The 66,090-nt window shown below is 40.0% G+C and overlaps 1 protein-coding gene and 2 non-coding genes across 3 annotated transcripts; all 3 read left to right on the top strand.

Annotated features, from left to right (window-relative positions):
* The first annotated feature begins 5,468 nt into the window (after positions 1-5,468).
* LOC111267453 (guanylate cyclase 32E) lies at positions 5,469-47,158 on the top strand. The gene is made up of 22 exons (XM_086971336.1): positions 5,469-5,874; positions 13,314-13,416; positions 14,307-14,472; positions 17,153-17,227; positions 17,528-17,623; positions 20,196-20,364; positions 22,150-22,302; positions 22,539-22,705; positions 24,362-24,503; positions 26,688-26,860; positions 27,629-27,728; positions 30,086-30,429; positions 30,551-30,742; positions 31,570-31,761; positions 32,157-32,261; positions 34,099-34,330; positions 35,835-35,984; positions 39,130-39,310; positions 40,873-41,047; positions 41,560-41,790; positions 42,731-42,929; positions 43,443-47,158. Exons 1-22 carry the CDS (start codon positions 5,469-5,471, stop codon positions 43,931-43,933), a joined length of 4,242 nt encoding a protein of 1,413 aa, XP_086827462.1. The 3' UTR covers positions 43,934-47,158.
* A 13,101-nt stretch (positions 47,159-60,259) lies between these two features.
* Positions 60,260-60,344, top strand: TRNAY-GUA (transfer RNA tyrosine (anticodon GUA)). The gene is given in 2 exon segments: positions 60,260-60,296; positions 60,309-60,344. It is a non-coding gene; the product is annotated as a tRNA-Tyr (tRNA).
* Positions 60,345-64,255: 3,911 nt separating this feature from the next.
* Positions 64,256-64,340, top strand: TRNAY-GUA (transfer RNA tyrosine (anticodon GUA)). The gene is given in 2 exon segments: positions 64,256-64,292; positions 64,305-64,340. It is a non-coding gene; the product is annotated as a tRNA-Tyr (tRNA).
* The last annotated feature ends 1,750 nt before the right edge of the window (positions 64,341-66,090 follow it).

The following is a 66,090-nucleotide window of genomic DNA, read 5'->3' as shown; positions in this document are numbered from 1 at the left end:
CACCTCGAAACGGAAAAAGATTCAAAAAAAGACACTCTTCAATAATCCACAGCGTACGAGAGGGTACGATACCAAAGCTTGACATTCATGTATAAAACACCCCATTTGGGATAACCTGAAGGAGGTGCTTTATCGTGAGCTGCCCAAATCAAAGCGCGATTTATCATTCTAAATTAGGCAATTTGTTTGAGTGATAACGATAGCGTCATACGTCAAGTAAAAGTGTTTCAAAATACAATATATAGTTTCAATTAGGAAATGTTGCGATCGGCGACTGTCCACACTGAGAAAGCATAATTTGGCGAGCAGTGCAACTTCCAATGTAAGTCGATGATTTGTTTGCCTCGAAAACGGACAACTATCGCCGCAAGAAACATACGTTGCATGCTACTATTACTATTTAAGTTCGTTTGCTACTTTAGAAGTTGCAGTACCTCAAGTAATAATGAAAACGAAAGTTAGTTAAAATGTAATCACTAATAGAGACAATTATGAGGGTCGATAGATGTGCATTTCATATCAAAATTTGTACCTTTATGCGATTTTAACTGGCAGTAAGGGGAAAAAACTGAGCAAATATAAGTAAGCAAAGCCTTGTTGTTTTTGTTGTCTGCAGAAGCCAATAATTACTTATCGTTAGTAAGTTGTTAATTAAACTTCTTCAGTACAGCCCATAGCGAAATCGAATGTTTTTGAATCGAAGCAGACACAGATCTAAGCCCAACGTGGGACCCAACGTGGTTGACGGCCGCTTTCCTGAATACCTTCATCATTTAATAGCCCTGACCGTGTAGAAAAATATATTTTAGGCCAAGGTAGTTTATCTGCACGGAATCCCCTTTCTAAGATGTTTAAGGGGTTTCTGTCACAAAAATCAAAGTCCATTTGAAACAACTAGGCCTCTTTATTGGATCAATACGCAGTTCCTCTTAGCTGTCAGAGCTGGCACATTATACTAGTCTGCATAGATGACTTTATTGTACAAACTGTATGGGATCATAATAATGGAGAGCAGTGCATGTAACTTGTCGTATAATTTCTGACCGGCGTTCTTACGTAATCTAAATTACGTCCAATCAATTCACGCGTAGTTACAAATACACGGCAACGCGTATGAGGCTAGGATTGTTCGATAGGTACATATCAGACGACCACTACAAGCTATAACTACGTGTTCTGAAGTAATTTGATTGTGATAATAGCTACAGGTAGACAGGTGTTACTATAAAAGGCTATTACGTGAGTGTTATCGAACGGAAAAATAATTATTGCTATTTTACGGTCGCGTAAGCCGATCGTACTCACTCACGATTTGAAAGTCTGGGCAATTTTACAAGGTGTTTTTTTCGATGACGACATGATTCACAAGAGCTACTATAATACGCAGGTAACAGTACAAACGTTGAATTGTTTTTAGTGAATGCATTATAGAAGTAATTAAAGTCTTTTATGACTGGACGACATTTTCTTGTGTTTTTTTTTTTTATAAAAATATACCGTAATAAGTTTTACTGCATATTTTGCTTTGCCGTTACTTTATTCTCATAATTGTATTCGAGGCTGAGCTAGCCTGATGAATAAATAAAGCTCCTCTCTCACTTGAATTATTCTATTATATGTTTTTCTACGACGCAACAATTTTTAATGGCGCTTCATTCCGTTAACAAGAGCTCTACTCCTTGACCTACAATCATGGATGTTTGCCAACGCATTAAGCCCTTCGGCCAACGTCGTGTCTTCTTAAGACCTAATATATTGTCTAACTAGTCCCCCGGTTTCTAGACGCAGTTCGTGCATAATATCTAAACACGCATTAGCTGTCATCCAACCCTCGTGGGCGACAACACAACACACAGGCATACAGTCTTATCCGAACATTACCAACGCGGCTTAACGCCATGGTTTATACAGCAAGTCCTGCGAGGCAGCCGAAGTAGCCATTCGGAAGTTTAGTCTCTCTTAGCATTTGTCCCTTTATAAGAGACCACAACGTATAGCACAGATCCTATGCCGACCACTCGCGTGAAGCTTCTTGGTAGTAGAGTCAATATGTTGTACGGGTTAACAGTGGCTGGTGAGCGAAATGGACATCAAGACGAGCCGCGAGCCAACGCTACCCCCGAGGCCGAGAGGAGGAGTAGAGTTCCACCCCTTAGTAATGGCGTAGGCTCGAGTAAGTGTACAACCCGTCAGATCCCGACGTGATTGGTTGAGGTTGGTGAGGGGTTGGTCCCGAGTCTGACCGATTAGTTCGACCGGTCTACGGAAGGTTTCTGCAGTCGCACCCCAGAAACAATCATGTGTTTCGGTGATACTGTTTTCTCGTACAACTTCAATCGACCTGATCTCGTGATTTTTCATACTCTTTGAATAGCTTATTACCTTTAGACCGTTTTCCCTGAACACGTTCAGCGAATGGTAGCGTAGGCTTATATAGAGGGCTTGGTTGAAAAATCCGAAGCACAAAGTTGAGGTTAGCTCACTTTTGCCCTTCGCTTTTATTTTACCAGCCTAGCCTTCTATACTGTCCTTAGTCGAATCCTCTGCCCCTGGCAAGTTCCGGATTGCTTTGTCTTTTTGTTAATGCAGCAGTCCAGATACTGGTTGTTCCGTATGAAGAGGAGGGTACTACTCCAATTGCAGGTGACACGTTTCAGCGATGTCATCGCCATTCCCTCCGGTGCGGCAAAGAGAACCTTAGTCGTTCCCGTGAACGTGCTTCTTAAACATACTTATGTTGGCTAGACGTTTGGCGTTACCCGGGCCGTATGCAAACCGATGCCCAAAGTAACCGTCACACCTCATCGGAAGGATCTGTTCAGCGGACAGACGCAGAAAAAAACAAGAGAAACAATTAAATGATTAAAATACCATACATATGATAATCCTCCATATTTCGAGTTCTATATAAAGGCAATACACTCTACGCCTGGCTTCCAGCACGAAGCGAATCCGATCTATGCCCAAGTTTGAGTCTAGACGATAACGTATTCCTAAGATTAGGGGGCAAATATGTTACCCACCAAGCCATCATGGGGACAAAAGGGTACTATAAGCCTAGAAAATCACAAGCAATCACCATTCACGAGGTGGCTCGTTTAAGCCAATGAGCCGAAGATTAAATATTTTACACAGTTGCCTAGATCGATGAACGGCAGAGAGTGGACTACAGCATTTTATTATTTATTTTTATTTTAGCGATTATTATTTAAGCAATTTATTATTAGTAACGGGCTAGTGGTGAGTTTAGTATTCACCAGATGGGTATACGTACGAAACGAAAAAAAAAACCCACGACTCGAGAGAAACTAGTTCATCATGCAAATCCAGTTGCAAACGGGTGCTATAAACAGAACGAAATTTTCATCGGAGATTACTTATCGGCGAAATCAGAGTTTTCTTAAACTTCCTTTCTTTAGTCCTATTCAACGCTTTATGTTATTGGATCATCACTTCTTTTAATGACCCACGGGTACAGACACTATCGAACCGAGTGTTTAGTATACCCCATCGTCCAATAAGAAAATCAAGATCAACAAGGCATATAAGATACGAAAAAGATCCCAGCCGTGTGGGCTTATTAATAATAATCCCTTCAGTTCATCATACAGCGATGTATGCCAAGAATACGGCTTACTGATATGGTTATTATTGCTATGACGGGAACTTACTATCTCCTTTTTTTTTTTTATTTCCACTGTCAATCTTTTTAATCAGGTATACTAACGTGATAACTGTGTCATCACCGTATTTTCGTAACATGACGCAGTCAACGATAAGCTATTATATCGACGTTGGTTGGTCTTATCTCAAAATGTCACGATTGTTTATGCTAAAGGCCTAGTGGGTCACCGGGCTTTATCAAAGATCTCCTCTTTTCTTTTTGTCGCTAAGCCGTTTATATATAGTACCATTTTTGAAACGGCTTCATCTTTCTCCAAGCCGCCATTCGATTGACCTCAGTTTTATTTTTTTCAGTTAGACTTCTCTCTCGATTTTTTGCCTTTCGGTAACTTCTGCCGGCTCGCCCATCCCAGAAGCGTGTTTTCCCGGTAGCGGGTTTTGTTACCTTGAATTAAGTGCCCTTTTCGCTGTCGCTTCTCTTCACTCTTTGTCTTGTACTGCACCTGTCGACTTTTACATTTGTGGCTGCACTGGTTTATAAGCTAAGAAACAACATGATTATACAATATGATGAACTGTTTTTGGTTCTGTGCAAAAGAAATTTCTCGGGTAAGACACAATTCTGTGACGTATTGGGTGAGATCAATGATGATCTATATCCTACAGGGCACGAAGTTTGTTTGATAAGTTATATTTACGATAAATGGTTAAGTTTTATATTTACTCATGTTGGAGACACTTTTGTATCTCCGCTAAATTTAAACATTTCATTCTGTACCATTTTCTTAATGGCTATCTATTTTAGCCCGAACAGAGTGGCAGTTTATATGTATACGTTTATGTAAATATGTGGATTTTATTGTTTACCCCTACTTCATATTGGCGGCACAATAGTTAAGAGTACATTCAGTTAAACAGTTCATTTGATTTTCTGTTTATACAAAATCACTACCTGAGCCTCAACGGTGAACCCAACACTAGCTCCTACACATAGCGTGATCCGATATCAGTAAACGTATATTATGTCGGCACTAAAGTTTACGGTTGCTATTTAGGGGAAGTTGTGTATATAGCGGGCGGCTAACCCCATACAGCGCCTGTGGATAATGTCAGAAATAACTTGATGAAGCGTTTTCTCTTGGATGGACGGCTGTCTTTGTCAATCTATCTTAGACCAGGTTCAATGATTAACCAAGTGTCAAGAGCGCACATAAATGCACATAGGGTCAAAGTCAAGCGGATGTCATACTTATTTTTACAGCTTATACGTAAGTATGGTGCCAGTATGGGGTTAATTTTTTAAGACCCCTCTGGTCTAATATGAGAAAGCGGTTTATTTCAAAACTACATTGTTCAGAAAATGCAGTCGGGTAAATACTGTGGGACGCTGGCTGCCTCCGCGGCACGATAAACAACTAACCGTGTTCACAAACCTGGGATTGCCGGTTCGATTTCCAGCTGAGAGTCACTGATTGAGATAAATTAGAGCTCTTAATTTCGACCTACCATTTAGCTATCTCATCACGCCGTCGGCTCGTAGTAGATTCACAAATTGGCCTCACAATAGCACAGGTATTGTCGTATATTGCAGACGAGTGATAGAAGTTCCTACAACAACCTTTGGCTCACTTCACATTTTTATCTTTTCTTTTTTTTTGCTTTAGGCTCACTACATCTACATGATACATTTGAACAACAAGCACATTTCTATCAGATGCATAATCAGACTAAGATTTAGTCCGTCTTTTTGTTAAAATCTTTGCAGATAGGCTAAATGCCGCCAGGCTGAACGACACCCGACGTGGCCTAAGCCATTGTCGCTTAACTAATCGTTCGACAGGAAGATGCGTTTAAAAAGCTGCGTCATAGCTTGGTCTTCCATCTGCGTGATCTGTGTTATTGCATTATGGCCGGCTATTCCAGGAGTCCATGCAGGTCGGGACTTTCGTGGCGGTCGAGGAGCCAGAGCTTCTCGAGTTACATTAAATACCTCGAAACGTCTCCGTTTGCCCCGTGGAACTGGTGACAACTACTACGATCGAACATCTTGTCCCGATTCGTATGAACAGTACTATGTGGGTGGAAACGTTGCTGGCTCCGGCAGTGGAGGACAGTCTTCGGCTTATGAAGATCGTAGTTTCGCCGCACCTTCGACGTCGGCCTATAGCCATTTAGCGACGTCGACGCAGAAATCCGCTTACAAGATGTCGCGTTCGCGGAACAAGCCGGAGATCAAAATTGGTTTCCTTGGTGAGTACTCAACTCGAATGAGGCAGAAAAATAAGGATCAGGCCAGAAACAAAATGACATGGCTATTGTGTCTATAGCCGTGCATACTTCACCTGAATTATAGTAAAACAAGCCTTATCTCGGTAAGAATAGGAGTGTTATACTACTATGTACTAGCGGAGTTCAATAGCTTCACTTTACGCAAATGTCAATGTTAAGGACCTACGATATTGGGGCTCTGGCGAAAGGAGAACTTATTTTCATATCCAAGATAAGACTTGAGGAAGTCGAGACGCCAGTTGGGGTTCCTATGAAACAGACGTTACTTTAATTTATCTAATTTCACTTACAAGAGAGGTAAGCGAAACTGTACAGTTTTACCGTCTTTGCCCGTGGTTCCCGTCGTTTGAGAGAAGCGAAAACGAAGGAGAAACCTGAAATGGTACATGCGCATAAGTAGTTCCAAAGGCCTTCCTATTTAAATCATTTTGTTGGCACTTACGCACCGTAAAATTATAGAACCATTCAAAACCTTTTTTGATGGAAAAATGGATTATTTTTCTATATATATTTCTATATATAAAAATATTAGGATTTGTTAGGTTTTCCTCTGTATAAACATATTATGCGAGTTGGTACCTTTTTGTCTTCTTTAAATCTGTATGGTTGAAATGCTGCTAAAATAAAGACAATCAAACACATTTTAAGTAGGAAGAATCTGGTATCAGTTTTAAGAAAAAACTTAGTTAATATCTAAACTCTTATGTTGTTTCTATCTATACAGATGCATTAATTTGGTTTTGGGCCCTTAACAATTAATTACAGTAAACTTATTCGATCTTCTTTGCCATTAAATACACTTCCAAATCTAACCTTCTATTTCTAATCTTCAGTATAAAAGTTTAGAGAAATAAACGTCTCGCTTACTGACAGATCTGCAAGAGCGAAGGTCATTGTTATCTTTGCCTAACGTTATCACATTTTTCCTTAAGAAAGAATTACTATTTTAACCTACCAAAAGTTCTCAGAATCATCCTCTAAACTGAGATAGTACTGAAATGTCTCAAGAAACATTTTCCATTAAAAAAAGCAGAGTGTTACCAGAACTGGGACTGCACTCATTGTGAGAGATCTAATATTCAGAGCAGAATTCATGTTCCAGGCTATACTAATTACATAGGTTTTGCTATTGGAGCTTATATAAACGCTTAATTTAGGTTCGAGGTGTTCAATTTAGCCGCTAGTCCAGCTAGGACGCTTTTCGTCACTATTTTTTATTGTTATTTATCGAAAAAATAAATACCTAACCCGATCTCATAAAGCCTTTTCAAAAAGATCACGGACATCATCTTACATGATGTAATCTTTCAACCTTATAGATCACTGAAAAGTCTATATAAAGAAATGATCATGTTTATTTAGCTTGCTCCCTACATTGACTAGAACGGGCAAGTGTCTAAAACCCAGGGTTAAGGTCAGATATTTAGATTTAGCAATATGATAGTGTTTGTTCTTGACTATGGCGGAAAAATCAACGAATGTTTCTGTTGCGTCTAGCCATCTCGAGTTGTCAAGACAGTCAACGATTCTTCACAAAGGCTTTCTATTGGTATTTGTTTATTGCTAAGAAATAAGTAATTTCAAATTATGAATACTAAGCGATCTTCTAATTACGTTGCTGGAGTCTGTAGGAAGAATACACGGTCCTGTTTGTGATGAATCAGACCTACATTGTCGTTTTATGTACACTGAGGCGTGCAGTTCGGTTCCATCGTTGTTAAAACGTGGGTTTGTTTCTACTTGTTTATAGTACAAAGAACGTATTATTAGAGAGTATATTATATGAGAAACGCATCATCCACGATGAGCTAAATCTTTCTACTGAAAATGCTTACAATATTGTAGTTCCTTCATAATTGGCCAAATCATGCGACGAGTGAATATATATCTACGGTACATTGTCTGAGATGGTGCAACGAACATGTTGAGCACTTGCCTCATTATATTATACAATGTTGCGATCTAGACAGACTTTCTCTCAAGTCCACCCATTTCTTTTAGTGCGTTTTATTTAGGTTAACATACAGGGTGTGCAGTACATGCCGTACGTCTAATATCGGCTAGAGCATCCCGACAAACGTACTCGCTGTGCTAGCTTAGTACGTGAATTAAGTGCAGTATTAACCGGTTTGAGAGAGCCAGCTGCTCCGAAGCACGAACCCAATGGCCGGCTTTTCGTATCCTATAAACAGGTGGCCAACCGATAACGAAATACGCAAAACGTAATGCATGTAAACGGGCTATTAGCGAGAACCATTGTTGAACTCAGCATCAAATGTTAGGGGAAGACTGGTATATTCTGTCTACCACCGTTTCAGTGGGATACCTTATAAATAAAAAAAGGTATATAAAAAAAAACTTTCTACCAATGAATCGCCTCGCTGCCCATCAATAAGCAAAATTCGTTTGCTCTATGCCGTATATCTTCCCGCAGGCGTTTTCGTAGCACTTGCTCCAGTAGACAGTGGTGGAAAAGGGAAGCAGCGTAAAACTTGTCTTGAAGCATTGCGAGAAAAATCAGCTTTTTTATGATGAAGCGAAAGGGGGTTAAGCTGAGATAAAAACTGAGACAAAGCGGGGCGCAGAAAATGCTTAGAACATTGAGGGACCGCTCAGCAATGGTACAATAGCAGCACCGAGAGTTAATTGGCAAAAGCCCGGCGTTTGAAGGCCGTGGGCTCTTTCGTCTGCCATGCCGCGTCATCGGGTTTGGTTAGTTAGTTTTTTAACTCTTCATTGTACCATTGACCAGCTAGAGTGAACTGACTAAAATCCCGATGCTTCGTTATTTTCGCAGAGGTGTTTTCGTTGCTGGAAATGGGCATTAGAAATGCTCGCTATCTTGCCGGGAATTTCTAAACGAGACGTTAGGTTAGAGAAAACGCTCTGGTGGTATTGCTACGAAATGAAGGTGATAAAGATTTGCGATCATGAGGATCCCGTTATATGCGAACGCACTAAACCCACCGGCACTTCTTGTACACCTATTCCCATTGTGCCAGATATTAAAAAGGTCTTCTATAATTTGACGCAGCTTTTTAGTTTCAAGACTTTAAAGCGACTTGACGACCTAAAGAAAACGACAAAATTAACCGGTAAAGGTAGGTTCTGTGTTAAAGAAGGAGTATATCAGATAAAGGTGACAGAATGACCATTAGTTCACTTATACGGAGCAGAGACAGATGAAGATGACAGTAGAGATTCTTTGGATAACAAATAGTCTACAACGATACCATGACATTATTGTTGGTTATGGCTTCGTCTAACAGCTATTTCGTGTGAAGCTGTAATGTGGAGTTCTAAGGAAAAGGTGTACATAATGGCATTCTTTTGCACCTCGATATTTTATATATGTTTCACCTTATTGGCAATACGTTACTTTGTGCGCAATCGAAAGTTTTTTATATATTTATGTATTTCTCAAATCTCTTAAGTTTGTCAAGCACACGACTGAAGGACATGGTGACCACACTCAGATGCCTGACCAGACCAAGAAAACAGCTGAATGTAGTCGAAGTCCTGTAAATACTCCTGCATGGAACGCGATACGTCAAATGACAACCTAAGATATAATGACTCATAATACCTAGAATACTTGCGTAATCTCTCGGAGTCATATACTTAACCTTGTTTCAAAAAAAAAAAACCGTTTAGCATGCTAAGCGCTGCCTGAGTCTAAAATTTATAACGAATTTAATTGCTGCTTACCCATGTCTGTCATTGGACAATGGCATCTAACTCCTCCAATGGCACCTTTTGGGTCTCCTAAATATAATAATGAAAACCTAATTGTATAAAGTGTTCGTTAAATTACTAGTCCTGAAGGCCTTCAGTCCATGTGCTTCTCGGCTATGGATCCCTACCGTATTAGATTACCCTAAATAAATAGCCTGTCCTGTTATGCTGTAACTGTGGTACACAGTGCAGTAATGTCCTAATACAGTGTCGCCCGAATGGAATGTTACCAGTAAGAGTAGTCCTTTTCGCATGAATCTGTGGCCTGCAAACAGCAGGTAGCGTCATTGCACTTCTACGCCATGCGCTTACATGCCTGCAGTAAGAACTGGTGCAAGTAGAATAGTACCTAGAGGTGACGAACTAAGCAATGTCACTGTTAAATAGGGTATCGTGATTGAAGCCACTCTGCCATACTAATTTTACTTAGAGAGTCGAATTAGATTCGGCATACTAATACGTGAGCTACTAACACACAACAGCTGAATGCAACCCATGATAATGATTTTTAGGCCATTTTAGCCTATCTTATCCATTTATCTTCAATATACAATTTAGAAAACTGATCTTTTTTAAAGAGACTAGTGATAATTGTAAATTAGAAAGTCCGTGTTAACTTCTAACGCATCTTTATGAAAAAAAGACTTCTAAAAGAAGGGCTTTACTTATAGCATACGAATATGGCGTTAATGAATCTATGTTAGTGTGTTCGAAGCGCCTGATATGAAATTCATTATTTATGTGTAGTAATTACGCGTTATGGGATACAGTGTCATATGGAACCTCTAGTCCACACCACCCATCGTGAATTTACATATACATACAAAAACAATAGAAGACAAGTATCTATATAACCGAGAAAAACGTCAAGTTTTCTTTACATTCAATCCGTCACAGTGGCAGCAGAACGCTTTCGGTGTTTGCAAGGCCCCTCTAGCGAACTAGCAATTTTTGCCTGTTCTGGCCCTCAGTTTGTCGTGGACGACATTGGCTTTTCTCAGTTCCATGAAGAAGAGGGCTTCCTCAAGGCGAAGGATACGGAACTCGTGGTGGAATTTTTGGACTACATCCAAAATATAGGCTCGACAGTTAGCATGCAAAACGCTGAGGAATCTAGGAAAATAAGAGTTATTATCATATCCTCGGGAAAGATTTACTTTTGGACAACCACGAGAGCCTTGGCAATCCCGACCAAGTGTGTAGGCTTTTTTGACTGAGCTCGCCCTGTGAAAAGGAAACGGCCTACGGATTTGTCGTTGGAATAACAGTAATTCTAAGGCGGCTTACATGTGAATTCGGACAAAGCCACATGTGTTTTGGGCTAAACCTCGGCTAAATGGCCTGAAAAAGGCCCCTACACAGATTCATACGGCTAAAAGAAATGTCGTCTTTGCTAATATAGAATACCTCTGGTAATTTGTAAAAGTAGGTCTTACGCAATATATGAAATAGATGTGTACAAAAAGACGTGAACTTTTATGTGTGTGTACTTCGGTTGAGCGAAAATCACTCGTATAGAAACTGTAATTATAACGATTACGTGTGTATGTGTCAAACATTTACAATGTACAGTAACGCAGATACGTAGTTAAATGTACTCTAAGACGAAAAACAAACCGTACTTGTGTAACAGAGAAGATCGTGATTGAGCATCTTCGAAATTCTTCTACGATTATAATTATAATACGAAATCTCAAATGAATAAGACTTGGCATCTATTTGCTGCTCAAAATGTATTATTATTATTGCTATTGTTGAAATGTATATATAAAAACTGGCCGCATAAAACCTACACGTTATGTCACCAGGACAGATACGAACCCCCTATTTTCCATGCTTGCAAGTTTCATAATTCAATTCTCTGCTTCTTACTGATCGGACTGGCATAGTGTTCGGTTCCTACTTCAATCTACGCGAAAAGGCCCGATGTATCTTCGCTTCATATTTATGATCGTTACTTCTCTTCGTAATGTATTTGAGTTTTTCTAAAAACGTGTACTATCTCTTCAGCAATTGTTTCAAAGTGATAAGAGAATATTTTATTATAAATCTTCTTTATAATTAAAAAATTACTTATAAAAAGTATATAATATGTACTACCTAAATAATACTTAGTTTTGTCATAAGGCAATCCTGTGCAATAATAACGATAATGATGTGTTTGTGTGTGTGTGTGTGTGTGTGTGTGTGTGTGTGATATAATCTGACTCCCATTCTCTATTGGAATGAAATATCCCTATAGATAATTTACGGTGTAATAACTTAGTAAAAATACTACTATTAGACTTAATGTTCTAGAAAATTAATATTTTCTAAAACATTCTGTTATTAAGTCTGCTTCATCCAATATCATTTAAACGATGCAGATAATTTTTAGCGGCTCACACAATCCGTTAGAGTGACAAAGGTGAAAAATCAGGGAAACACAACAATGTTTTCCATCACAGTTAACCAGCATCCTTCTAACTAAGCGTAAATCTCCAAATAACTGGTAAGACCAATTTTCCGAAGGATCTATTATATAATGTGTATTAAATAATTCCATATAGGACTAGTACAGCCGCCTGTAAAACGTAAATTGGAAAAACAAACAGCTTTTAATCATTAAGGTAGAATTAAGTTAGCTATCGATCTGTTAAAGCACATATTTAATTAGTTTGTCTTATACGACGAAATTCCCACTTTTTTAGTGCGAAACATATTAACTTCATTTTTTTTTTTACAATTTTTAACTAACTAATGCAAGGGTACGTTTCCAATATATGACGACCCGGGCCAAACTGAAAGCAGATTAACTTATGCGTGTTCAAATCGCATATTGATTGGGGATGGTATCGAAAGAACCTACTTGTGCACTTGTATTTCTGAACAGACCAACTAAGGTACTAAAAAATACGGCCGAAAAGTCGTTGGCTGATAGCAGTTAAACCGATATTTTTAACCTTTTCCTATATAGCGAGCTAGCCTCACATCTCTTCGTTCGGTGAAGTGGTTGACCCCTGGGAAATAATAGAATGCTCCACCTTCAATCTGTCTGATCATCCAGTTTAATTTATTCGCTGCTATAGAGCTCTGTATCGTTTTTGTGCCACTGGTGTCTTGTGCAAAGTCGTAGAGTTCACGCAGTCGATAAACGGTCATCTTCACTGAGGAAGGCACCTCCGCCGTTTTCGTTTCGATTACCAAAGTGTTTCAAGGAAGAACTGTCTGGCAGAATGGGAAAGTAGCTAATTTTGTTTATGATGCTATAAGAAGAGGCATTGCTGCTTAGTTTAAGTAGGACAAACGCTTGGAAGATAAAAAGCAGTCTATGTAAGATCATTTAATCCCTAGCATGCTGAAGAATGGATTACTGATTTCTGGCAGAAACTTAAGAAGTGCACGGATAATGGGTACGCGGTAATGAAAATTTTAGTTCTCTTGCTTGTTTCGCCATAGTGCGTTTACAAGATGGCTCATATAGTAAATACAAAAAAGAAGAGGAAAGTCAGCAAATTTGTTGCAAATAAAAAATAGGGCTTTCTGGAAAACCTTCTTCCTTTGATAATATGTTTAGACTAAATAAGCGTAAAGACGTTCGCGTATGTTCAGTTCGACTAAGACGCGTTTTTGGGATATTCATAAGTTAGAATTAAGTTATTTTCTGAACTTTTGTGTAACTGCAGGTACGTTCTATCAGGGCCGCATGTTAGGGAAGCTGGTGGTGGGCGCCATGCCACTAGCAGTTCACGATGTGAACCAAGATGAAGATGTTCTTCCTGATCATCGGTAAGTAAAAGTTCTGTAGACTTTAGTTTGTGCAGAAAAACCAATTTAGAGCTCTTGCAAATCGACTCAGGTAACAGTATTATTTTCGCATCACGGTTCATGAACGGTATGCCCCTTCAAATGAATTAATATGTATACGAATAATGCCACAATATATGCGACAATCGAAAGTAACTATCAAGAGTTCCGGCCTATAAAACGCATGAGCAGCATCTGTTCAATTTACTAGCGTCATGACTATGAACTTACCAATCCATAACTCTATTAATCCGACTTCCATAATCCGACCCGCAAACGGTTGCCATCTCGCGTCCTTCCGTCTCATTTATCACTCCTAGGATTAACAGGACAGCTGGTACAGTCAAAAACCTTACAGGGGCATTTTCCCAAGCGCAAGACACACTGTATGCGTCGTACAAAACTTTTGCCTAGTAGTTTTTCCTCCATCAAAGCCGGCCCGAACCCGTCTATAAGACAAGAACTATCTTACTCTACAATAAACATTACTACAAGCTAGGTTCTCAAAGGCCAGGCGTAGCTCTGTTTCATAAAATGGTGACCATAGCTCATTTTCTGTTTCAGTGTTTCGAGATTGACGCCCTAAAATGTGTTCCTAAAATATTGTAAATTACTTGCATCTTTGAAAACTAAATTAAAAATCTTAACATATAGGAGCTGTAGTAATATACCGTAAACGCAGTATCTTACCAAAGTACTACTCTTGCGTATGACCGTATCGAATGTACCTTACGTAGATATCCATCTTCAAAAAGGACAAGTGCAGTGTCAGATATGTGTCAAGTTATAGCGTAGGTTTTAGTGAATTGGCGAGAAGAACGATCGGCTTATGGCTTTTTAAGCATTGCTCAACTATTACTTCTTTCCAACAGACTAACGTTCGTGGCAGAAAATGTTGGTCAACCAGAAGGATCTGGAGGTGTCAAAAAAATGACCGATCTTCGAAATCAGGCAGTGAAAGCATTTATTGGTCCAGACGAAAGCTGTTTTGCTGAAGCACTTGTTGCCGACGCCTGGAACATGCCAATGATTACATATGTAAGTATGCCAACTTTTTTTTTTGACTTAGACACATGGGCAGCCTGTGGAGCATACTGCAAAATAACATCTCTTCTTCAATTTTAAAACATCTTCAATGTTTGCCGTGGTCAACCTCACGAATTTACTTAGCTGGGAATAAGTTCAGCTCCTATCGTATTTCGATTGGCGTACAAGAATTTACTTCAGCCCTCGAGCTCTGCCTAGGTATTCGTCGATAGCACAAAAACCTCATAAAATATCAGTGTAACTCCTGATTCATTCGGTTGTTTAATATTCACACGAATTTATTTATTTAAGGACGTTTATTTAAAGGCGGACATTATTGCCTGTGTTTAGTAGTATTACTATTGTTATAATTATTATACCTTACGGTAGTATACCCCGTTTGTTATGACACACTGTCATACGCAACATATGCGCCCTACACCAATAGCAGACTCGTGATAGATGCGCTGCTTGGTGCGGCCGCGGCCACAGGTGCTGGAAATCATCCGTTTTTGCCCTGGTAATTCCCGAGGCCCACGTGTCTTGCGATCCTATCAAAGCAACCTTACAATCGCGGCAAGGCAACTCTCAAGTCATCGCGGAATCGCGCATCACATATGGTCTCTACCAGCAAATAGCTAGCTGTTCTCACAGCTCCCTTATAGCCGGCTATTCGTTTAACTATCTGCCGCTAAATACGTACCTATATCCACTCAACCCGGTCACAGTTATCTGATACATGTCAAGAGCTTTTTTACGAAGCGTAACACGCACATTTTTGCCCACCCCCTGAAAACTTCTAAACGGATTCGCCCTTTCACGAGTGGAACTATAACTTTTAGATCTAATAAATAATAGTGGTCTGCGATGAATGTTTGAACGCTTTATCGAATTGTACCCTATTTCCGCAGTGTCCCTTCAGCGCGCCACCGAGGGCTTCCTGAACCCGGTCGCCGATCAAACTCTAGACTCCATCCAACACGGACTTGCGAGAAAAGGCAAGAGCAGATAAGCGGGCAGTGAGCGTAATTTCCAATACCACTACTTGTGATCAAACCATAGGCAATAGTAAAAGGCCTAAATACGATACGGTTTAGTTCACTTTCTTTCTGTTTCTCGCGTTACCGATGACAACAATTGAACTGATGGAGTAAAAAGTGTTATTTTTGCCAATGGAACATCGATTGATAACGAATAGGAGACGGGAAATAGTCTTCCGTCTACCGTTAGTAAAAGAACATTTTTAACCAACGCTTGAACGGTCACTTTCAGTTACTCCTGTGTGTCGAGGAGTATGAAGTTCTATAATGGGCAGTTTGTATATTTATGATATTGTACGTGTCGATACATTCAAAATGCTTGCCTCTTCTGTTCAAATGCTATGGAGTAAGAGCCCAGTGTGTAAATTGGCTATATTTCGTGGTCTTTAGCCCAGCAAGTTTTAGAAAGTTCGGAGTGAAGCACTTAACTGCTAGCTAATGAAAGTTATATTATAATCACTCACTACTGGTGAAAACAATAATTTTGTCGAGCAACCAGCTAGCACGCGTTTCGTTTTTAGCGGCTTCAATAATTGATATTATCATAGTAGAAGAACGTCCAAATTTTAAGCAGCTAAAGAGCCGTATTAGGAAAAAATAAGGCTCTATTCCCTCTAATAGGGTTCATACTTATCAAGCGAAATGAGTAGCAACACAAAAATTGGTTAGTCGATGTGACCAACGGTAAATAGTAAGAAACAATGAAACTTGTTGTGATCAGCTTGAAGTGTAAACAGTAGCTTTGAGGGAGGACAAAAAAATAGCAATATCCTTATAAATCGACCACTTATATCTTTGAAACAGAACTATCTTCAAATTTACCCCCTGGGAATATATAGATATATCTTACACTGCATTTGCGTATGTATTACAAGCAGTGTTATTTAGCATTACTTATGTATAGATCGACATGTAAACGTAGTGGCTATCAGAGAGTTAGGTCTAATTTAACGGCTCATTGTTGCGGCTGACAATTTTGGCCTCGAACTTACGAGATGTGGGTTTTCTGTTGATAAGTGTTGTTCCTTCCCCAGCTACAAGTGGACAAGATGAGACTACTTTACAACACAGACGAATTTCGAGTACAAATAGATTCGTCTCATCTATGAGACGAATCTATTTGTACTCGTCCTTTAAACGACAAATTTCTAGGTCAGCCTAGGTATCATCTAGGTCAGTCTAGTAGTAGTATCATCGAACACAAGTCTAGAAGAAGGCAGATCAAAAAACGTACTAGATATCCGAAAAGCCACTTGAAAGATGATCGTAGACAACGGCACTGACTCGTCGTGGTAGGCCTTTTTTCGAGCCTATAGACGGGAAAACAGCTCGTCCTTCTGATTAGTTAGAGCCTACAATAGTTTATTCGACAAGTAACATCATATTCGCATTGCGCGCATAACGTCTTCTTCTGGACCACTATCTTACAAGGTGGGCGAACCGTGAAAAGAAATGGTTCTGGGCTCTCAGCGGTACGAACTTGCTTTAATTTGAAGCCATAATGATACAGGTGGTATTAGCTAAAAGGGTGCAGTGTTATGTGTTATGATATTGAGTGATCTGCCTGTAGGCGAGGTAATCATCTAGGTTTTTTTGCGCTCTGATCATATGGCCTAACGTCTTTATGGTGATGGGCATCGTTTTTGGTACAGATGTGTTACGACCAGCGAGTGAGCCGTGGCAAAATTTTCAAGACATTTGCCCGTACGTTGCCTTCAAGCTCAAAGGTGAGTGTGTGTATTTTTATATATTAAATATGTCAGCGAAACCAAGTCTCATAAGTTTAGCCGATTCGGTTCACAGTTTAAATATCAAACGAACAACAAAAAGGTGCGGATCAATGTTTGTTTTTGAAGTACAGAGGGTGCAATCGCTGGCTATCATGCCGAGTTTCTTATTAATATGTATCTTGTATTGCCTTGACCAACTGTCTGCAAAACGTCAAAGGAAGGCGCACAATTAGTAAATCTAAACTTTTTTTCTAGTATTCTCCGTAATAAATATGTTTACACTTGATGCGTTTATAGGTGAGCAAAAGTGTCATCGCCTTATTGAAGTATTTCGAATGGACGCGGGTGACCCTTGTCGTGGCGGAATCAACAACCTACGTGCAAACTCATGTGGTATGAAAAGGCTTTCAATATCCTATTAGCTTTCTGGGACGGTGTTCACTATTGAGATGGCTTCTGGGACGGGTTTTGTTCGGTGAAGGCCGTAAAGAAAAACGTACGCAAATTTGCTAATTAGTTTTGTAGGAAACAACGCCATTAAAACAGGTATTAGCGAACTTTTCTGCTTGCATAGATACCTTCACGCGTCAGTTGTCTTCTTATCAGGCCGTACACTCTGCAACGAGGGACAGACACATGAGGACTGCTTACCATAAGATATCCACCGCTTACCGTGACAAATGCCGTCTTGATTCTCGAAGGAGCTAAAACCAGAAGCTTAATGTCAAGAGATATTTCACACTGTGAATGTCTCTTCAGATTAGACAATTTTTATCTATGACAAGTATGTACTGTATATAATTTTAGTAAAATTCATTCGTCTATTTTGAAGAAGAGAAATACTTGCCATGAGATAATAGGCTAGAAAAAAAACGCATGTCAACCTAACATGATCCGTGAAGATAGAATGGAAAAATAGATTACTTCATCGATATGTGGCTTTTGAGAATAATAAGCGTAGCAAACACATTGAAGCTGCATGTGCTTTTCGTTAAATTAACACCCGTATGTTATTACAACTTCTGTTCAAAGAAAAAAGCCTGTCGTGGATTGTCTTTCTATTAAACCATTGTCGGGCTATTAGCGTAATAGCCTGAAAAGGCAAAGCTAACGTTCGGCTAGCCGTTCGTCGAATACTCGGGAGTTATAATCACAGAGTCAGCCCAGCTTCATTGTTTCCATCCGGGGTCGAGAGTAAGGCTGACGACGACGTTAAATTGATGACTATCGCTCCCTCTCATTGTGTTACTTGCCCGTGCTAACAAAACACGGTCGGTGTCAGCCAACCCAAAAAAACGAACGGTGAGTTCTCTACTTATTTATGAAAAAGTGCGGGGCGAAATGAAATATAGCGGTTTGCAGCTAATAAACACTAAACTGCATCTCAGATGATCACTGTCCAGTTCCGGACGCAAGGTATGTGAAGGCCAATAAAGCCTATCTAGCGGTACTAACCAGTATATTTCGCCTTGAGGTCATGGTAGCTGTCGTGGTATAGGCAACTCAAACGGTAACCACTGGCAAAGCTGTCACACTCAAATTCTAGCCATGCCCCTCGCAAGGAGCGCATTAGCTCCGGCCTCGAATACACTCCACCTACAAGAACCGGTATCTTTCTCTAATAGAAATCAAACGACTTGGGCGGATGAGGTCTTACTATAGCTGTTCTCACAAGTTCACTGTGACAAAACAAAGACATGGCGTCTTCGACAGGCGTCCGCTTGCTGGACGAATACTGAGTGTAAACTGCAAGATATGTATCGATCGACGGGACTATAGTCTATGCTTTAATACTCTCAGAAGTCGATACGACACTGTGACCAGAGCATTAGACTTCACAGAGCTCTACCCCTCACTTACGCGATGGATCTCTTGTACACCCTGTATGCGTACTGATACGCTGTGAATCCTACCTAGCGAGGCATCGGTCCCGTTATTAACGATCTCTATATATTGTTAATGAATAATGTTCAGTTAAAGTTTCCGCCAGAAAATTGAAATATTAATTAAAAGCTGTGGCATTCACAGATAGATCACGCTGTGCCTGTGCTTGCGTGTACCTGAAAGCGGTCGACGTGACTTTCCACCGTGAAACGATAACGTGACGTAAATATCAACATATGAAAACCAAAGGGGAATCAATAACCAGAGATGAGACATTATATTAATTTCTGCTCAAAGTATATATTTCTGTTATATCGGCGTTTATTCAATCTGTTCTTTCACTCTGGTAGCGTAAAGGTTTTAGCAGATTTCGGCGTTACGCAAGAGACGCATCCAGTTCAGACGAAGTGAGTGTTCACAATACAGAAAACGATTGATTTGAATCTATTTGTCTAATTGGCGTAGACGCTTCGAGTACGGTGACTGTTCATGCGATAGCATGCTTACGTTGCTGTCCTACTCTGCAATTACCCTGAGATCGAAGATAACTATAAATTAAGTCTCTTACCTATACGTTTACAACGACACCAGTCATGAATTCTACATTCGGTGAACTTTGTTCTTGCTTTATTTCTTTAGTTCTGGTTATTTCGTCCATACGCGCAGAGGCAAAAAGGAGCTAATACTGTTATGAGGAAGTATACGTCAACATAGAGTAGAGTCACAAAAGACGATCCGTCAAGTTCATCCTTTTTGGCAGTCGCTAGAGTTTACCTGACCTGCTAGTTGCTATCGTATAATTTTGTTGACATTGTGAAAATCAAATGGAGAACTTAAGCATCTGCATGAAATTACTCGCCCCATGTTACCTTACTTGACAGCATCGTTCTCTTTTAAACCATATTCGAACAGCTGTTCGTGGATTTTACAGCAGACACAAGTGCGAATGTTTCTTCCATTGAGTACGGCAACTGCCGAACGCCGCTTTTAACATTGATGAGTTTGTCATTGCTTCTAATAAAGCACAGTCTACTGTATTCCATCATGTTGTTACTTGGTCCTATCGCTGTCACGGATTTAGGTTTTGGTCGATCTAGCGAAGCGGCACAACATCACAGTCACCAGCACATACATGATCACGGGCGACTACATGGAAACGAACGTCGACAACCTCCACCGAATCGTGCAGGACTCGTACGAAATTACTCGAAGTAAGTTACCGCATGACCATCACACAATGCTATGCGCTGGCTAAGTCGTCGCCGTCGTCGTTTCCCGTTTCTGTCCCTCGCATTTCGGTCTTTCCATTCGCTTGCTCCCGCCCCACTAAATCATTTATTACATTTGTAACGGTAAGATAAAGGCACGGGCCTTCAGGGAACGTAGCAGTGGTTCCTCTAACGTGCTCGGCACCATCGGCGATGTGACTAAAGGCGACGGGTATCGATTTGCTAAGGCTCCTTCATAGCTGTGGTTGTAGTTTCTTCTCATAGTGGTAAAAATAAAAGTGAGAATTATAGTACAACGATCAGCAACAGTCAAAGTAGCGCGATGCTGCTTGTAGGAGTATATGAGAGGATAGCTTTAGAGCTTTGCGAAGTCCATAGGTGACAGTTCACAAAGAAGTACTACGTAAGACGTAGGTAGGCGGCGATGGGAAGAAATAATGCAAAGCGAAGGAAAAAAACCACCTGGCGGAAAATAAAAATCCCTAAAAGCGGAGGGCGGGATGAAACATGAATTATAGGTTTATAGAGGATTATAGGCTTGAATGGCAGTAGTATCTGTTGCTTCGAGAAAAAATAAAAATAAAAGTGCGATTAGGTTGCCTGCTTTCTCTTGATACAAAAATGAAAAACATTCCGTTCATGTCTGGGCTACTGATATTTGAGTTCGGGACACGATTTCAAGATGGATGACCACTATATAACTCTGTAAACTTTTGTAAATCTGTTAGGCGTCCTAGAGACGAAACTTCACGGCACATTACGCCTGCTGGGTTTTTCGTTACCTCTGCATTCCTGCGCTTTTATAACACGCGATACCTATGATTCAGATCAGTTTTTTTAGATCATACTTTTTATGATCTAAAACATTTTATACGGGATGTTTCACGGTTTGAAATTTATATTTGAGAGGCGTGGGAAAGCTCACCAAAACAAAGCAAGACCACTCTAATAGGATAATAAGACGCTAATACATCATTTACCGCTAAAAGTTGAAATTTGTAACAGATATTACACGACAGATGTCGTTTTAGAAAATCGTAGGAGTACGGCTGCAGAAGTATGGACACGCGTCTGTAAGGAATAGTTCGTTTTCTTTATTCAGTGGCCAGTTCGAATCAGTAAATGGTAGCAATAGGCCAACAGAAGGCTGTAGCGAACATTTTTTTCGACCTTGTCAGGTATTGTTATAATAGAGTGTTCGGCAGGAAGCAAGAACTTGCCAATTCTTAGATAGGCCTACCTATATATTTGGCAAAATAGGGAATAGATGCCAATCAGAAAGTGGTCTCCCATATTTTTGAAAAGAACAGTTCCTATCTCAGACAGTTGTTTTAATGCCTCAATCAAAAAATTAAGCCTTTTTTGAACTCAATTAATGCATTAAAAAATATGTTGTAGTATTCGTTGAATAAAGGTGTTCCAGCGTTTCGCTGTTATCAGCGGCAATAGTGTGGTATCAGTTAAAAAAAAAAAAAAATGCTCTAGGCTTTACGCGCAAATAAGTGTAAACTGAAGGCAAGAGTTTCCCTTGCAGAATTATATTCACATGAACGCAGTAACACACGCATAGGTAAGTAATATTTATCAGATCCTTTATAAGCCGATTGACAGCTGGGAGAAATCAACTTCAAATTTTGGGGCTACCTAAATAAGCCAGTAGAAGGTGTGCTACATGGTCCTCGCTGACGGAAGAGGTAGCAGCCCAGTCTAAAAAATATGGTTGTAGATGCAGCTAGACAACATGGTGCGGCATAATCGAAATTCTTCAATTTCTGTTTTTGTTTTTATCTACATCTACAAAATGAGTCTACATTCTGCTGACGGATACACATGCCTTGATCGACTTCGTTGGTGTAATGGAAAAAAAGGGGTTACTGGCGGCAGGCGAATACGTCATTATTTCCGTCGAAGAAGACGAAATCTATAACCCGATGGTGCATTACCAGTTTATGATCAAAGGTAAACCATGACTCCGACTCACTTTCGCAAGTGTATAAACTGCGGGAAGCTTACTGTGAGAAAAAAAGGCAGACGAAGTTCAAGCTATCCTGTAATCTGTCGTCGATGACCGTTAACAAAGTTCTTTCATGATACTTTCCCTGAACTTATTCTGGTCGTTTTCGACGCAAGGCATGTGGTTTCGATAACTCCAATGGTCTATTGGTTTGACCGTTGCGTTTAATTGCACTTGCCAGAGTGGGATCGGCCGCATTACTCACGTTTCGATGCAACACCGTTCCGATCGGTGCTGATGATAACGCCATGTGCTCCACAGCTCGAGACCTATCAGAAGTTCCAGGAAAACGTTCAGAAGTTTGCAAGCCAGCCACCTCTCTGTATTCCGTTTCATCCCCGTGTTCAGGTAAGAAACAACTTTATTGACTGGCATGTCGGTTCGCTCGGACTAGAATACTTCCGCCATAAGCAAATCCGGCGGGATTACTGAATGACTATTTTTCAATGTACGTTAGAGGTGCTCTTCTATATTTTTTGCACTCTGATCCAAACTTTGGCAGCTTCGGAGCAGCCATGTACGTATAGTTTGCATATTTGATATCTCTATCCATGACTTGTCGAAGTAAAGTGATAGTAGGATATGCTTGGCATTTTTTTATCGTATCATACGGACGAGAATGGACGGGTTGAAGTCAACGTCGGATATGCTTTTGTTCAATTCGAAACGTACTTAAAGCATAGCCCCGAAGCTTGGCATTGTCACGAAGTGCCCAAACTATGTGCTTTCGATTGCCAAATGGAATGAGTCCATGAAATAGCAGATTGCATTTATTAGCTCATTTTCGGCGAGTACCTCAGAGTAGCAGATGCCGCTGATGCTTTTTTTTTTCTAAGTACTACTATCATCTTAATGCCCGGACACTGCTCAACACAGCCATTAAATACGATTTTTCTTCAGAACGACGCCATTTGCTCACTCAGTCTCTCTTTGGCTGGCGGCAAAGAATGAAGCACACCTCGTCTAAGGTGACCGTATGGTCCAGGGAGGTTTTTTGTTGATTGAAGTTCCGCGATTTGCACATTGAATACACTGCTTGCATTTCCTATTGGCCTGAAGTCAACCCATTTTCGGTATAGTTTTCGCATTAGATTATGATTCTGTAACACTATAGATGTAAAATGCCAGTTTTGGCAGTTTTTACGGTTCAAGCTTTGCTTTCCTCGGTTGAGGTAATGCATTTTTGTACCGCAGATTCCTCGATCTAACAATTTTTTCGCTGGCTTTCAATACCCCAACCTCCGTTCTTTAAACACTTGCACCATTCACGTTCTGCTTTTTTGCTTAATGCTCGCTTGCCTGATATCTTCATTGAACTTTCTGTGAATTTCCGATGAACAAATCTGGACCACTAAGCGTTGATTTTTGGAACTAAAAAGAAAACTAATTTCTCTTTTCTGAACTAATTTCTTCTTAAGTAAACTTAATCAGTTTTCGTTCGTAAGTTTTCAGAAGGCTAGAGCAATTACCAGTTATATTTCTTCTACTACTCGTATCTAATTCGAAATTTATTAAGTTTTAAAGTCTGCGGGACTTATTTGTAATAACTTGATAATTATTACCAGTATAGACGGATCATGGAGGCAGTGAATTTAGCTAGGTTCAGCTCAGTAGCTGTGCTGCATTCTAACCTTGTATGGCAAAATTTCATTAGACCTGTACCAGGTTTATAGGCGGTAGATGATACCTAGTCTATCGTTACACTTTTGCCCCCATGTCCAAGCTACTTAGATACGTTCCAATTAATAGTTAATTGCTAGTAGAAATGAATCCAGCTGACAGCGGTATAGATTTCTAGAGATTCAGTTGTTTTCTTCGAAACGAAAACATAAATTACATAGAAACCATGAGGGGTTCCAATAGGTCTTGTTGTCTAGCTCTAGATGGTAGCTATACTATAATGAGTGGACAATAATCCGTTTCTGGCGAAGTGGAAGGCATGGTTGTGATGAAAACAGGTACTTACTAAAACATTAATTAAAAACGCTTTGTTGTTAATCGCAGGTAGATATACCTCCATACGCAGCGATGGCGTACGATGCCGTCTGGCTGTATGCGCGAGCAGCAACGGAGCTTCTCAGGAGAAACCAGAGTCTCGAAAATGGCACAGCCTTAATCGATGTCATCAGAAATAACGTGTATAGAAGTATGTTTTCAGCATGATTACATCAGTATACTACCCATGGTAAAAATCGTGCTGTTATTGGTTGGATCCAAATACACCCTGTTCAGATCACGGCTTTCATATACTGGAGTGAGATGTCAATGATATATAGGGTTTTTGAAATAAGAAATCTGGATAGTAAGTTGGGTTGGGTTGGGTTGGAAAAAATCAAAGCACCTTCTTATCACACACAGAACAGCGAAAACAGGTGCCAATTTAAGAATTTTGTCTCGACATCGCGTTTAACTGCTGTTAGTAAAAAGCATTACCTTAAGCCAGTTCTTTCTTGTCGAGCGTAGGGCTCTTTGGATAGCTTTTTTCTAATTTTTCTTCCTGGAATAATTTCTATTTGTTTAAAATAGGTTTAGTTCTCTCCGAGCGAAGTGGCGTTCACCTATTTTTATATGCATGGTTCGAGTCAGAGCAGATAGAACACACAATTATCGTTTCGTATAAGGAAGGCGAACTTGCCAGCCATTTATGAAGAAAAAAAAATAGATAAGGATTTTTGTTCAGCTTTATGAAATTTTGTTAAGCTCGCCTTGGTGGATGCCAGATTAGGCCAAGCTCTGGCCGAATTCTTAAAAACTCTCTGAAAAACATTTAACCCTTAATCAACAAGGTAGGGAGTGATCAATTCAAGCGCAGAGTCGATGACACTTCTTTCAAATGGAGAACTCCCGGAAAGTGTGCCACTGAAGCACGTGAAGGACCACTTGATGCGCCTAGAGAATATTCACGACTTCTTTATTATAGCAGGACATTGTTTTTATAGGTCAGTATTATCATACGCTGTGAGTATTGACAGCTCAAGAAATGCAATATTTCCTGTGTCAGTTATTATTTAGTTTTTTTCTAATGTTGGGAATAATTACTAAATAACAAATAAGGAAAAGATTTATTCCTTCTGTCATACGGCACAGACGCTGTAATATAGCAGCGTGTTTTCCGCTGAGTGGTTTCTGCTTCTAATCCCATATCCGATGCGGCCGTTACGGACGGCTGGACTGAAGCACAAAATGCCTACGCCCGTTTTCAAACCGAGACCACTTGGCGAATCCCTGACTAAAATAGCCAGCACGTTACCGCTACAACTAGACAAAGTTATGGGTAAAACATTTCGCTAGTCCTAAAAAAAAAGGTTCTTGAACGAAAATCTAGAGTTAGCCGAATGATCAGCGTCAATAAATGTAGAGCCGCTGGTCATCTGCTACCAGTATTTACACTACTTGGAAGTGTCATTGTTTTGGCACGGTTCCTTATGCTTGGACTTCATACGAACTTGATTTTTCTAAACTTTTCCAGAATGCGCAATTAGTTAGTACTTATGATGCGTCCATTAGAGGAGAAGGGTCTGTGGGGGGCTGGCATCTTCTAGAAACCATCTTTTAGTCGAATCCGTTTGAGCATGAACGTCGATAAGCACCAAAGAAATACAGTGTTGATTAAAACGGGCAAATGTTTACATTGTGTCAAAATAAAAGGAAAACCTATTTTTTTTCCACTGATTTTCGAATGAATCCCATCAATCGTTATCTAGAGTTTTATGAATATAGTTTGTCAATTCGTTTAGGGTGGCTGAAATCTCTAGTTCTGCTAGCAATTATATCATCTAGCCAATGAGAAGCTCCAGCAAAATTCCTCAATGTGTGGAGCTCTCCAATAGCTGTGTTGCTCGGTAGTTTAGTTGGCTAATGAGAACGATCTTTGGGGATTATATCAACAATGCAATTTCCTGTTTTTACCTGTAGATCAATCAACCATCCAAGGTCGTGCTAAAAGATGAGACTACGCCATGTGTCAATTTAAACATCCTACCAGATCGAGCTCTAATTGGCCCGTTTTTCATCGCAAAAAGAGATTAGCCCCTACTACATGCCTATACAAGTTTCCGTTACACGTTTCCTGCTACACGGATTACCGGAGATTAATAGCCGACAGGCGAAAATAGAAAGACACCAATCCAATGCTTTCGCGGACAGTTTATTGCCTCGAGAAAGAGGCCGAAGATCGCATTGCCGCGGTATCTTACGTCTCTTACAATCGTTGCTCGAGATGATCTTCTTCTGAGAGTCTTGAATGGTTTCTTCAGCATGATCAATGAAGTCAGCTATAAGTGCTGTTTGTATGTTTTTCTATATTCATATTGTCATCGACACGTATCAGGTGTAATGGGCTTCGATATCCAAGTCGACGAGAACGGTGATTCAGAAGGAAATTATACGGTTCTTGGTTTCGCCAACGCGTCCGATGAACATCTCTCGCCTGTTGGAAGGTTTTCCATAGCTCCTACGGATGCCGGCTCGTCGAACGGCACTAATGGTGGAGAACTACTACCTGTAAGTAGGTTTCTAGACGCCTTTCTGCATCGTTTCGTTTTAGGTGATCGTCGTCATAGTTAGAATTAGATCACAGGGTAATGAAGGACCGGCTAGTGGATAGTAGACTAACTTTTGATGGTTACCTGACTAGCCTTAGGGCTCTCCAGCAAATTAGAGTAACTAAACGTACCAGACTATTATGACAGTAACGGCATTTTCATATGGCACTTCTCTTTGCCCGGTCTTTGTTTGCTGATAATGAAAGATGCCCTTTTTAGTTTTGCCAGGTATTTTCGAGGGTCATATCTCGCTCGAAGACTCAAAGCACCTGCCACATCTATCCCAAGCGATTTCGTCAGCTTTCTGACACTGCGATAAACAAATAAGGAATGCTGACGATGGCGTTTTTTACTGGTAGCCGTCTTTTAGGTTCGAACTCAGACTATGGCCCGGTGATCTGAACAAAACTACTGCAGGCAAATCCAGAGCTTTTCAATGGCTTAATAACAGCAAGTTAACAAATGAAAAACAGAAACGAGTGGCAATAATTAAGAATGGCCATTATTTTCTTAACAAAGAAAGCGTATCGAGACGCCGTGTTTTTTCAAGACATCGACACACTGTCGTGCAGACCAGCCCGTGTGCTTTTGAAAAAGTTGCCCATACAAATTGCATGAACGAATGTATTTAGCCGTGATACGTGATGCTGCTCCGCTCAGAAAGTACAAACAGCTATGCGTTATTGAACGATATAGTCGTATATATAACATTGTCTTACGTTTACAGATCTTCCAGTTAGAAAGCGAGCTGGCGTGGCTCGGAGGACGACCCCCACTGAGCGAACCGCGTTGCGGATTCTTCAAGGAAAAGTGCATTTCCGATAAAGGTAATAAATAAAATTCCGATAAACTGCTATTGCAGCGCGTTTGGAGGCGAAATACGAACCTCATACTCCTGGAGGATTTTTTACTCCATATTTACTATTGACATCGATTTAGAAGCGATCTCTATTGGGTGATAGGGTTATGTCTATAGGGACTATCATAGCACACTCGTACACCATGGTGCTCTCATGTAGCTTTTTTAGTTTGCCACTTTAGACGCTCGAAAAAGGGAATATTTATTTAAACAAGAGCTTTTAGGCTTCATATGAAATGTAGTCGAATGACACAATTAAATCTGTAGGAAGAACATGTATTTTCTCCCTATTTAACGTCTTTTGAATACTTTAGCACACCTACTGTTTTATACTGACTTATTAATTCTGCAAAAGTAATTTAAGAGGAGTAGGCTTCCTCTTGATTAGAAACTAGAAGATCCTGACTGAAGTTTCATACTGCCATGGTAAATTATCAAAACGTGACGCGTTGTACCGCGAGACGAGGTTTTGACATCTTGGAAAAGATCTGACCAATCAGAGAGTGACTATTTATTGTATCATGATAAAATGTAGCAATAACAGATTCGATCAGGATAGCAACCCGATGCATACCCGGGTCGTTGCTACTAACAGCCACCTGTTGTCGGTGTTGCATACGTTCATATTTTCTATACGAGCGCAATTATTAGAGCTAACTAGAACTTCCAAAGTGTTTTGGACGTCGACTTTCAGCCCCGTGTTATTTTGTATAATACGATTCACCGTTTCGCTTCGAAATCCGGTAAAATAATCCGTTAGTGAAACAAATCTACAGATATCTTGCCAATTTACTCAAAATTTTAATATTAATTTGTTTTAATTTAAATAATTAATAGATTTGTAATAGACTTTTGCAAATTTCTGCTAAAATATATTATTTTCTTCAAGTTAAAGTTCCTCTCTTATACACTTTTCTAACTAGGCCGAATTTCTTTAGTGGCTCATATTTTGGGCAGCGCTGGCAATCGATACTGTCCACTGTTTCGACTGGCTGTACAAAAGAAAAAAATGCTAGGGGGGTTTCGAACTTTGCTTGCATGTCTGGCATTACCCTTGAATAATTCTATAGTCATTATTATTGGAGCTTCTATTGTCCCTGGGTTAGCAATTCACTAAAATGTCCATTGAAAACTGCTATAATTAATTATGAATCATTTCAGATGCACTTGTAGCTTCATTTGACGGTGCCTGGGGACTAATTTTGCTGTCAATGCAAGGTAATTCATTGGGCCGACAATTCGTCTTTGTGGCGGACTGGTGAGGTGATGTAATTTTGGCGTTTCTAATTATTTTGTGGTCCTTGACGGTCCTTATCGGTGTAGCAGGTGGTGCAAGGAAGCGTCTTCTTGAGCAATCCCACCATAGGCACCTGCGCTCAAAGCGACCACCGTTCTAAGGTTTTCTAAGATAATGGGCCTACTTGAGAAGATCTTTAAATGAAGACAATTTCTCTGCGGCCCTTTATTAAAACATGAGAAAATTAAACAGGCAAAGAGGGTTAACCTTCGTAAAGGCATTGTTCATCTCTAATTGATTACCTTTTGCCATTCCTAACAAGTACTTACTTACAAGTACGATTGACTGTAACTTACCAAGTACGAATCCAGCTGAAGCAATTTCTGCTGTAGTGGACAAACACTGCCGTCTTACGGTGATTTCATTACTATTGATACTCTGGACAGATGGCAAGTGACTACAATACAATACAGCCTTGTCTATGTAACACAAGTTCCGTTTCTAACAATACAACTGGTCCAGCACGGGATTCTATGAACGTTACTCAACTTCCACTATTTCTACCGAGGTAGAATCACAAAGAATCGTCAAAAAAAGATGTTCCTGTTTATTCCGATGTTTATTATGCTGATATCTAAGCAAGTTCTCGTTTGTCGTAGCATAATGCACTAATAAACTTAGCGGATCGAGATTGAACTCGACTGTTTTTCATCAACGAGTCCGCGCGTCATTAATATGACTATGAATTGTTTGCACGGCGTGCTGATAGAGTGTTAGTCGCGCTAAGTAGTCGAACAAGTTTTTTGACAAGCTTAAACAAATCTTCTGATTATGTATTGCATTTTCAGGACTATATCTTGCTTAGGTCCCACACTGGCCTATAGGCATATAATTTCTATCATAGTAGCATGATTCACGAGCCTTTCTGGTACGTGAGTGCTGTGTCGTCGTTTCGTCATAGTGATATTTCGTACTTTTTTTCCCGTCGCTCACCCGTGCGTCGACTGTGACAGCACTTCTAATGCTAGTTAATGCGGCCAGTAAATATTGGCATTATTTTTTTTTCCTTAAAATGTATGTATCTATAGACTGGCGCGGTGTTCTAGTCATCACTTCGTGCATATCGATTGTACTTGCCGGATGTCTGGCGCTGGCACGCCACTACCGTTACGAATATCGGTTGGCAAAGTTACTCTGGAAAATCGATATCCGAGACGTCCTGTCCCTACCACATCTTCAGTATCAGCATCAGCCGCAGCACCTTCAGCAGCAGCATCCTCAGCGGGAAAGCGCCAGTGGAAACCATTTGGGCTACCCCCAGCGACAGCAGCCCAGCAACTACGCATCACAACAGCGTCAAAACGGCATTTCAAGAGCGACTTCGCTCCCGAACTGCAACAGGACCACTCCCCCATCGACGAACCCTCGAGCTGTAAGTGTGATTAACATTCAAAAACAAAAACGATCCCTGTATCTATGTGAGCATATACTTTATTGTGTTTGTTGTATATTAAAACAGAATGTATCTCAATGTGTTTTACCGATTGGGTCAGGTTTTCAGTTGCCCAATATTAACTGATACGAATGTATGGGGATTAGCATTTCGCGCCCTCCTAGCACCGAGGGAGGATTTCCGTTCTCTTCATCATTTGCCACAGCAGGCTTATGGTAGCAGAAACTATCAGCCAACAGTATGCACGTCACGATGGATTCGGTTATTCTATTTCGTATGGCCACTAAACGATGTCTCATAAGAGAACAAAAACATTGTCCATGTCACTGCACCGACGTTGTCGCTTGGTTTCTTTACCTGAGCGAATTCGCGTCGCAGGAGGGACAAATTGAGCCTACTTCTTAGCGATATTCGAGCCATATGGCTTTTATTTGTTCATCAGCATAGTCTCAAGGACTGGTAGAGTACGTAGCGTCGGCCCGTCTAGTTTGTGTGCCTTGTGCTTTTTTTATCCCGTCTAGCACGTCAAGAACATAGGTCTTCTTAGATCACGCACCGTATGTTCCGCACGCTGTTGGCCGACCTGCAGCTGCTGCTCTGAGAGTCCTCTTTCTTCATGAAAGAATAAATCATCTCTCAACAGAACATCACTAGAACGCGTTCGATTAGTGCCAGCAGGAAGCGTTGTCTGAACGCCCGGACGACTCGCTAAAATCGAATGGCATTATCGCTTTGCGACCGTGAAACAGATTGCGCAGTTATCTCTATTTGGAATTGCTACGTCTTCTATGTAGCCTTCAAATCGTAAGAGGTTGACAAAACGATGGTTTGTAAATAAAGGCATCAGATAGACCGCACAACAGCGCAAATAAGGCAGCGTTTTCAATTCCGTCTCTGGAGTAGGTTATTTCGAATTGTTCGAAATAGAGGGATTGTGTTAGGTTTCTAGTATAATATCTAGCTTTTATGAACTAACTAAGCAAATAGTTCGAGGTCAAGTAGAGCAAGTAGCTTGCTGCTACTTAAGCGTGAACAGAGTAATAGGACTGATCAGGTCTTTGACGTAAATTGTCATTTGTATTATAGCACTTATTAATATCTCGTTGTGCTGCCTGGCAGACTATATTTGCTAGCGAATCCCCAGCAAGCTTACCGACAGGCATCTCTCCGGATGAAGATTCCTACGAGCCAACGGATGCCGATGGAGGCTGTTCTCGTGTATGCTTCTACAAGGGAAATATGGTTTTCATCAAGCCCATTTATAAGAAGAGTATCGACCTTACAAGGAGCATTCGAAAAGAGCTCATTCAGGTAACGTATCCGTTAAACTGCGGTGCTAGTGTACTAAGACATATAGCAGTAGCTTCGATACGTTTGCGGTTCGGTAGGATTGAATTTTTTAGGAGCTTGTCTGACAACCCGTGTTTTGCATGCGCCATTTGACAGAGTAACATATGGGCGTAAACAATCGGATACAGTTCTGCAGGTTTTCATTTGCTCGAATCGGTTCTAGCCTAGTGCCGGAGAAACAGGCCTATTGGCACGTGGAAAGTTGACAATGACATTCGCTGTTTGCTTCCTGTGAAGTCAGAAAGGTCTTCAAGTAAATGTTAAAATTGTTTCAAAGTTGTTCAAATGTTGTAAAATTGTTTGTAAAGTAAAATTGTTTCTGAGTTTTAACCACTGCTTGTATCTTTAACCACCAGATGCGCGAGATGCGCCACGAAAACGTCAATCCCTTTATTGGAGCCTGCGTCGACCCGCCAAACATCTGCATTTTTACCTTGTACTGCGCCAGGGGGTCGCTTGAGGTACGTACGAAACAGCAACAGCTGAACCTATCATTGTACTGTGCCTTAACATGTGACCTAATTTGAACGAATATTCCATTATATCAACGAGACTTAGACAATTTATCGTATAGTTTCCATGTCAACATCCTGTGGGGACCTTCAAAGTACTTCTGTTGAAAATTAACTGAAACGGAAGATATCCGTATCGAATGCATAGAACGGAAACGAGTCCTTTTTGCAGAGCGACACGAAGCTCGTGTCTGAATTATCGTAAACTAAACGGCTTGCAAAAGTTCAAGAACCAGCTCAAGTGAATGTCGAGCATATACACTTCAAATGGGCTCGTAAAGGACAATTATCTTGATAAAGGAACTTATGGAAATCTAGTACTTTCCGTGTTGTTGGGTGCAAGCTTTAAACAGTTCGCGTTGTGCATATTAGTGATGAATCAAGTTAGCTTGTGGTGCTTCATCTCTGCTGTCTCCTATAGGCCTACTCCTTCCTGTTTTTCAGTAGCCGAACGATCGTCCATACGTACAATTGCCCAAAGATCATACTAGCGGCAGCAGCAGCTGCTAAGCAGTAAGTAGCAGTACAACGGACCAATAAAGCTAAATATGTACAGACGTCTAGTTGTCTTTTTACGTGTGCAACGAAGTCACACTGCAGATTTTGCCCCATAGCACATGTGTGTCGCACGCAAAATGGAATGGGATGAGGGGCCGATATTAATTTCCTTGTGCTTTTCTCGCTCCTCCTTTCGTTCGAGGGTTCGCCTGTTGCCTTCTGGGGCAGCTAGTTGTTGGTCGCCCGCGGCATCTCTCAACCAGCGACCATGCAAGTTCTGTCAATAACAGCCGTGTTCGGAGGCTCGGCTTTTGTTTGCTGTTGTAAATTGCGCTGGCCGGTCACTTCCTGTTATGCGCTAAGCGAGACCCTGGCGCGGCCATTGCCGTTCCATCGTGCTGCGCGGCTGCTCTAACGTTCGGTGCCTTCTTATGTTGTATTGTAAGACGTGTTTGCTCATGTTGACTTTGCTTACTGCTCAAACGACCGTGTTCCGAGCTTTTTTAGCTGTCTGCGCCTCTGCTGTCGTACGGCGGTGATTGTCCCGCGTCGCCCTGCCAGACGGCTTAGTTTAGCTTTACGCTTTTATACTGAAAGGAGGGCGCGTTATTGTCATGATTATGCGGTTGTCGACGCCTTATTCAGCTGCAAGTATGAAGCGTCTACGTTATGGCATTGCTGGCTCAACCCGTTGCCGCCTTCAACGTCGTATAGGGTTGCGATGCTGTTGTGCGATTCGCGCCCGATGTAGAACGATTATGTTAAATCTTCCGGCCAAGAGTTTGGCCTATGTGGCTGTAGGTCTGTGTACGAGCTTAGTCCCATGTAGAAGCCCTAACGTGACAGACTTTAGTTTGCACCATGTGTCGAAGTACGGTACGGTTTTTTGCTGTAGAAATGCAATTGAGCCCATTAAATGGTAGGATTAGGCTAGTCTATATGGATGTTGCCACGGTTGCCGTGTCGATTATCATTTATTGATAGGTAAGTTTGCGCAAGAGTAAAATGCTTTGTAAGTTTTACAAGGGGACGGCTACAACACGTGATGGCGTTTAGCTCTTCCGTTAGCATTATTATACGTATATTAAACACAAGATGTCGCTAATAAAAACGAAGCGGTAAATCAAGTTGAACTTATTCTTGTTCCTCTAAAGGGACTCTAGTGCAAAAGTGTTTCGGCGCACTTGGCTAATTAGATGAAAACAGCATACCTAGCTAAGAAAAAACTCGTTTCTTAACTTCCGTTTATTCATGTTTATCTATGATTTACCTGTGTGACGACACGTAGGATGTGCTAAAGAACGAAGACCTGACGTTGGACGGTATATTTGTATCGTCACTTGTGGCCGATCTCCTAAAGGGCATGATCTATATCCACGATTCGGATATTGTGTCGCATGGTAACCTGAAATCTTCTAAATGTTTGGTAGACTCGCGCTGGGTGCTGCAAATCACAGATTTCGGCCTTCACGAATTTCGGTCGGGTCAAAACATGCCAAACACGAATCGTCGAAATAGAGGTGGGTTAATTAACTCATGTATTTAGTTGGGTCATATCGAGATACGTCTTCATGTGTGACACCGATATTATTTGATGTCAGCGTCGTCAGGTTTTGTCTAAATCGCAATCGTTTTTATTTTTTAAAAAAACAGCACAACCTCGAGAGACCATCTTGCGCCTCGAAGATCTCCCAATATGGCTAGAAAATGGTTGCTAAGTACCTGTACTCATAAGTAAATTACTGTTCCACTTATTCTTTTAATTCTATACTTAAACTAACATAGACTAAGTGGCGCTACAAATACCTAGACATCGAAGACTTTTTTCTTAAAGCCACATATATCATAGGGATGATTTTACCTTGTGTACAGTTTACTCAACATGGAACCGTCGATGCAGAAAATCTACCTTTTTATTGAAAGCTTGGAACTTAATTACACATACGATATAATAGAATAAGGTGAAAATAAAAGGTATAAAAAGGTAAATATAATAAAGGGTAAAAATAAAAAGGGCAACAATTTAAAAAGAACGTCAAACATTGGCCTATGTCTCAGATCAGAGATTTGAATTTTAACGGAAGTCCAACTTTGCCTAAGATATTTCTGCTTGCGTTATTTCTCCTCTTTCTTGTTTTAATAAATACCACAACCTGAATATGCATTTAGAGAACGAACAAAGAATTTACGCTTTTCTGAAAAGCGTAGATTTTTTGTTGATAAAAGCCAAATCTACAAACTCTTTGTAGTAGGTAAATATATTTCTCACTATTAGTATTATTGTTATTATCTTATTCAAAAATTACTTAAAGTCACAAGTGGTAATAACAGTGCCAACCTTAGTTGTGTTATTTTGATGTTTTCCCTTGCTGTTTCGACAGATGTCAGACTGAAGGCCTTCATATTGACCTGGTTATTATACGGCGTTCGCCTAAGAGTCCTAAAACCATATAGAACAAAAATGAAAAAATAACCGAGCAAAAAAAAATATAAAAAGTCACATTTGGATCTAACCATTTTTTATTGAATGACCAAACCATTCGGCAGCCCAGGCCGTAACCTTTCAAGGAGGACCCTCCAGGATGCCATGTTTTTCTAACAGGTTTTTCTCGTCATACATTGATGTATGTATGACGAGACTTTTTTTCAACTAGTAATGTTCCAACTCGAACAATATGAATTGTGAACTTATCGACCAACAAAATGATATATGGATTGTTCCATATTCATAGAAAACTAAGGCTAAAATTAGCAAGTCGATTGTGTACAATAAGTTGCTATAATTGGCAAACGCACGTAACTGAGAGACGGAGATGGTTATACATTATTATAGAACGGTACGTAGAAAAAACATCTCTAGCTTTAGGCTCGGCTTTGTCATTAAGCATTGCTTTAGGCGGCATGAAGTTGTCACTAAGAGAAAGCAGCGTCACAGCAGCTACGCTTGATCACATTGTTTCTGTCATTACAAGCATTATATTTGGTTTGGCAATATGTATAATATTTTTGTAAAAAATATCGTAGGTCTTCTTTGGCGGGCTCCAGAGCTCCTACGCGAACAATCGCTTCTATCACGAGGGACCCAGAAGGGAGACGTCTATTCATTTGCAATCATCCTTTACGAGATCGTTGGTCGGGCAGGCCCATGGGGACCAGACCCATTACCCATTAAATGTAAGCATTCAATAATATCTGAAATGTAAGAAGACGCTATAAAGATCTGAAACAGTAGTTCAGAAGACTAACGTATAACGATGGCATTCTGATGTAGCTTCAAAGAACTTTGATTCAAGTTTAAATCGTTACTTTATGTGCATTGTGTTCATCTAGAATCTCATGTTAGAGCCTTATATTTCAGTGTACTGAATCAGATGCAATGCACAGCGCCCTCAGGTCCCGCAACAAATACGGTGATAAATACACACGCATATACAGATAGGTAAAACATCAGTTAGCTATACATTCTACAAGAGGCAGTTTTACACATCATTTTTCTTTGAATACCTTTGGAGCACAGCACTGCGTACTATTGAGTTGGCATGATTCATTGTATCCCAGGCCAATCTTCTGGCCCTTCGTCTGACGGTTGGACCTGGTCCGAGATCATACTAAATCTCCGTCTACGCCTCCTCTCCTTTGTCCAGTTAAGCTTTCTGGTAGTTCAAACTGTACATTCGTAGGAAAAATGGTAGACAAACCAGCTGTGCAGAACAATCTAGCTTTCTCTCTCTCACGTGGCACTCTTACCCTTCATCGTTTTCCAGGCGCGTTTCACATGTGGGCCTTTGCCTGGCAAAGAGACCTTCTTAGAGTATTCTTTTTATCCTTCTTCTATTTCACGAAGGACGCAAGCAAAGTTTCTTTTTTAAAGTTTGGCGGCCTTTGTTAGAGCTATGAACGTGAAGATCGTTCCAGCCGGCTGTGGTGCCCGACATCACCACCGTATCAGTGTATAGACAACGTCATTTGCGAAGTAATACAGTTTTTTTCTATGGTGCTATACGTATTTCCGAATGTTTGAGATGTACTCTTTTGCAGTAGTTCCCGCATACACGGATGGAATGGCCGTCCGTCCCACTCGCCAAATATCCGTGGTTTTTTGTGTTCATCACTTCACGATTAAATTATAGTACAAAATATACAATACACCAGTGAAACGTTACTTGTTACACACTATAACTACTAAACATTATAGTATTGTAATAGACCGAGACGGAGACGATCCAAAGGAAAAGTTAACAGGCAGTCGGAAAGGTGTACGCTCTCATGGCTCCCCTTCTGGCCGGCCTTCGTAAAAAACATACTGACCTGTGCTGTTGTAAAGTAAGAAAAAATTTCGGCCGACAGAAAAAGAACTATGGGGATAAAAGTTCGTCTTCATCCTCAGTCATCACGTCCCATCATAGAGTTCCGTTGCTCGCTGCTCATTGTGCGTTTGACCCTACTGGGACCGTTGACGTTACATAGTTTCACGCTGTTGGACTTTTCGGCGACTGGGTGAAGCTATGGTACGTAGCGTTGCTATTGAGCGAATGCTTTTACATAACATAGGACCTTTTAAAATGGAGGTTTTTATTGACGATTTCCAATGAAGCTACTGCATGGCGAATACAAATGCACTCAGGTAGTCTACATCTGAATTTTACACAAAAAAAAGCTGCACATACATTCCCAGGGAGCTCTTACTTCCCTGTTTCAGGCTAACTAGATAGCTTTAGATAGAAAACCAAAAGCTTGTTTCGAACGTTTGTCTTTAGCGCTTCGCCATCGCAAGTTCACTGCAGTCGAGGCCACGAATCGCTATCGAGCGGATATCGTGCGGCTCGAAAAATGGGTTTCTATACGGATGTTTTTTACTCTTTGAACACTTTCAGTAGGACTTCTCAGCACTCGTTGACCAAATCAAAAACGATATTTAAAAATAGTTTTGCCACGTTTTTCAAGCTGGCTCAATTTGGTGTTCATATCATTATCAGCATCACTAATAAGAAAGCTGCAGTTTTTGATTGCACAGTTACCCGCGCAACGATGCTCTAGTGATTTTTTGATTAAATGAATAATTTCTGTTTGCTGCCTGGCATTGTCGAAGAAGTGCGTAACGCTCATTGGTCTAATGGGCGTTGACATTACCCAATCGACGGCATTGCATATACAGGCCTTTGACCGTAGGCTTCTCTCAGATTTTTCGAACTTGTGTCTACGTTCCTATTAACTAGGTAGAATTGCGATACGGTTGTGTGAAGATTTAATGGCTTTATGGATTTAATTTACCGTACGATCCAACCACCAAACAATAGCATAGGTAAATACGGTGCACGATAAACGTGTTTAATGGCTAAGTTAGATATAAAATTGAATAGTATAGGTAAATACTGTGTGCCATAGACAGTAGGCTCATCTTAATGTCACAGATTAGTCTTTGCTGTGAGAAACTGCTTCAACAATCTGGATTATGCAACAGGGACTCTGCTGAAAGGCGCGCAGGGCAATTGCAGTTACTAAGTTCTATTGGGCTACGATAAACACCGAACGGAGACCGCATCGGCCTCTGCCCTCCTAGATGTCTTCGTTTTATGAGTATTGTTGTTATATATGCGCCTAGTTGCCTACTATAGGTGCGTTCCCGTGGCATTTTAACCAGTGTCACTATTCATAGTCTGCCCAATGCTCTATACCATGTAATACGTGTGCCTAAATGAAGAAGCTTTAATTATTTATAAAGCACCGAATTTTAATCTCATTTCATGCATCTTCTGTTCTTCGGACAATCGGACTATAGCTGTTATCTGTACAGTGGTAGGAAACGAATTTAAGTCAATACAACTACCCCCAAAATATGAATCAACGTATGAGGCTGTATGAAGTAGATCAACGATGACGAAATAGAGATAGGCTTCTATTACAGTTGCTTGAAGCATAAACTTACCGATGTATCTTAACACAGCCATCCACGCGGCTGCGTTGCTTAATAAATACAGAGTAAAACAGACTTTACCAGTTTTCGGAGCAAGAAACGCGATCAGTAGATAACGTTACCACTACCGGCATTGACGTGAGTTCTTTCTAGTGCATACATACACTTAAGACACATGTCAAAATTTAACAATATTTTTCTAAACAAGTTCCATTGTCTTGTTTTTGCTATCGGGCTCAGCTAGACAAATGCACTAGGTAGGAGGCTTGTCTAATATTTACCCGAAGACATCTGCTAACTGGCTGATGATTATGGGTCGTCATGCACTCGTTTCTGTCGCTTTTCGCGTTCCTGCCCACTGCACGATGAAATCCTGTGTCGGGCCACGTCATCTATCACCTCTAGGCATTATCGACGCTTTGATCAACCCGCCAGACCCTCTGCATCCACCCCGACCACCATTGGAGGCGCTGAATTGTCCAGACTATGTTGTTCAATGTCTGCGCGAGTGCTGGGACGAAAATCCCGATCAGCGGCCGGACTTCCACTTTGTGAACGTTCGCCTCAGAGAAATGCAAGCTGGATTGTAGGTTGAATTTTACTCGTAGAATTGCCGTGTTTTTAGAAAAACAATAGCAGTAATATATACATAAAAAATTGATCGATGTCTTTTTCTTGAGCCACAAAGGTTTCTTTGCCATGGTACAAATGGCGAAATACGTCTTGGAAGTAATAGTCATATTATGGTCTACCTTCGCTTTATTGAAAGCTCAATTATATTTGCTGGACTGTCTTACGTACTGACTTTACTATGAATAGTATGACCTAGTTATTAATAACAGACATTGAGGATATGTGTTTATTTTTCTTTCTTAATTTCAAATGTAATTATTCACAAAGAATAGGTAGGTCTGTCTCCCCAATGACAATGACATTGTCCTAATGTTGCTTGCGTATTATAAATTCGTCTCGCCGTAAGTTTGCCAAGCTAACGAACTTACTTCAAAATCGAACGCATTTTTTCCCATAGCAACCTAACTAAAACCAGAGCACAAGCAACATTTTTAGATATGCCCAAGGCTTTTCTTCGTAATTTATGTACAATAGTTCCTACGATGCTTATTTATGCTTCTCTATTTCGGACCTATGCCCGGCTACCCCGCCAATAGTATACTTTTTCACTTATGTCTATATATAAAAGTATCTTTGGCCTATAGTATTATTTCCCCTCAGTATCATAAACGACTGCTCGCTAAGTGGGCAAAGGACTGAGAAGAAAAGTTCTCTATCCTAAAAACGAGAGTCCGTCTTTCTGCGATAGAGCCGCACACAACCATCTTCCTCCTATGCTATACTGTTAACAGAATTTTCTGTTTTGTCACCTAATTAACCATTACGCTAACATAAGAAGAGTTCTTTTTTGTATCTTGTTTTTGAGCATGCTTGCCCACTGCAACTGTCCAGCACCAGCAGTAACCTGGCTGTGATCTCAGTATGTCGCACCTCTCTAGTTGACGATATCTTGTTTCCCCCGTTCGGGAGAAGATATTACTGAGGAAATACCCCCTAACTGTACATCGTATGCTAGACTTGTTCAATGCATGATTCAATAACGCAGGTTACAGGACCTTCATGCTATTCTGTATTACTATCATGTTTAAAGTTTTGAGATTCCAATGTAAACCATTATCTCGCAGGCTGATTTTCGTTGATGCAGTTGTTTATCTGCTGTGTAACAAATGGCACAACGAAGGTTATTTCTCCGTTTTTCATTACACTGTCAATTGGATAGTGTTATATATCGCAGCTAAAGGACACCTTAAACAAACATGAACGACGTAGAGTTAGGGTAATGCTAATGACACGTGGGTGCTCTTATAACGATTTCTATACTGGACAGACGACACTTTTTGAAATGCTATTAAATACTTGACACACAATGGTTCTATTAGCTTCCGTGTGCCGTCAAAACAGTGACGATGTTCGACGTGACGAAATCGTTCTGAGGGAAAATACGTGGAAACCATATAGACTAAGGTTTAACTTACAAGAACTTCGCCGCACCTAAACTTCAATGCAGTTCGTAAACAACGATGGCGAATGTCGTCGACTACGATATTATCTCTGCAACTCTGTCTTTTCTGTTAGGAAACCGAATATTTTCGACAACATGATTGCCATAATGGAGAAGTACGCGTACAATCTCGAATCACTCGTCCAAGAACGAACTTATCAGCTTCTTGAAGAGAAGAAGAAGACCGAAAATCTCTTACTACGAATGTTGCCTAAGCCAGTTGCTGAGCAGCTGAAACGGGGTGAACCGGTAAGTGTGAAAGGATGAGAATGTCTGTACTGAAACAGTACATTACTTGAAGTGTAATAAGAATGACAGGTGTAAAATGGGTTAGGACAGAGAGTGATTATGTAAATGCTTTCGTCTACCTGTACGTTCCAAAATTGTGTTGGGAAGACCATAATGTTGGTAATCCCCATACACTTACAGGTCTTTCATTCGCTATTAGTTAATGACTGAACTACGCATTACTCCGTCATCGTTGCGAATTTTACAAGGTAGTTAGGATATAGAGAGTAGCCAACTGTTTGGAAGCTATCAATAAAATCACCAAGTCTCAAGATAGTAAATTCAAATCACAGACAACAAATCCAGAGTTGGCAACCACGGGCAAAAATGAGCTTGGTTACGTGACACAGACAAACACTTCGGCATGTATGGGTCGAAATATTTGTCTCAAAAGTACTGCGGTAGAAATCGTGATCAGTCTGATCTATGCAGGCACTCGACTTAACATTTTGTCTGATCAACCGTCTACTCAGGTGCAAGCGGAAAGTTTCGAATTGGTGACCATCTATTTTTCGGATATCGTCGGCTTTACGGAATTGTCAGCTCAGTCCTCACCTCTACAGGTCGTCAATCTTCTCAACAGCCTATATACATGCTTCGACTCTATCATAGAGAACTATAACGTCTATAAGGTCGAGACTATTGGAGACGCTTATATGGTCGTTAGCGGACTGCCATTGAAAACGTGCGATCACGCTGCACAGGTTCGAACCTTTACCGTTAACGTTTTCAGCGTTATCAGGAGGCTAAGTAATGAACAAGAACGATTACCGACAATTTAGTAAAATGCTAGATCATTAGATTTATAATAGGCGGCTGCTGTATAAAACCTATAGCACTCGTCGTCGCCGAACGAGGCCGAGCTACGCCTTTCGTGAAAAGTATTCTGCTAAGGGACGACGTCTAACGGAATCTCTCAAAACTCCATTCATAATTACTGTTTAATTTAATAAAGCTTATAGTAAGACTGAACATTTTATTTATGAAATAGCAGATCAACGTGTTATATATATATATATTCAGATACTTTAAACTTACTGTTATTACAACTAGTTTAGTTGTCTAGTCTAATGACAGTAAGTTTAAAGTATCTGAATCTTTTTCGTCTGATACTTCCTAAGTTAAACATTACTGCTTCGGATAGCCGCTTCCCTTTGGCACGGAAGCAAGCATGCAGGGAATTATTAACCGCAGACAAATGATCTGTCAGACAAATAAGCTGAATAATATTAATATAAAATGACATTTTAATATTTATTCAGCATACTTAAATGTTTTGCCTATTGGAAATTACCAAAGAACCCTCCATTTGACCCGTAGCTTAATTAGCTATTTACTAAGCAATCATAAAACATCACTTCTTAACAAAATTCCCAGTCGAAGTGCAATATGCAAGCATGTCATAGGACAATCAATACTCAATCTGCTTGTTAGCCAGCCAGCCTTATAGGCACGTATATTATTATAATAGATAGTGTGTCACCGTAGCAATAAGAGGGTCTTAAAAGCGCCTTGATCTATTGTTATTTGGTTGTATGCTGCGACGCTTGTAGATGTCGTCGATAATAGTTGAGGTCTAATTAATGCAACTCGATCGTACGCAGGCTGTTAATGATCCTATTGTAAATTACAATGACGGTTTAGGTAGCGTGTATGGCCTTGCATTTGCTAGCGGCGATCGCCGGCTTCGAGATCCCACATCGGCCGGGCGAAAGGTTAATGCTCCGTATTGGCATTCATTCCGGACCCTGTGTCGCGGGGGTCGTCGGCCTGAAGATGCCGCGATACTGCCTGTTTGGCGACACCGTGAACACTGCTTCCCGAATGGAGTCAACAGGACTTCGTGAGTTCCGCTGTTCTTACGTGTGTGTGTCGTTTGCCTGACTCAGTCAATCTGGGTAAAGACTTCTTTAATCCCTGTTCGGACTTATGAACGATAACTGCCACCAAAGTGCGGCCGTTGTTTCTATAGCCCCTTCAAGCTGACAAAGTAATTTTAAGCGATTTCTATTACGGCTTAGAGAACAAGTGGTTTTCTTGAAGCGAAATGTTTAATTATCATTCCGCCAAAACATTCATTAAGGTATCATACTTAGACATCAGTTGATCAATCGATCTTAAAATATCCAGGAGATTTCTATAGCTTTAGTGCAATATACAAAAGGGAAAGTTGATACATATTTATTATGGACATACACAAACAAACATAGTAAAAGGCCAAAAATGGATTATCCTCCAGTCCGCTCAACAAACGCTAAACCGAACTATTTATTTACTTGAGAAAAACACGCATTACAACAATTGTCGCTGCACTATGTTGCTACAAATATTTTAGCCCGCGACCTTTCATTTACAGCTCTTCGCATACATATCAGCGAGACGTGCAAAAAGCTTTTGGAGAAGTCGGGTGGATTCCGCCTCGAGGAGCGTGGGCTGACCATGATCAAAGGCAAAGGCGAAATGCGGACATACTGGCTGCTTGGTAAGGCAAACGGCGGCGGCGGCGGCGGCGGCAGCAGCAGCAGCAGCAGCAGTAGTAGTAGTAGTAGCAGTAGCAATAATCATTTGTGCGAACAGAACCACGCCGGCGCATCAGTTCAACCAACCATTACGCCAGCCATCACACCCTCGGCTTCAGTTGGAAATTCGGGTCACTATGCCAGCTTTTCAGCCCAATTTCTTCAGCCCGTCACATTGAGTACTCGCAATTTAACCGGGCACCTGCGATCAAACTCGCTCACGACGACGTGGCTGTCATCACCCGTGGCATCGGCGAAGTCGACTACGCTTCAGCACGCCACAAGGACCTGCAGTACCGGTGGAGGACGGTTACCTTTTTTCCGTTAGGGAGTAACGCTAGAGAGAGGAGATGCAGGTCGAAGTTATAAGAAGAAGCGTACAAAAGTGGAAACTAGTCAAATTGTTGACAGTATAAGCAATAGCGTGTACATAAATGCAAGGATAAAGCTTGCAATACCGGAAGTCGGCTGCACTGTGCCCACGGTATAAGGACTGATATTACCATTTTATCCGAATTCTAAATTATTCTTGTATCTGCATATAATTTTATCGTGCTTGCATGCGTTCGATACGTTTGTTAGTTTTCATTTGAATGTTTGGTCTACGATCACTTATGCCACGAAGGAACAGAGTAACCGATCTAGTGTTCCCAAGGTTCTAACTCAAAAACACATCGGCGGTCGCTACTCTTTGCGATAATAGGAAAATCGCATGAAAACTTGTTTCTTTCTCGTAGTTCCGCCAGTTAACAATAGAATCAAGCTTTCGCTCAAAGACACTTTGTCGGCGCGTTTAGAAACTACAATGCTTGAAAAATGGCAACAAAAATGAAATTAGTAACAGGGAACAATGACGATTTTCGCAATGGGCATCCGTCCAGAATAGTTCTCGCGATCGGCTGTAATTTGAACTTGAGATCTCTAGTCTGGAGGTGAGATCCAGACTCATCTTGAGGGTGGAGTTTCAAAACGAGGTGCAGCAGAACGGCGACGAAAATACAATTTATTGGAATGAAGTGACAAAAAATCAGCGATACGATGAAACAGAACTGTATTAAGCTAAATCGGAGAAGAATAAACTTCAGGCCGACAGCTCGCTTTCCGAACGCCGAAGAGAAAGGTCCTAAAAAGCCGACATAGGCCTTTTCGGCCAAATCACGAAAATCTCTAAACTAGTAGATCGATGTGCGTCTTAATGAAATCGTGTGTTCCCGATGGAAGCGGAATGATCCAGAGGAAAAAGGGTGTTGAATTTTGCCTGAAACGGAAACTGCCTAAAGGTTGTTAGTAGGAGTGGACTTGTATGATAATAAGTAAAGTAGTGGTGTAGTTCGAAACGCAAAGTCCGCCTACAGGAAAAAAATAATTGTGGATTTCATGCCGCGATAACACTAAGATGGAACACCGGTATTGATGATCAGTTCTATGTCAAGCCACTGTGGAACAAATACGACACGATCGACTGAGCGACTGCATTTGTATGACCTAAGGGCCAATGTCGAAAGCCTACTTTCGACCGATCTGCAACTATGGATTTTCTTTTCGTTTTTTCACACTGACATAGCTACGAAAGCCAAGGGGCACACTCGTGTATACACTGACTGAATGAGTGGAATGTAACTTCCGTATGAGACAAGCTGTCTGCTGATTTGCGTCAAACATTTTGCTATCAATGAACCTGATCAACCTTGAAACGCATCCGCTCCTGTTTTCTTTCCGTTTCAACCGAACACATGACTAACCATTTACCTATGCTCATATTTGCTACATATATGTCTATTAGAATCCGGAATACGAATGCTTTTTGGGTTTTGCTACAGCTCTGTAGTTCGACGGTGGAAACAAGCGTGGATAGACATTAACCGGATCCTGAACTGGCATCTTGAGGAAGGAATCAATTCACAGTAGGTTGTAGTTTAGCCTCGTGAAGGTCAGACGGTGTAAGGTCGGCATGCAATAGATCACATAACCGGGTCCATTTTAACAAATAGGGTAGGCGAACGTACGGTCCGGACGTGATATATGCGCTAGGTTAGTCTTAAAGTAACGAAATTTATCTTGTAACAAGCCCAAACTAGAACAGCTCAGTTCGGTATTGAGCAAGGTAAGTCCGCTGTTTTTCAAGTGTCCTCAACCGCTCGTATTCATTTCATTGAGTCAATATCATGTTTTTTGGACCAGTTTGTTTTAACGAAGCATAAATTTGCATGCAAAAAAAGCATGATTTGAGCATTTATGGAGCAGCTGAGCCTAATAAGGCAGCGTTCGCTGCTACTCGTTAGCCTTTTAACTAGGACGTATAAACAGAAGAAGTAATCCTCTTCCGTCCTCAGTGGATCCAGAATCTGAATAACACCAAAGTAACACCACCACCATGTAAACATTTAGGCGTTGCATTATTGAAGGGTTTGGATATATAAACATGGGCATCTACGATCATCTGATCGATAAAAGCGCTATCTTGAAAATTGCCGTCGCCTGCTTTTACAATGGTGTTGGAACAACCCGTTAACCTGAAATAGAACTTGTGTTTATCCTTTAGAATAGTTAGAAATTGCGCTATGGACAACGTTGTATCAATCGAGGATTACTTCGTGCCCCGAAAAGAGATCAGAATAGAATACCAGCCCAAGGTATTATCAAGTAGCTGGGCGATCCGATAAGTTGAACACTGTGTATACCTGTAATAGAATAAAGACGATCTTAAAGTTTCTAATCGAACATGATAAGTAATAACAGTAATTAAAAACAACGATACAAAGATTAACAAGTTGCTCTCGAATGTCGTACATCGGTCGATCGCAGCCATTTTCTGAAAACGGCATATTATGTTTTTTTTTTTTTGTAAATCTCAGAGATTTGTGCAAATGCTCTTTGCTGCAATATCGTAACAGATAATTGAAACTACTCTATAAAATCACCTTCTACAAATAACGTAGCATATACTACAAGTCCAAATCAAACTAACTTGAGCAAACAAACTAATTATATAAAGAAATATTAAAATTGCATATATACTAAATTGTCTCTTGACTTGCATCTTCTCACAGATAATGTCCTAATGACTAACGGTGCGCCCACTCTACTAAGTTTTCGAATATAGTTCAAGTGAAGAACTATCTTGAGCGTTCACTTATCAAGTGATTTGAAGCTCATTGCGTACCTCATACGAATTTATACAAACAACATACAATACTGGAGCTGTATACATACATGATAGGTATACGTCGTGTTTTTTTTTGTATTTATTACCATATTATTTTAATACTTTCGACCAGCTGTTTTAGTGGCGCAGATTTTTACCGTGATGAACACCGACGAGATAAAATCTATTTCAGACATTGTTATCGTATACAAGGGCAGAGGGAAGATTTTCTAGGTAGATGCTCTTTGTGGTTAGTGTCACTAGTATGACACGTTATAGTGACGAGGATAGATAACCGTAACAAATACGATACGGTACTTGTCCAACAAAATCAAGCTAGAAATTATCAATCGTATCGCATTATAACAACGCCAATCTAAACAAATAAAGCGTCCTATATTTATTATATATACCAGAAATCACTCCTTATAGTATTGATAATAATTCGATTCGAAACTAAGAGTAGAGGCTACAGTTGGGGAAAACTATGTTATTAGTTGAACGAAGGATAACTTCGCTCCCGTTCCATCATTACCACTAGCTTTCGAGTAAGACATCAGTAATTATTTATCAAGCGTTTGTACTATTGCCCGCTTTGTCTGCCGAAGTTTAACTTCTTTTGCTGTGATAGATCGTAATAGTTCATTTGAAAATCATTCAAAGAGTCGCTTTTTTTTTTAATTGTTTTTTTGTAGAATTTTTTTTGATAGATAGAACTTCATCCATTATATATACGGGCACAATGCTTTTTAGTGATTCAAAATTCGAAGTTTTAGCCTAGAGCTTCATTACGAGTACACAATTTTATGAGCCAGATAAATCGAATAGAGAACACCTTGTTTTTGTCTTCACGTGCACCTTGAAAATTAGTTCTATAATGGACGAGTATGTCTGTAGGCCTTTAAAATATATTCGTGATGGACATTTAAGACCCGCCAACTTCCGAGACCCGCTGTGCGTTCGTCGAATAATCAAGTTGTGCCAATGCCCAGAAGACAAACCCCTTTATTCCTAAATTTAAAACGTGTTCAACGTCCGTCTGTAAGATGTAGTAGAGAGAACAACTTCTTGATGAATGAGCGTTCAGTGAACGTCGGCCAAAAATTTGCTCGAATTTAAAGACAGACATATATTTATATACGTGCGTATTTACAGAGCGTGTCTGATGCTCTGAACTCGTATGTTTCGATGTCGTTTATTACTGAATGGGGACATCATGCTGGTCTCATTAACAAAGGTGTATGACAAAAAACCTGGCTAAATTGATCGTTACATGTTGTGGGTATACCCGTAACAGCCCCACTGCAAAAGGTCCAAGTATTTTCCCCGAGTTTGCTGCACGTTTGGCAATTTTATTTATTGGAGGTCACGGACCAAGAACAGTGGCAGAGATCGATACATTGCTAAAACATCCATCACCGTTCTCTTACGTAGTAGCTGTTTAGGCGGTCCATTGGAGCTAAAGCTGTCGATCACCTTATCGTTAGGACCCTTGTGGCCAAACAAAACCGACGTCGTCCCAACTACACCAGCGAATACTACTACCAAGAAAATTTAGTCTCATCCAAGCCACCAGTACAAACCAACCTGTGGGAAGCCAAAATGTTGTCAGTTGCCTGTAGACATGGATCAAAAAAGTCCGAAGCATACTGGCCGCTTACTTCAACGTCGTGTAACGATCTTCAAAAGCTCCTGCTAATTACAGCGCCGATATATTCTCCTTCAGTGTTAATGCATATGCTTCATTCATTTTTAACTTTGTCGTCAGTGAGCGGCCACAAGTGTACTTATTTGTATGATCCCTAGCGGCCAAATCATTGAAAATAGCAATACGTTCTCCACACAGATAACAAGACACACGCACTGTTAGAAATCGCGCTTTTCCCTTCACGTCGCGCCCTACTCGTTCAATGTTTTTCCTATTTACTCCGTGCTTTTCTGAAAATCCGCTCGACTTTCGTTGTTTGCAATGTACAGAATTCTAGATAAGGAGACAAACACCATGTATAATAGTGCTGAAGACTTTCATGAAGCCGATGATTTCTTGAAGATACGTACACAGGATGTACACGCAGTTTCCCTAATTCGAGATTACTTGATCTATTTCCATAAATACACCCACTATAATATTGCACATATGCTTAAGTAATTGAGTTTACATCTCTCGAATACCGTTGCTCAATGAGCGAGACTCCCTATAGAGCTGTCGATGCAGCTGCAGAAAGCCAAATGAATGGCTATTTCGCTAAACGGCGCTCTAATTCTAAGCTGCGCAAGGTTATTTCACCTTAGATTAGTCTATTTTAAACAACAATGGCTACAATCAGGTATATGTGCCCTGTCAGTAGGACGTAGAACGATCTTAATAAGCCTGTACTAGATAGCATCACTTTGCCTGGCGATAGCCTCAGGACAAAATTCTACCTTCCGCTAGGGCAGTTTTACACGTGTAGGGCTATTTTTGATTTTCTAGTTGCTTTGCCATACCTACAATAAGAAGCTTCTCAAAGGAAAGTATTTTTATATTTTCCGGTTAACCCGCCATCTTTTTGAAAGGGTTGGGAAAAACGAACAATCAAAGGCTGAGAACCAATTTTTTTTAGATAATTCTCAAAAAATTCCTAACGGGTTAAGAATTTTGACTTGTGCTTCTTAACCGTGTCCTGCTTCTATTATAACCTTGCTAGCCACCAAGTTCCAAACAACACCAACGTTGATTAAGTAAAAAGAAGGGTAAATAGCATACATTTAAAGTCAACGTCGTCTAGTTTGTAACGGAAAACGTGGCTTTCCTAAAGAAATACAACTGTTGTAATCAAAAGAGAATTTTCACGCTTGGCCCGTAGCTTTTTCCAGGTAAGTTAAAGCTGAATGGTAGATAAGTCATTTTTAGAACGTAGAAGACGTACATCTGATCTGACGGAGCCTATGGGTTGGTAGTAAGAATAGAACACTGATTGGACGAAACTTGTTGTAATATCGGATGGCACCCACTCCTTTATTTCCAACGGATATCGCTACTTTCAGCAAGAGCTCGGAGCCTAATTCGTCACGAACGTTCATAAAGCCTTAGTGCTTGACTTCAAAATAGGATAAACTACGAACCCTTCCATAAATAAAGAAAATCAATAAAAAAAATAAAGTAAATGCGTTCACGAACGTTAAGCCAGGATTCGTTCTCAAATTGAGAAGTAGCCTATCTGGCTGAGATTCGAAAACGACAATTAGTCTAATATATAGTACTAGCGTTAGAGGTAGAAGGAGTGCAGAATATAGACTTGCTACTAGCTAAATCGCAGCAAAACTATCAAATCTATGGCATTGACTTTTGCGTGATATTTATTGGTAAATTGTAATGTAACGATCTATATTGGTCGATATATCCTTTCGACACGTCTATGCGTAAATTAGATGACCGCTATCGACTATATGAAGCAGAGTGAGCTCAAGAAAGTTTTAGGAATCGCTACTTGCTTCATCCCTACGTTCCCTGTTTATAGACTAGACCACAGGCGATGTTTTATTAACGTGGCCTAGTATAGCCTCGAAAGAATCATGGCCTGAATGGTACTTGATTATTTACTGCGACGTACATATGAAAAGCAATGTACGGTATTCGTTCTCACTTGGACATCGGTTCAAAAGTTTTGAAAAGGTTTTTCCTTTTAATTTGTTTTCATTTACGCAAAAGCTTTCCAGCTTTCTTTGAACGGGACAAGAGCTTTTAGTAAATTAACCTGAGTTGGCTGACCGAAGGGTTGACTTGTAATACTTCAATCTAGCAAAACGATTTTGTGTTTTGTTTAAGTTGAAGGTAAACAATGAAAAGCTTGAAATTCAATCCCTTGAAAATATCCTAGATTCTCCCAGGACTGGCTTTTAGGCTAGAACTCATTCTAAACTCATTTAAAGCTGCTCGTCCTTTCGCCAAACGTTATATACATCGCCTTTTCTCCGGAAAACATTATCAGCCTTTTCAGCAGCCGTTTTTCTTACTAGACATTTTTTTTTTAACTCGTTGCTCTATAAGGAATACGTGAGTTTTCTATATACTCCAATCTTGGCTGCTTAGGCCCGACATCTCTATAGGAATATATTGGAGATGTCTTTCGAGTTCTTTCGCATTTTCCAGCTCCCGAGTGGTTATTGAATGGCAGCTTGTTTTACTGAAGGCCACTAACACTAAGGTCGGCGCAGTTCTTAAGCTCGTTGAGCTCTTTATGTGACACAATGGCCAGGAGCAGACTCAATATTACGAGATGATGAGAAATGTTTAGATAATATCTAAAAGTGATTTTAAGATATATTTCAATAAAAATAGGTATTGAGATATACTGCACAACACACAGTATATATCTAAATAAAGAAAATTTAACTGTATATAGTATATATCATAATTATATGAGTAACTAACACTGAGAGATAGTATTCCGCGCAAATTAATTCAGTACAGATGGAAGTGTTTCATTTAATTTTAAAATTTATTGTAAAAAGTATGACGGTGCGTGCTACGATGACAACTGTCGATACAATTAACTGCTACTAAGTCACATTGTGGATTGGGCACTCTCTGTTATTAGATTATTATTATTAGATATATTATTGTTATTAGATGAAAGTCGATACAGCCTGTTTGTCAATATAAAAGCGTACATATTTTCTCAAAAACGCAAGAAAAATGTCCTAGCCAAAACTGTATTAGAAGCTATTTCAGCCCCAACTTGTGGTAGGTAGTACCACAAGTTAGTACCACTCTGGCTGAGATCACTCAGTGCCGTGTAAAAACGTAAATTGTTAGCCAAAACCACCGGTAATATTGTCGTCCGCATTTTTACCAGTGGACCGCAGAGAGGTGTGGCCAGACAAGAAAAGACCATCTGAGACTAATAAATGTATCGCTTACTTTAGTGACGTAAACTACGCCCTAAATTCAGCGTCCAGTGTATATGAATATACGTGTATGTATATATCTATGTGCATGGGTTATTTAATTGGAGCACTTTGTGATAGTTTAGTAAGTGGTGTTAAATGCACGATTGCTATCGTCGGGAGGACTTTAATGAAGATACCTGATTTTAGTAAGACAGAGCAGGCATTGACCAATATTAGATGTATGAGCAAACCTTGCTGAGAATCTCCCATACAGATTGTGCTAAAATCTAAATATTTTAGTTATATGTAATTAAGAACTTATGTTACAACCAATTAAACTAAGTATAGATCTTTTTCGAAAGCCCTATAATATCTATATGTGATGCGGGCTATGCGCAATTAGAGCCACAAGCCTAATTAGTATCTTAAAAATATAATTATCATGTTAAAAATGAGTTTGCAAATCTGAGCACGGTTAATCTTATACGTTATTATCAATGCAACTTAAACTACTAGACAACATATAAAGGATGCGGATGTATAGGCCGAAATTTGTTTGACATTATCGCTGAGCATAACCATCGCCACGACAAAAGGTATGATAACCTATTCGTTAAGGACCCTTCTATTATGTGGCCTAAATGGGCTTATGACAATGAATCGATCCTTAAGAGAAGGTCAATTGAAAGCATCGTGTTGTTGGCCCCTATACAGCACTTTTTATGAGCCAGAAGTTAAGCTGTCTATATGAACCACTAGTAATTTTGTGCAAAAAAGATGGTCATTTAACGTTTAGCTATAGGGTAACGGCATAAAACTGGCTGTGATTTTCGTTATGGAAGAGGATGCTTCATAAAAATTGTTCAACTGCAGTCACAGTATCATTCTGGGATTACTCTAGCCCTGTATAACCAGTGTGCTCACATACGATTTTAATATAAATAATTATGATAAATTCTGTAATTATGACTATACTCGACATATATCGGTAATATTATTTCGTCCAAATAAGGCCTTCTGCCAATAAAATCGTCAGTATCAACTTCTTTTAAAAGCAACCACGTGCGACACGTTGCTGGCAACGACAACCATGTAATTTAAAGAGCGACGCAATCTAATGCTTTAGCTTCACTTAATATTTTAACTTAATACTAAGTTTATTAGTTAATAATTGATTAATAAGTTAATACTAGGTAAGTCAATTTAATGATTTTTCTAAAACGCGATCAACTTGCCTCTGAAAATGTAGATTTGGAATAGGCGAAACCGCAGGAGCGGACGTGAACGGATGACTTCACTTCGCCATCGTTCCACAAAAGCTTGGCTGTCCTGTATGGCTTCACTTCCTAGAAACTTGCTGGAAGAAAAAGTTGTCCAAAACCCGTCTGCATTTAAAAAAAAATAGTCAAGTTTGATAGCATTTAAATCAGATCAGGGTTTCCATGCTAGAGAACAACAGTGGCCCATATAGCTCCATATTTCCTTATATCTTGCTTTGAATAAGTTCGCGCCAGAACAATTTAAATTATATTGAAATATATAATCTAATTAATGCTATAATTGGATTCAGTTTTCTTGCGATATGTTCAATCGTCTATACAAAATGACTGTATTTTTGCCCTTAGCCGAGAGCCTCGATTGACCGCCAAAGCTGTGTGTAGATTCCTACAGGGTTACGTGTTTGCACAATGTACCGACAATGTCTTTAGTACGACCGCTTATTTCCACACTGTTGATGACACGACAGCGTGCGTCGTAAAAAGAGGCTTCTACAGGTTTACAGAACTCTACGACTTATATCGTAGCAAACGTCGTTTGCAAATAATTCGTTACACAATGATTTTTCTCTGGTTTTCTGCGATGCGAAGATCGGATTCGCCTGACCTATTTGACAGAAGCGTGAGCTTCTATCGATGATTGCGATCTTCTCGCGAGACGTAGCAACGATTACGACAGTTGCAATAGTAAGCAAACTGAGACAAAAAGCTTTTCTTGACCACGTAATTCAAAAACGTTTCGGTTAGACTTATTCCAACCGCTACATATCAAAGTTATTGTTTTATTGAACACGAAAGGTACAGTGTCAGGTCTAATAAGGCACAGTTGAGCTTTGACATGCGATCCTGTTGTTGATCCCCAAACCGGACAATCGTACGAGGCTGACCGGAACAAGCATACCGAAACGTACGGGCGCGCAAGAGCAGCTGAAGATGCAGAGGTTGCTTCTGTCTAAATAGGTTGTCGATTGGTCCATTCCCAGTCAACGCATGTACACTTTTAAGGATTCGTTGAAATTTCTAAATGATTATCTACAATAGGTTAGTGGATTACCCACTAATCTCCAGAGAATTCCGGCATAAGCCACCAACACCAAAAAAAGCAGGGTCCACAACAGCATGAAACATGGAGACATAGGTTCGAGCATCATCACTACGCGCAGTTTATCCCGGTCGCCGAACGGCATCGATTGCACCTGGCGCTCTTCGGAAACTTCAAATTTACGCAGAATTGCCGCTTCAAAAAGTGCCCTTGCAGTTCATTCTTGCCCTAGTCTAACACTCTCTAGAAAAACAACGACCACCATTCGATAATTATGCCGCCGGGTGGAGACCAACTGCACCTGCGCCAACGCTCCGATCGTGCTCAGCCACGGCACGAGGTAAAACGCAGCTTTACGCCTGATACGTGCGGGCTTTAGAGCTGCAGAAGCTGGCAGTGATCTCGAGGTTTTCGTCGACCTCTCCCTGACTCTGATCGAATTGTGTTAACATAATAGAGCTGTTAGCTGAATGGACGAATTATTATTATTTGCTCATTGATCGCGTCTGCAGCCGTTCTCTACAGCGGAACAGTTATCGTCGAACTCCGTTTATCTCATTGTATGCTCAATCGTGTACAGCGGAAGTTGTCGACGACGCACATATGTAGACTTAACTAGCGAAGCGAAAGGCGGCTATTGTCAGCAGACTTATTGAGAAGAAGAAAAAATGGCACGAACGTAAGCAAAAAACGCGTCGGTGTTATGATCAGATCTATGGGGCACATTTAGCGTGAAAGCCCCTAGTCTCGTTAATGCTCCCTGCGTTAAAAAAAGATCGTGTCTCTATAATAACGCAGCCCAGGCGTAGATCCTTTTATCAAGTCTTTGACACAACGTATTTTCTTGATTTTATTTCACTCTTCATTTGTAGAACAGTATGCAGAGGGTTTAAATAATAAAGGCAACTCCAAATGTTCAATTCATAAATGAAATTGATTTCTAGATTTAGATCAATTGTTTTAAACACCGTGCCTCGAACACTGCTAGTCAAGAGAAACCCATCAAGTGTTCTTTGCAGTAGCTATAGTTACGCAAAAGGTGGGAATGATAAAAGCCGGCCCTGATAAATGTAGAGAAACGGCTAAAAAAAAATGTTTTATTTTCATTACAGTAAATATATGGGATGCTTGCGAGAATAGAACGACTAACAATTAGGACTATATAATTACAATTATAAGTAAATAAATCAGTAAATTAAATAGTAGCATGTTGACACCAACAGTTCCTGATAAAAATAACAACTTGAGCAGTTAGCATAATGTTATAAAAACGTATTTAGCCAAAGGTTTGATATTGGGTTGATACACAAGGGAAATAATTTAAATATCCGGTTTGAGTCAAATTTTATTAATTGTACAGTGAAAATAACCTGATACGTACGCTAAAAACGTTGCCAAATAGAAACTAACGTTAGGCTCTGTTGCAGTCAGCTTCGGCGAAAGGCAAATAACCACGTCCTATGACGTCTACACACAGAATCCGCGTTTAGAATTAGGTTGAGGTATAGAGAAGTTATGTTTACTAAACTATATGTTTCTTCTTATGGCAAGTGGCTATCTCTCATTTGACTGATGAATTGAGAAGTACAGCGGGGTTTGCGCTGTCTAGCCAACCAACATATCCATATATGCAGCCTGCAGGACATAAAAACCATGAATTTGCTACTATTTGCATGCCGTGTTTGTATAGAGGCACAATCCAGTTTTCACCATGTGACCTCGACGGGTACCATACAAAATGGTGCTCTGTTTGCAAAAGCCAATAGGCCGATCATCATCGCATTGCGCGTGAAGATGAATAGAGTTGTGAGTGTTTCCTGCGCGAGTTGATGCTTTCCCGTGATTTTTTCCCAATTTGGCGATCTATCCGTTGTGATGCTCAGTAAGACGCCAAAAGGTCAAAACCTAGCCTACTAGTGTTCTTCAAGTCTGTGCGTACATATGAAACGAGTATTCATTCAAAAAAGCTATATATGTGCATATATTTTCTCATAATGCGGGTCCAAACGTAAAAGGCTACATATCGTCAGGATCTAAGGTACCGACACAGAAGCAAGCCAAGGCGCGTAAAGATATTAGCGAAGCGAACAGTATACTACTAATAGAAAGCCAATCCATACAACGATTAACACGACAACAAAAAAAAAAAAACAAAATAATTTATCAATAAATACAAGTAATCACAAAGCAAGAACGTGTACGATACATCGGCGGTTATTTACTGGATTTTTGTGTTACAGTTGTCACTAATACTAAATAGAAAAAAAACATCACAATACAGGGTAAATATATACAACAACGCTGTGAGTTAACGAACATTACATGCCTATAACGTCCGTCCGGAAATCGGAAGATCTTAGACAAATTCACCATGGAAAATGTTTGCCGCTAAACAACGTACAATTGTCTGCAAAATCTGTGCTCGATTTGCCGCACAGCTTGACGTTTGTGATAAGAAGGAAAAACAAATTTTCTCTAGGATTTTCAAAGTTCCCAGCAGTAGTCTTAGCTACAGATGTTTCTGATGCAGCAGTTTTTCTTTCAGCCCACAGAGTCGCCTATGGGCTGTGCTTTCAGCAATGTTTGTATTTTTATTAGAGCTAAAAGGTCTCAGCAAGGGTACGCGCAAGTCAGACTTTATTCTCTCCGGACTCCACTTACTACAGTACCTATATCTAACTGATGCAGCGAGCCATTTAATTATCGATTCATTTTGCAGTGAGTACAAATTACTAATTTCTTTTGTTTTACACCTGTTTTTTATGTAACGCTGGATGCCTCCATTGGCGTCAAAGCGTGCATTACGCCCGAAATATCTGTACCCGACAGATCACTAACCGCCAATCTCTGCTACAGGTCGTCCAGGTCTCCTAATGCAAGTCCGTATTGTGTATACGCAGCTGTTCAGCCAATTCAACTGAAACGTCGACGTTATTGACACGTGAATAAGACCACATGGAAGCAAATGAAAGAAGGAGTTTTTTTTTTTGTACACTGTGAATGCATAAACACAATGTGAATTGACCATATGGCCTGTTTTTTTTTTTTGTTTTATAAAAGCAACTTGATTATTTGTCATATCTGCTTACAAACGAATATTAGCTGTTCAAGATGCACTGGGAACACATTTTCTCCTAGACATTTCGTGTTTAGTTTTTGTGAAAAGATAAAATTAGCTGTTGCCCACATACATCAGTTTTGTAGTCCTGATAGAGGGATCTAGGGAATATGATGAAAAAAAATAAACGAACGTCAGGATGATCCTATTCTATAGCTAATGCGTTGCGGCATTTACTAGAATCGTTTATTTGGTGTAATAGTTGAGGTCTATCGGTAATGATTAATTAACGCCAGGCTGATTCGCGTTAGAAAAGCCAAACCGACAGTAGCATTGCGTCGAAGTATTGCGACAGATATCGTTAGGTCGGTGATTCGAATCTGGCTCGTCGGAACAATTTTTTATTGCGCATGACACGTTGATCGGCTTTTTCTATATAATGACAGCTTAGTTGCCTAGCAGTGGAAGCACGACGACCTGTCGAAGCAACTGAAACAAGTTAGCATCTCCACGTTTGGCGTCCTTAAGTAAGCCTTTGCCTTAAGATCTATAATCAATTTAGAGTTGATTCCGATGAAAGCAAGATATGGCATATGTCTAGATAGCAGTCTAATAGAACTTTTGATATCAGTATAGCCTATACCGTAACAGTTGACTACGACATAGTTTCCCTTTTTGATTCTAGTTCAACCCAGTCTACGTTAATAACAGTCAATGAGATCCTCCTGATGCAAATGTGTCTAACGCCTAAGTGTCCTGAATCAAGGCCCCACTATGAATAAAATTCTGTTGATTTAGCCTGCATTTAAATGTGTCTTCATTCTAATTACCTAATTCTAGTCATTACACCTCCTCAAAACATGACCAAATGTTTCACGATCATCTATATATATATACAAGCCTACGAACATGGATCACTCTTTCTTTTCGGAACATATGCACCCGTGCCATCTACATATAACTGTAGAAATATCCCTTAGGTATGTCGGTTTCAAACGCTTTACCGTTTTGACTCCATATAGTAGCCACGTTTTTCAACCCTTGGCAACCCTTGGGGAGCAAAACCAAAAAAAGATTTCGGCTGATTTGTCAACAATCAGATGATGATGGCCTTGACTTGCATCTGGATCGCTCTAGTCGTTAGTGGTACCAAGTTTCGTAAAAGTTGGCAGCAAGTTACGAACGGCAAAACACTGTGGAAAAATAAAGATGACTAGTTTAACTTTTTCTAAAGGCAATGAAAGTTACTTTTCTTAACTTAAAATAAAAACATATTAGTTCACATTATGAATAGTACTATCGATAATATACAAATAGATTACATTAATAGTCTATATTTAAGGGGCTTTGAGCTAGTTCGCCTGGTGGAAAACCTAAAGCTATGAAAATGTCAACATAAAATATATAATTAATTAGGTATTCTACCTAACGTGGTTTCGCTAAAAATTTATTTAATAATTCTGCACCTATGGCTTAATTCGCCAGCATGACTCAATGTACCTATATCCTTGTAAAATTACTCATAGTCCAACTACAACGTTGCGGCCTGTTTCCACCGCCCACGTCAAACGCAACGCAAGTCACCGAAGAAATTAATTGTTCGCTTGCAGCGAATGGCCAAGATATAGATAACTATGACCTGAGTGCGTGCTATCAAACGTATGACCAGCCAGACAGTAGGACCGAATATAAAGTTCGATACCTTTGTATATAAGCCATCAACGTCGAACGAAAAAAAAACCAAATCATTTTGAAACACGCCCACGTCAACTTAGCCAATAAGTAGTACTCCCAGAGGGTTAAAGCCATTTTTACAGGCTTTTTCTAGGGCCTTTATAGATCGAAGAAGTACTGGAATTACGGAAACACGAATAATTGTACTCTTCAAAATACCCTTGATAGTGCAGCGGCTAGAATTACGAGTATGTGACATGGCTTAGGTTCGAAGTCGGGAAATCTTGAAACATGCGCTTGTTGTAAAGGTATAATAAAAAGAGTATTTGGCTTTTATTCAATTAAATAAAAAAAAAGAACTTTATTCAAACGTACGCGCCCTAGCGCCGCACAAATTTAAAGAGATTGAGATCAACCAAAATCCCATGATAAACTTACGCAATACAATTAGCATATAATAACAACAGAAATGGCGTTGACGCCAAATTCTTGCCAGCAATGCCCAAAAAATCGTAGGAAATCTTAACGGAATAACTTGTGATTTTTCACGCAACAGATGTAGGGAAGAGAGGAATTCCGAATATATCAGTATTTGTTAGTACGTAGTCTCTACGTTTCGTTGATTGAGCTTACAACATTTTATATTTAGTTCTAAAGCGATATCTAAAGAGCTGGCGGCACTGCAAAATTAGATGTAGCTTGGATGTGTACATTGATATGTGCAATAAACGGCAGACTCGGAGTGTATATAAGTACGAAGCAATGAAAATGTCAGGTTTATTGAAAAAAAGTTAGATTTTTGAATGGTCCTTGATAATCTAGAAGCTATCTGAATGGCATCACAGCATATTTAAATGTTGGGGGAATCTCTGGTCTCAATCCACAATAGCATACACAATCATCGGTTCCGGAACGAATCTATAAAACTATTGAGAGAAAGCTCTAGCTGAGAAATGAGGTGACGTACTTTGATGAAATGACTAGCGCGGTCTAATTTTTGAAGATTAGGGATATTGTTTTGAATATAGAAGCATTGTGAACATGAGTAGCTAAGTCAAAACCATTACGCTCTCCGCAGCGATAGCAGCAATAGATAACTTGATTTAAAACTCTAGGGAATTATTAACTTATAAAACTTGAGAGAATAATCCGCTTCCAACTAAAAGGTCGATAGTACGTAATGAAGTTTAGTTAAAAATCTATGTGATAGGAAGAAACCTTAAACGTTATATTCTGACTATTATTTTCAAAGTTTATAAGAAAGCGCTGTAAATAAGAATCTTAGCAGAATCGGGCTTCCAAAGAGCCTATATGTGGCGTCTTGCTATGTAAATACCTCCGCCTGATATTTTTTCAATTTTTACAGGCTTTTAATGACTCTCGTTCCACAACCGTTGCCCTTAGAGTGTTCAAGGGTGTCCAAACGATTCTGTAAGTGAAATCACTAGCAAAAATAATAAAAATACCCACTTCAAGTCTTTTTCACTAGACTTTACGCCTGGTACAATCAAACCAAGTCTACTTAGGCCATCTGTACGAAGAACTTCCTCTCAGTACTATATGTCATGTTCAGTGACGTCCTGTCGCCGTCGATAGCTCAGTTGGTAGAGCGGAGGACTGTAGAGCAGCACAGCTATCCTTAGGTCGCTGGTTCGAATCCGGCTCGACGGATACGTTTTCTCTGCTAAGAACAGTCGCAGTTTTTTTTATCGGCAACTTACTTTGGTTTTTCTTTTTTAGATAGCACTTAATGTTCTCAATGAATGATGAAATTAAAAAAAGATGCTACTAATTGTGAGCGCCGTATAAGAAATAGAATATATGGATAAAATTGTGACTAATAATGAGCCCGAAAGTGTCAGCAAATGATTTAAAGAGCACAGGAAGACGTTTGTGCATTGGCGTTATGCATTTTTGATTACTTTCTTCGTGTTCTCAATATTTGTCTCTTATGATTTTTTGCTATGTTCTTGATAATCAGTTGTGTAGCACGTATAAGATGCTGACCTTACTGGAAACATTATCACGCCGCTATCAACAACCCGCTGTTGATATTTTCAATATTTTTATAACCAACTAAGTTTATATTACGCATCTATTATTACAATCACAACAAACGCAGACCTATATGCCAGGTAGATGCTTCAACTAGTGCTATTTTAAGGTTGAAATCTCAATCGGCACAGTACGAGAGACATAATGAAGCTTCACTTCTTCGCGCCATTTCCTTCCGCTTATTCAGCGGACGCTCCTTTCGTAACGCACACGATGAGCAAAGTAAAACTTGTTTGAAAGATAACTTCGTAATCACAACGAGATCAAGAAAATGCTAACAAAAAAAAAACAGGTGGCGCCTAGTAATCCGCTTTTTAACTTCTAACCTGGAAAACATATATTCATGATTGAACACGTCGTACAGCTTCTACACAATCCTAAAATCATTCAATACTGCCTAATTATGATACACTTTCTTACGTTACAATAAGGTCACGTGCGCTGCCATAGTATACCGTCGAATGCACAAATTCAGAGCTTATCTGGAATAATTTAGAAAAAACTGTAACTGCGCTTAGTTTGCCGACATTCTGACTGTCCTATCCGAGGTATGGACATTTTTCATCCTGTTCAGCTTTTAATTTTTGCCTCGACAACTCCACGAGCCGCAATAATGCCGATCGTGTCAGGTGCATGGTCAAAACAGCCAATGTATCTCAATTTGACGATACCATTGATCGACCTGCTAGTTTACGCATATTTGTTAAATGCCTTATAGTACTACATATAACGTTATTGGAACAACATATTTTCGTTCAGCTCCCGTTTAAGGTCTATGGGCACCTCTTATATATGAACAAATCTTCGAAGTCAGCTTCTCAATGTTGCATAGGACTTGTCCCATTGGAAGGTCTAGTCAGGTAGATCTAACTGGCCTTATCTGTGGGTTTCTTTAACAGACGTATTTAATAGTATTGAAACCATGTGTTATGACGGCACTCTGAATTTAATCAGAATTAAGATATAAGAATTTAAATCAGTAATGACTGTATGTTCATGGTTACTATGGGAAGAGATGCGTGTTAGTCCCAAACCACGCCATCTCGAAAATTCGAGTATGACTTTAACTCGGAACTCTGATGGAAACAACATGTGACATACGTGTTGATAAAAAACAAACTTTTAGTACCACTGTCGCCTACAATTGCTTATGACCTTTTTAGGTGCTAGGTCAAGCCACTCTATATTACCAATGAACTATAAGATTTGTGTCCTAAAAATTATAAATAATATTCTGTTAGTTGAGGTTGTCTCCATCTATTTCTAATCAATATACTTTCTCAAAACGTAATCAAACGTTTTTCTCATATACACGCACATATTTCTAATACAGTTCACCAAGGGCAACCGTCTATGTTTCATCGAATGTTCTTTGTATTTTATACAGCAGAGAAGGCCTATGAACGTGGTTAATAATGCATATCTAACAATAAGTCATCTTTATTTCTGGCTATATTAATTTATATATATATATCCTAGCTCCGTGTATATAACCATAGAAATGTCCCATATATAATATGTCGGTTCTAAACGGTTCCAAGACGTTCCATATGGTAGCTGCGTTTCTCAGTCCGTAGCAATGGCGGAACTAAACGGACGAATTTAAGCTGATTTGTCAATAGACAACGATGATGGCCTTGACTTTCATCTTGATTGATCCGGCTGTAAACTGCATCATCTGATTTCATGAAGCCAGAAAACTAGCAGTAAGTGCGGCATTGTTAAAAATAAAGATTACCGTAGCTGTAGGCTCTAGAAATTACCTTTTCTTCTGTCCTCGTTGCTGATGTTGACGGTGGTGGCAGGTTTAGCGGCATTTATCATCATTATACATCGGTCCATACGCTCGACCTGATAACCTAACAACCCTCATATATGTCCTCCGGAATTGGCTGCACTTTGCCTTTTATAGAAGACATCATTTGCTTCCTCGCAGGACCTATAATAATTTGATGTTTCAGGTTACGGTAAATGTCAAAAAACAGCAAAATGTGCTTCATCTTTGAGAGCATGTAAGGAGATGTAAGGTACTTCCTGCCTTATATTCCTTCAATTTGTGCAGGTTTTTATAAGCCAATGACTTTCGTACGATAACGGTCGTCCTTGGAGTGTCCAAGAGCGCCCAAGCGATTCAATAAGAACAAATCACTAGCAGAAATAAAAAGAATACCTATTTTAAGGACACTAGATTTCACGCCTGGTACAATCAAGCCAAGTCTACTTAGGCTGTCCATACAGAGAACTTTTTTCAGTACCATAGATTATAGAGCATAACAGGTGAATGCAGTGTAGCGTAGTACACTGTCTGACTTAAGACTATACGGGTTTTTAGTAAACGAAATAATTCATTTTACTTTCATCATTTACGTTATAATATAAAGTGATCTTTTATCGTAAAAAGTAAACAGAGCACCTAGTTTGCTAAGGATATGATTGTCTCTGTGTGTCGAGTTGTAGGTTCGGATATGATTGTCTATAGTATTGCAATAATATTTTGTGGGTCCGCTTCTGCTATTCATATTTAACTTTATCGTTAAAAAAAATTTTCCCAAGGATAGAAGATCAAGTTCTTTTAGTATTTAAAAAATGAGTAAAGTGATCTGAGGTAGCAGAAAGAAATGACTATAATCGTACATTGATGAGGCATCATACTTCCTTGATGAGACATCAGTTTACGACTGATGACAACGAAATATCAATATTAGTATTTCGGTGTGCATGTGAGTGGTGTTCTGAAGCCCTTGTTTATGTACACTTTGTATACATCCATTCCCACAGCGACCTCGGCGTAGTTCTATGTTCGCTGTGACACACGATTTAGGTAATGGCGAGCATTTAACATGATCTATGCGTGTTTCTACTTTCACCTGAACCGTTACCATAGCTGGAGCCCTTTCATTCAGATTCCAGCTCTCTGATCAGTGCCTATACAGATTCGGGGCTAATATATAGAACTGTTGACACTTGACTTTTGAAAATGATTTTAGCCTAAATTATTTTGTCTTCGAGTAGGTTCCAAATTCACGTTCCAGCATTTAGATATGTCAGGTTCTCAACGTGAACGGCTTAATCTTACCACGTTTCCTTTATCAGCTTGAGACCTGAGTTCAAGCTTGCATCGTTGTCATTATAACAATGAATGTATCAGCGAATGCCCCAGCGAAAACAGTGTTATCTTTTTCACAGTAAAAATAATGTCAACAATCGACGCTCTACGTTCGTATCAGTCGACGGATATATGAACATGACATTTTAATATACTATAAAACAGGCATTTTCCAATATTCCCTAAAAAGGCCAGGATATAATTCGATGCGTTTTTAATGCAGATACTATACAATATTGCGACGCAGCTAAAGGTACCTGGTCGCAACCCTGCGTCTATCTGTGTACTGTCTGCATAAAGTCACATTTAGCCGAAGAAAATTGGCCTAAATAACCTTGATATATTTGTTAAATCTAGATAATAGTGTAAAAATCACTATTTTTAAAAGCGATTTCGCTTTGGAAAGGCGGCTTTGCCAGCGCCGTCGATAGCTCAGTTGGTAGAGCGGAGGACTGTAGAGCATTGCAGCCATCCTTAGGTCGCTGGTTCGAATCCGGCTCGACGGACATGTTTTCTATAACCAGACCTGTTCTCAAATTTTTTTTATTTTGATTTGCTATTTCTTATTAATCGTGCTAGATAAAGATGTTACTAATTGTGAGCGTCGTATAAAGAATCAGAATGTGTGGATGGAATTGTGACTAATAATAAGTCTAAAAGTTTCAGCATGTGACTTGTAGACTGCGGGAAAACAGTTCCGCATTGGCCGTATGCATTTTCGCTTGCGGTCTTCGTGTTCTCAGTATTTATCTTATGCTATTAATTTATGATTTATTGCTATTGTAAAACCTGTCAGCGAAACTATACATAAAATAACAAGACTTTGCTCAAAAGAGGATGCAAGCAAGATAAGACGACGATAAGAATTCTATTTAATACTTGATTATAAACGCTAATAAAAGCTGGTACGAAAGTAAGTTCCGTTAAGCCGGAATCTAACCAGCAATATAAAAATTATTATTAAAAGGCCCACCAGGCCTTTGTTCTCCTAATGGTCGTATCGATAAACATTGGCAACTATCCATTGCACAGTTAACGATTTCTGTGTTAAAACCGTATCCATTTTTGTCACCGACTGACGCCAATGGGGTAGTAGCAATAAGCAGCGAGCGGCGCAATTTGCCTTGCCAATAGAGAAACCTGGGCTAGCATTTCAAAACGTAATAAAATTGCTTGTATATATTAATCAATATCAACGAGCTTGCAGAAATTACACGAACCAGCGCCCTGTATACTTCTAATATTGCTCGCCTCTTTTTTTGCCTACGGCTTCAGATGGGCAAGACAAATGAACAACCGATGAATCTTCTTGGTATTCATTCACGTAAGCTTCATTCTAAGGAAAACATGTCGTCAATGATGTAAAATCACGCCCGCCAACGCCAGTGCCAACAATACTGCTTTTCTATGACGGTCGCAAAAAATTGTATTCTCTCTCTCTGTCGTCTGCAAGCATAATTAATGTCTAGTTCGGGTCATCCGCAACGTTTAAATATTCCTGGATTTTTCGATGCTAGTGCCTGCACATCTATACAGCGGGCAAACGTTTATAACACAGCGCTTTTTCAAAAACGAACTGGGCTCTCGTAGCCATCAGTTATTGCGGAAAATTTGCTTTACGGTTGATTGATATATGATGTTGCAGATACCATCCGAATGTTCTTGCAACCTCAACTATTGTATGCAGAAAAATGCCAAGTTAAGCTGATATTCTCAATATTCCAATGAACTTAACGATCCCCTATTTCTTTGATAAGCTAGGGGCTATGTAGCGGTAGACGCTGTCAAGTCAACGTGGTTCAGATCAGTATCGCTTTAGCATATAGGTAACGTTTATCCACAAATAACATAAAAATATTATAGATAAAGTGAAAGATAATGCTTCTAAAAAGATGCAGAGCACCATAGCTTGCTCTTGCGCTGAAAACGTTTGCTTACTTTTATTATGGTGTCTAGCCTGAGAACTTTGGGAGTGCACGCTGTGAGCAGCTCCGGCAGCGTGCGCAGCGGAACCTTTATTACCCTTTGTGGTCAAGGTTTCTGGTAACCTGGATTCCATAACTGTGATCACTACCTTGACCAAAAGGTGAAGTAGCTTGGTAAGCTGCCTTGTCAAAATCGGATTGATACTGTTTGGCGGACTCTGCTGACGCGGGAATCACTGAAGCTAAAGAACTTATCAATAATCTCAGTTCTGTTTTTGTTGAGGCGACGGGGGTTCAGAGGCTACCGAAGCCACCGTCATAGAACATACGA

This window comes from Varroa jacobsoni, unplaced genomic scaffold (assembly GCF_002532875.2).
Source record: "Varroa jacobsoni isolate VJ856 unplaced genomic scaffold, vjacob_1.0 scaffold_1191, whole genome shotgun sequence".
In the NCBI taxonomy this organism is placed as follows: Eukaryota; Metazoa; Arthropoda; class Arachnida; order Mesostigmata; family Varroidae; genus Varroa; species Varroa jacobsoni.
Note: the sequence above shows the minus strand (reverse complement) of the source record. Positions and strands in the feature narration are given on the sequence as shown.

What these genes read in the sequence shown, in the direction of transcription:
- LOC111267453 (XM_086971336.1), top strand. Translation starts at nt 5,469, where the DNA reads ATGCGTTTAAAAAGCTGCGTCATAGCTTGGTCTTCCATCTGCGTGATC. An exon ending in TCACACAATGCTATGCGCTG is followed by an intron (nt 20,365 to 22,149) that starts GCTAAGTCGTCG and finishes CTACAAAATGAG; the next exon opens with TCTACATTCTGCTGACGGAT. An exon ending in GCGCCAGGGGGTCGCTTGAG is followed by an intron (nt 32,262 to 34,098) that starts GTACGTACGAAA and finishes GACGACACGTAG; the next exon opens with GATGTGCTAAAGAACGAAGA.